This window comes from Candoia aspera, chromosome 4 (genome assembly GCF_035149785.1).
Source record: "Candoia aspera isolate rCanAsp1 chromosome 4, rCanAsp1.hap2, whole genome shotgun sequence".
Lineage (NCBI taxonomy): Eukaryota > Metazoa > Chordata > Lepidosauria > Squamata > Boidae > Candoia > Candoia aspera.
Window position 1 is genome coordinate 104,028,729 of NC_086156.1, and position 72,089 is coordinate 104,100,817.

General features: G+C 40.9%; 3 protein-coding genes across 3 annotated transcripts; all 3 read right to left on the reverse strand.

Moving 5' to 3' along the window:
- Nucleotides 1-2,381: 2,381 nt before the first annotated feature.
- Nucleotides 2,382-18,532, reverse strand: LOC134496814 (vomeronasal type-2 receptor 26-like). The gene is made up of 5 exons (XM_063302527.1): nt 18,408-18,532; nt 16,130-16,421; nt 6,582-6,809; nt 3,756-3,882; nt 2,382-3,304 (listed from the first exon to the last, which is right to left on the reverse strand). Exons 1-5 carry the CDS (start codon nt 18,530-18,532, stop codon nt 2,382-2,384), a joined length of 1,695 nt encoding a protein of 564 aa, XP_063158597.1.
- Nucleotides 18,533-22,608: 4,076 nt separating this feature from the next.
- Nucleotides 22,609-37,428, reverse strand: LOC134496815 (vomeronasal type-2 receptor 26-like). Its single transcript, XM_063302528.1, has 5 exons — nt 37,288-37,428; nt 33,899-34,138; nt 25,608-25,835; nt 23,983-24,109; nt 22,609-23,531 (listed from the first exon to the last, which is right to left on the reverse strand). The coding sequence occupies exons 1-5, from the start codon at nt 37,426-37,428 to the stop codon at nt 22,609-22,611; spliced, it is 1,659 nt and encodes a 552-aa protein (XP_063158598.1).
- A 10,513-nt stretch (nt 37,429-47,941) lies between these two features.
- LOC134496816 (vomeronasal type-2 receptor 26-like) lies at nt 47,942-48,871 on the reverse strand. Its single transcript, XM_063302529.1, has one exon. It carries the CDS (start codon nt 48,869-48,871, stop codon nt 47,942-47,944), a length of 930 nt encoding a protein of 309 aa, XP_063158599.1.
- Between the last annotated feature and the right edge of the window lie 23,218 nt (nt 48,872-72,089).

Sequence of the window (72,089 nt, forward strand, 5' to 3'; positions counted from 1 at the left end):
GGCAGGTTTCCTGAAGCCCAGAAACATTCTCCAGATAAAGGAGAATACCTGGAATCATCCCATCTGTCTTCCGGATGGCTGCTTGCAGCCAGAAGATTGCAAACAGTGTTTCCTATTCAACTGGTAAGAGCCAGCGGGGGGGGGGGGGGGGAGGGATTTCATCACTTTTCATGCTGCACTGCAGCCTTAAAGGGACACTAAGACTGGCCACCCTGTTTCTAAATCACCAATTTGTATTTTTGTAAAATTATATGTACCCCAAGAGATGCTTTCTACAGAGAGGAGAAGCTGGTTCTCTTGGTGCTTAACTTATTTTTGGGATTACTTAAATTGTTTTTTTAAGTTTTGGATTTGTTTTCCTTCCAAATATAAAGGAGGATTGAGAGTAAACCATAGTTTTCCTATTATTAATTTTTGTATTAAATTTGAAGATATTAGCATTTTCTGACACGTTGAATCAGATGATTTGAACCTTCAGCTTCCTGTTTTCCCTTTCCCTTGAGAACTGTCTGCTATCTCACTTTCACTTCATTTAAACACGCTTTGGAACTCTTCCATATCTTCAACTTTTACTGGTTAAGCTCCTAGGGGGCACCATAATCTACTGTGTGAGACATAGACGATTTCAAACAGATTCTTTCTGACTTCCACCAAGATTTTAAACAGATTTCTTCTGACTTCTATCAAGCTTGTATGCAATCCAGGACATTGTGGAAAATATGAGATCTAAAAAGTGCCATCAGGTTGGGGATGCGGTAGATGAAATTCTAGAATTTAAGAGTGATAGAAAGGTCTTTTTTAAGAGTGAGATTGGGATTTATATAGAGGTGCTGGATGAAGATTGGATAGTTGGAGAAATCTAAGGGAGAGAGTGATCTGCAAGCCATAAGTAAAATCCATCTCCTGGTGAAATGCCATGAAAAGAACCTGGAGTCTTTGAGGGGGGCAGTTGGGCTGTTTGATTCTTTCAAGAGGAAAGCTCTGTGCACATTGTGTGGATATATAACTGCTCTGCTTTATTTTTAAGTGGGATAAGGGTGGAAGCATGTTCATCTGGTTTGCTTTAAGGATTTGCTTGATGCTATTTGTCTTTAAAGATTTGGATTTACTGTTTTGAATTGGCGTTGTTTTGGGGGCTTATTAAGATTAAAATGATTAAAACTGTTGTATTAGGGTTAAAGAATGTTTATCTGGTTTGCTTTAAGGATTTGATTGATGTTATTTGCTTTTAATGATATGGAAATACTGTTTTGAATTGTCTTTGATTTTTGGGTTTATTAAGATTGGGATTATTAAAACTGTTGTATTATTAAGTATAATAGCACACAACTTATGTGCTTTTTAATTTGATTCTTATTATAGTAGACAGAAAGGTATAGAATAGTGGTAGGAAGGGAATGATTAAAAAGGTGTTATGTTTTGGAGGGGAGAAAGATGTTCAAGAGGTTTATATGAACTTTCCCTCCTTTATTTTAATATAAGGGGGAGGAGTAACTGTACTTAGTGATTTTTATTATGTGTTAAAGTGGAATGACTTATAGAAAGAGTGAGGTGTTTTGGTTTAATATAGAGTCAGAGATTGATTATGGAAATTTTTGTATATTCTTGCTGTTAGAAGTCGGAAGCCACATCTTTTTGTAAATTTCAAAAAAAATTCTCTTGTGTTTCTGAACCTTTTTAGTTTTTTCTTTCCTTGGATTTTTTTGTTTTTCTGTAGTTTATTCTTCTCTTGAAACTGAATAAAATTTACTATATAAAAAAAGAGAGAACTTCACCCAATGCAAACTCCTCCCCAATTAATACTGTTCAATAGAAGTGCCAGTATTGCAATATACCCATTACTGCCTGAGCTACTATATTTTGGACCAGCTGTAGCTTCTGGATGATCTTCAAGGGCGGCCCCATGTAGAGCACTTTGCAATAGTCCAGTCATGAGTTGACACGGGTGAGATGAGTTGAAAAGAGGACATCAATAAATACATGACTATAAACTCATCATAGGAACATTTTATTGTAATTCAATATCAATAAGAGGAAAATTTATTTAATAAACAAGATTAGCTTTGGTGATTCTACCCACTATATTTCTGAGTGTAGTTTCCAGCTTCTTAGTCAAAGACAAAGAAGTCTTCAAGCTAGGAGAAGTTGTGCACCATTATTTTCCTTGCTATTGTGTGTATGTGAAGTTTCTTACATTTAAAAAAAAACCAGGTGAAAAAGCCAACTATTCTTGAATAACATTCCTTGACTTATTGTCATGTTCTTTACAGCCAAATCATAGGAATGAGGCGACTGTTTATGTTGCCCTTGAAATCACACCAGTCTTCTTCCTGACTAGCTGCTTTTCATTTCTACCCCTGCCCAAGCATTTACAGCATCTGTTATCCAGTTTTTGAAACCATGTTATTCTTCTTCCTGACTAGCTGCTCTCTGGTGTTCAGCTCTGGTCTCAGTATGATAATGTAGCATTTGGGCAAGAAAATGCAACCCAACAAGCCACCACTTGAGGCCAAGATGGAGAAGACCTCCACAGCCACCATGGATGTCCCCTTGGTGCTCAGGTAGGTGGGCACAAAGGAGACCCAAACACTGCAGAAGGCCAGCATGCTGAAGGTGATGAGCTTGGCTTCATTGAAACTGTCGGGCAACTTCCGGGCAAAGAAGGCCACCGTGAAGCTGATGATGGCCAGAAGCCACATGTAGCCCAGCACAACATAGAACATGATTTCTGAGCCTTCATTGCATTGCACTAAGATCTCACCCTTCCGGGAGTGCATGTCCAACTCTGGGAAAGGGGGAGACGTTGTCAGCCACACCGCACAAATGGTCATTTGAATAAAGGAGCAGAGAAGAATGACGGAGATGGCCAGCCTTTTCCCTACCCACTTCCTCATATGATTCCCTGGCTTTGTGGCCATGAAAGCCAGAACCACAGTGATGGTTTTGGCCAACACACAAGACACTGCAACAGAGAAGACAACTCCAAAAACTGCCTGCCGAAGAAGGCAAGTGACTGTCCCTGGGCAGCCAAGGAACAGGAAGGAGCAGAGGAAACACAACAGGAGTGAGAAAAGGAGGGTGCAGGTGATGCCCCAATTGTTGGCTTTGACGATGGGAGTGTTCTGGTAGCAGATGAAAATCCTCATCACCACAACTGTGATTGCAGAGAAAGAAACTGCACAGGTAGCGAGAACTGTTCCCAGGACTTCTCGGTAGGATAAGTAGGAGAAAGCTTTGGGAATACATTGATGCTGTTCCTCATTGGGATATTGTTCTTCTGGGCACTTCTCACATTGGCTGGAATCTAAAAGCCATAAACAAGATCTTGAAACATTCTACACACTGAATTGTACTTCAGGATTTAACAACGATTCCTTGCTGCAGCTACCTGTATGTTTGGACTTTTCTCCCATAAAAGCTTGGATCTATTCTGAGCAGGTTTCCCTGTTAGCTCTTTGAAATGGGAATCTGACAAGTGGAGTTAGCTTAATATAAAGAGAGTAAACCTCTTCTGAAAATTCTGCTGTAGGAAAACATTTTGAAAATTTATTTTTGTGTTCTGCAGACCGCATTTCCTGAAGAACACATTTCGCCCCTGGATAAAGAAAAGTTCCTATTTAAAAAAAGGATTAAGACAACCAAGCAGGTGAGACATCCCAGGAAACCTACTCTATTATTTTCTTTAAAACTATCTCCAAAAAACCAAACTTTAGAGGAGGGCACAATTTTTAAAGAAATATACATCTTTTTCTTACCAGTCTTGATGGAAATCCTTCCCTCTGAACACTGGGCACAGTCATAGCAGCAAACCTGTTTCCCCTCCCTAATTAATTTCCGGTATCCAGGATGGCAGCTTTCCACGCAGGTCGAAGAAGGTGGTGTCTAATGGGAATGGCAAAAGGAAATACTTCAGATGGATGGTAACCTAGCGTTTGCTCAATCAGTCCGCAGTCATTCTCAGTATCAACCCTGAAACAACCAGCTTCTTATAATTTCTAATAATGAATTCCTAGGATTGCTTTCTGGATTGAGGCAAGGGAGAGGGAAACCCCTGAACACTTCTCTCACGTTGAAAACAAGGGCAGAAATCCTTTCATGACCCCTACACAGTGCATCATGGAAACTGAGATGTCCCAAAGAGTCTCCTGAAGGAGTGTCGTTCTCAGAGCCTTAATGAGTTGTTTTCAATTTGAACAGTAAGAAGAAAATCCCAAATAAACTTGTAAGCCATGGGAAAGGGTGTTGAACCTGCTGAAGGCTTTTGGTTTGTAATGCAATCCATATTTATTCTTCTCCCTTTCCTTAAATTGACAGTCAAAAATATTCCTGCCTAACATTGGTTGTCCTGCCTCAGTTATCTGTTTTGCATTGTCCCCGGAGAGTGGTGTCCTGATTCTCCATGTATAGGGTGGGTCAAGCAAAACAATTGGCCAAACTCTCTGGCTTTGCTGGCCTCCCTCTTTCTGAACATCCTCAGTCATCAAGAAACCACCTGCCAATCTGGAGAGGGATGAAGGGTTTGGTGAGGATGTGGCTTGGGGAGATAATCAGCTTCGGTAGGTGTCCGATCCATCTCTCCATCTAGAGGCAGAGTGCCCAGGAGAACTCCAATTCTCAAATGGGGTTTCTTTGTTCAATATTGCCATTTCAGATTTCAGCTCTGTGCTCACTGATTCATTAGAAGGGTGGCTAGTTTGTCCAATGTAGAGCACAATAGTGTACTAGCATGTACCAAAGTGGAAAATGAGCAAGTGACAGTATGGGTAACATGAATAAGTCTAGTAATAGTGTGTTCACTGATCAGAATTGATATCTGGTCTGTTCCAAGATTTGCTTCCTACTGCATGTCTGTATCAAGACAGGAGGAAAGCAGGGGGTGGAGAAGCCTCACCCTACTCAGAAGGATGAACCCTCCAGGAACTTCCAGGGAAGAAATGGTGAACTGAAGGTGGCTCCTCTAAAAGCAGAGCCAATGACCGTGGTGGAATGAAGAGCTGGCAAGTAGACCAGCTCTTCATAATTCCTCTGCAGGCAAGGAGAGGCCTTGAGATTGCCCACCAGTACTCTGGACAATTGCTCCTCACAAGGAGTGTGGGTGGGTTTAGAGCACTGGGAGGAAAGGGAATGGCCATTTTGCTTAAACCACAGTTAGTGCCTTCAGAAGGACACTGGGCTCACATACTTCCCTTTCTAATCCCTTTCAGAAATTGCTTGTTAACTGCTTTTCAGCTGTTAGGAACATCTGGATTGGCAGGTTGGATAGCACCTGTGAGTTTCCTTCAATCCTTAGCAAAAGACGTTTTGAATAGAAGTTTCAGGACTTAAAACAATTATTTTAGAATAAACAGCAAAAGGGTGATTAGAACTTTGATTTTGGAATGTTACAAATGGACTAAGGGTCCAGATGGATTTGAAATAAAATTTTGGAATTAAATATAAGAATCCTTCCCATGGGAACATTCTTTTGTTTTGAACTCTCCTACAAAAACCATGATCAAAGGATGAGACCTTGAATGTTGGATACTAGAGGGAACCAGAAGGAACTAAAGATTACAATTAAAGGAGGAGAACACTTAAATTTGACTTTCTAATAGAGAATGAAGCAAAAATATTTTAACATTGGACATATTGAAGGATGTATGGAGCTAGAAGGGTGCCTGCTTCTATAGAGAGGCTGGGTTTAAAAGATGTTATGAAAGAGGAACAAGTTTTACCTGACAAGACTGAGACTGATCTGAAAGTGGATTTTAAAATGACAGGCTATAAGAATGATATGAAAAAAGATGCTACACTGGGCATACAAAAGAAACCAGCTGATGTCCTAATAATCAAAAGGGATATACAAATAACAAACCAAGAGAGTGACCTGGATAATTTTCCTATATTGGATTTACAAAAGAGGTTTGTTAAAGCTTTGAAGACTTTTGTGAGAAGGGATAAAGAAAAAATGAAAAGAAATGAAGTTCTAGGACATGATTTGAAGGGACTAAAGATCAAGATTGTTAAAAGTAAAAGGAAGGAATATAAAGTTGGCTTATTTGATCAAGATTAACATAGATATGTTGTTATTTCTGTTAACCCTTAATGGACTTTTTCTGATCAGGACTGAAATGATGAGGCTTTAAGGATTTCTTTATAGATAAGGGATGAGATATGGGAAGAATAGGTCATTTGTTGTATCTTAAGAGAAGATGCTACTTTATATTCTTTCTTTTTATTCTTTTATTTGGTATTAGTTTTTATTTCTGTAATTGTCATTTTTAATAAAAAATACTATAAAAAAAAGAAGGATGAACCCCCCCTTCCGTGTCAGCTTTCAAGGGATGAATGTTACATAAGTTCTTAAGAGGCTGCTAGACCCAAAGCTGGTCCAAAGCCACAGTCAGCAGAATTCTCTTTCTCCAGGGCCTGAAATTGTAATGTAGAATTGAGAACCTCATCATTTTTCCAGGCTAAAGAAGATGTTCTAAATTCAGGGAGACGGTATCACGTGACCTTGGAACCACTCTCAGTTTACTTGCTTTGAATTTCAGGAACTGAGGAAAGAACTCCCCTTTTTTTGGTGGGTTTGTTTAACTCACCTGCTTAAATTTGGGATTCCATACAATCGCAGTTGTATTTACGGTGAGCCCTTCCCTTCGAGAACTCTGGGCCTCAATCAGTCCAACTTGGACTTTCTGGAAGGATCGATTGGGGAACGTAACCAAGTTGATGATGTCGTATTTTGCTGCCAGGTTTCCATTCTCATTGAAAGCTATTTCTTCCCCAGCACTATTGTTGAAGTGGAGGTTTTTCAGAAAGAAGCGAAGCTAAAAGAGAAGAGGTAGAAGTGACAAACTGGTGCTAATAGCAGGCAATAGGAATAACAGTTCCGTGCTGTGACTTACCAAATAGTGCGGAGCTTGATTCTTTATGAACATCCGAACATTTGCGTTAATAGTGTTTTCTGTGTTCCAAATTGGAAACTCTACCTTGCAGGACTATGTTCATACTGCTTTTTTTTTCTTCCCCCCCCTTATTATTAGACATTTTGTCATAGATTCCCCAAGCAAAATTGGGACTTCACGAGAGGTAAAACCTTCTCCGGAAGCATTCCAATTGCCAAAAAATGATCTTTCCCACAATTCCAGAGCAAAATGGGCAAGAAATCAATGGAGGTCACAAGAAAGCATCATATATATTGGAATTCTGTCCCAGAAAACATGGCTAAGTTCCATTGCGGCCTCGGCAGATGAAATCGGTTTTTCTTCAAGACTGAGAGGGAAAAAGCTTACACAGACATATCTTAGAGCAGCCTTTCTCAAGCTTTTCACCCTGGAGGAACCCTTGATATATTTTTAGGCCTTGGGGAACCCCTGCACATTCAGGCTGAAATATAGGCCAGAAATTACAAAAGTATATTTGCTTCATGTGTAGGCCTGGATATATACATTAACAGTGTTCTTGTCATGAGTACTGATGGTGAGCAGGAGGGGGTCCCTATCCAGGGAGGAAAACGCATGCGTAGTACTGAGGAATTAAGCAGCCATTCAAAGAGACACAGATCAGAGCCGCCTTAACTTTTGGGGTTTATCTGTCTGGGTTTTCTCACGCTTCTTCAGTTTGTTAGGATTTTCTGTCTAATGTAGCAGTAATAAAACACTAGAGAGCTATTCCTTGTCTCAGCGTGGTTCCTGACTGTTAGGACATCAATCCTAACAAACCCCCTACTCCCACTGAAAGAGGGAGGAACAAAAAAAAAAAAAAAAGGAAGAGCCATTTGGAAAAATGTCTTTGGAAAACCAGGAAATTCGGCAAGCCACCCAACAACTGGCAGCAGCATTGCAACAACATCAACAACAAGTAGATCTCCAGATCAACACATTACAAGCAGCCATGCTACAGCAGTTACAACAACCAGCTCCGATTAACCCACAACCGGTGCCAGCAGCAGCAGCTCTGCCAGTAGTCTTGAGATCCCAGGGCAGTCTACCAGAGAAGTCTGGAGGAGAAGCAGGACAGTTGGGAACCTTTCTCACACAATGTACAATGTTTTTCAACAGCAGACCGGCAGAGTTTCCCACAGACAGAACCAGAGTCACCTTCATTTTAAGTCTGCTAAAGGGCCCAGTGGCCAAATGGGCTATTCCCATGGTGGAGAACAACGACTCAATTCTCAACGACTACCAGAATTTTCTGGCAGGGTTCTGAGCACACTTTGACGACCCGATCAGAGAGGTCACTGCCAGCTGGGAAATTCGGAAGCTCAAGCAAGGCAACAAGAGGGTGGGAATTTACATTGCTGATTTCAAGCTGTTAGCAGGAGATCTGGACTGGAATGAGAGCACCTTGAAAGACCAATTCAAACAGGGGCTGGATGAAGAAATTAAAAATGAATTAGTGCACCAGGGCACACCAGCTACCCTAGAAGGTTTATATCAACTGTCTGTGGTCGTAGATGCCAGGCTAGAAGAGCTCAGACAGATGCAGCCAGGGAGAAACAGGGGCCTCAGAGCACTTCCAGGATTTCCAGCTCTCTCCACAGCATCCCTTTACTCAGGATCAGAGGATCTGATGCAGATCGGGGTGAGCAGGAGGCTTATTTCCAAGGCTGAGAGACAGAGAAGGAGAGAGAGAGCCCTCTGTTTCTACTGCGGAGTCCAGGGGCACATGGTGAGAGCTTGCCCAGCAAGAAGCCAAGCAAATTCCTCAAGAGCCGCAGGGCAAGCAGCAGAACCAAGAGCCACCTCCGCCTCTACTTCCAACCAGGGAAACTCTGTCGGTCTCCCTCCACAGAGCTCAGCAGGGAGACCATCAATCAATTAAGAAGGGCTCATTCCGAGGATTCCAGGCAATCCTTTTACTACTTACCAGTCATAATGCACATAAACCCAGAGCACCAGGTCAAGCTAGAGGCCCTCGTGGATTCTGGAGCTTCCACCAATTTTATTGATGTACAGACTGTACAAGACCTCAACATCCTGACCATAGAATTGCCACGTCCTATAGAAGTGGAGACCATTGACGGCCAGCCCCTCAAGGCAGGGCCGATTAGAAGTTTCACAGAACATTTGCAACTAACAACGGGAGACCACACTGAGTGGATCCAACTTTATGTTACTGCATCACTTTTGGTGCCTATAGTCCTGGGTACACCTTGGCTGAAGATCCACAACCCATTGCTGAACTGGACTACGGGAGCAATCTCCTTCCCAGCTAAGGAATGCCAGCACCACAAGATTCAAGCCGCTCTTCTCTCTCCAGCAACCAACGCAGTCACGGAAGCAGGGGGGGTCCAGTTGCCAGCCAAGTATGCAGATTTCGCAGACGTTTTCAGCGAACAAGAGGCCACAGCACTACCCCCCCATAGGGACTGTGATTGCACCATTGAGTTGATACCAGGAGCCAAGATTCCAGCAAGGAAACAATATCCCATGTCCCCCAAGGAACTAGCCACCTTAAAGGATGACTTGGATTCTAATCTCCAAAAGGGGTTCATCCAACCATCTACTTCCCCAGCATCCGCTCCTACCTTCTTCATACTGAAGAAGCCTAACCCGTTGGCACTGGCAAACCAGGAGGCACCCATGAGAGTGGTGCATGATTTCAGTTCCCTCAATAAAGTCACGGTCAAGGAAAATTACCCACTCCCCCTAATATCTGATCTGCTGGATCACTTACAGAAGGCACGCATTTTTACCAGGTTGGATCTCAGGAGTGTGTACAATCTGATCCGGATGAAAGAGGGACATGAATATCTGACTGCCTTTGATACCAGGTTTGGTAAATTTGAGTACCTTGTTTTGCCCTTTGGCTTGTCTAATGCAGGAGCCATATTTTCCCGATTTATGAATCAAATTTTCTCTGATTTACTAGATAAGTATCTGGTCATTTATCTAGATGACATATTAATATTCTCTGAGGATGCTACAACTCATGTAACCCATGTACATAACGTCTTAGCAAGAATGAGAGAGAACAAGCTGTTCACCAAGCTAGAGAAGTGTGCCTTCGATTTAACTGAATTAGATTTCCTGGGCTATAAAATATCAATGGAAGGCATATCCATGGATCCTTCTAAGGTCCAGGCAACCCCCCTGAAATGTGAAAGCGGTACAAAAATTTCTAGGGTTCTGCAATTTTTACAGGAGATTCATAAATAAATTTAGTGACAGGGCTAAACCCCTCACACAGCTTTTGAAGAAAGGATCAAAATTCATTTGGGGGGAGAGGGAGCAAGCAGCCTTCCAAGAATTTAAGCAGCTCTTTGCATCCCAGCCGCTTTTGAAGCATCCTGATCCCACAAAGCAATTCATAACGCATTCAGATGCTTCAGATTTTGCTATTGCTGCTGTTTTATTCCAATATACAAACAAAACAGAGAATACATTGCTACCTTGTGCATTTTTCTCCCGCACGCTCTCAACAGCAGAGAGAAACTATGATGTTTTTAACAAGGAGTTGCTAGCAATTAAAGCAGCATTTCAAGAGTGGAGGCACTGGCTAGAAGGTGCAACCTTTCCTGTGAAAGTTTGCACCAATCACAAGAATTTACAGCTTCTACAAAACACCAGATCCCTCACCCCACGCCAAATCAGATGGAGCCAGTTTTTCTCCCGTTTCAATTTTGTTATTTCTTATGTTCCCAGGGCACAGAACCGTTTGGAAGATGCCCTGTCTCGATCCATTCAGGCAACCCCTGCTATTCACCAGGAGGTATAGGCTACTATATTACAACCTCACAACTTTCAGCGGTCTATGAGGGGGAACAAGACAAAGATTTTAGCAGCAGGCAGACAAGCAGAGGACCTATTTACAAGAGTCAGAGCTCAGCAGCAACAGGACCTGTATGCCAGGGCCAGGATGGATGACCTCCAGAGGGGCCCGCAAGACACTGCCTCCCCATTTAATGTGGAGGCAGGAATCCTCTGGCATAGGGGGCAATTATACATCCCCCCTCATTGAGGGAAGAAGTACTGAGACTTTGCCATGACCATCAAATGGCAGGCCATGGAGGTGTTTTCAAAACTCTCCATAGAGCTCTGAGAGACTACTGGTGGCCTAAGATGACTGCAGACATAAAGGGTTATGTTGCTTCTTGTCATACCTGTAGATGAGCCAAGCCTCTCCCAGGGAAGCCCACAGGACTCTTGCAACCCCTACCCACCCCCAGTAGGCCTTGGGATACAATCTCCATGGATTTCATCACTGATTTACCCCCGGTCCAGGGACTGACTTCCATACTAGTGGTGCTGGACCTTTTCACTAAAATGGCACATTTTATTCCTTGCAAGGGCCTCCCACCTGCGCAAGCCTCATTGCGGTTGTTTATGGACCATGTTTTTAGGTATAGAGGCATGATAAATCACTTGGTGAGTGACAGAGGCCCTCAGTTCACTTCCAGGTTCTGGAGGGCCCTTTTCCAGTCATTAGGGGTCCAGATCCACCTATCATCATCACATCATCCGGCTAGTAACGGGCAAGCTGAGAAAATTAACCAAGGGTTACAGCAGTATCTCAGGTGTTACACCACTTATCAGCAAGACAATTGGCCAGCCCTGCTCCCCATGGCAGAATTTACTTATAACAACTCTGTGCAATCCTCTACCAAGATGTCTCCCTTCCAAGCACTCTACGGGATTAACCCTCGGGTGTTGCCCACCTCCTCCCAGCAGGGAACTGTTCCAGCCATGGCTGATTTTCTTAAAGAGCAACAAGCCACACAGGAGTTGTTAAAGGAGCAGCTGAACAGGGCAAAGAGTGCTTATGAGAGAGCTGCAGATGCTCAGAGACAAGAGGGGCCAGCGATGGCGGTAGGAGACAAGGTGTGGCTCTCTACCAAATTTTTGACCTCTACCAGGCCCTCCAAGAAGTTGGACTCTAAGTCTGTGGGCCCTTTCACTGTGCTACAGCAGATAATCCAGTGGCTTATCGCTTAAAGCTGCCAGCATCCATGAAAATCCATCCAGTTTTTCACAGAGCCTTGCTAGCCAAAGACCCTCCCCCAAGTACCTTACGATCGCAAATCCCCCCCCCCCACCTCCAGTAATTGTGGAGGGGAGGAGGAATACAAAGTCGAGGAAATTCTGGACCCTAGGAGGAGGGGAAGGAACATGCAATATTTAATACACTGGAAAGGGTACCCTGAGGAAGAGCGCACATGGGAGAATGCCAGAGATGTGCATGCACCAACGCTGGTTCATCGATTCCATCAGCTTTTCCCTCACAAACCCAACCCTCGCACTCTACCAGAGATTCCTCACTTGACTGAGCAAGCAGAGGAATCCCAAGCAGAGGAGGTCGTAAGTTGGCAACCTCCACCCCCGCCAGAGGCTCTGAGGCCAGAGCGAGAGGAGGAGGGAAAGCCGAAGCCCTCCACCTCGGGCTTGCATTTCCCAAGGGGGAGGGGGGAAGAATCTTCTAATTATCTAGCTATTTTCCAGCAGCAGCCACCTGGGCCAGAAGCGTTATCAGACCTGGAGAGCAGCACTGATTCGTCCTGAGGAGTTTTCCTTTGAAGAATTTCCATCGTTGCCCAGTTCCCATGGGAGCTTGGAGGGGGAGATGGACTCTCATGAGACCTCTGGAAAGGGAGGGGGCTGAAATGGAATGTGAATCTGGAGGGGAGGGTGATGTCATGAGTACTGATGGTGAGCAGGAGGGGGCCCCTATCCAGGGGGGAAGATGCATGCGTAGTACTGAGGAGTTAAGAGCCATTCAAAGAGACACAGATCAGAGCCGCCTTAACTTCTGGGGTTTATCTGTCTGGGTTTTCTCACGCTTCTTCAGTTTGTTAGGATTTTCTGTCTAATGTAGCGGTAATAAAACACTAGAGATCTATTCCTTGTCTCAGCATGGTTCCTGACTGTTAGGACAGTTCTTAAATTAAAAGGAAGAATGAAAGTTACCTCTTTAATGTTAAATTGCCCAAATTTGAAGTAATGTTTTAAGTAAATCAGATTCTCCCAGGGAAGGCCTAGTGACCTCTTGTGGAACCCCAGGCTTCCATGGAAGCCTGGTTGAGAAACCCTGTCTTAGAGTAAGTCAAGTGTTGCCCTCCTATCCTACCCCTGCCCCCAACCACATTCCATTTTTTTCCCCACAGGAATTCGTCCTTCTCTATTCTTTAGCAAATTTGTCTTCTAGTACTCAACCCCAAAGTGTTGCAAACAAAGCTGGCCTTTTACTGGATTTGGACGGTTTGTTGGCCTGAAGATTGGAAAGGGAGCAGGAGGCCGCTGGGGGACAAATCGCTCCCATCTCTAGCGCAACCACTCTAAAAGTCAGAACTGCAAAAAGAAATGAGCACTCAGGAGAAGGTACAGAGCTTTCTTCTTGTCAATTTCACATTCTACAACCTGCTTTAAAAAACCCCAATATTTGTCCAAAATCTTCCAGCCTCTATAATTTAATTCTCCTTCTTGATCAGGATTGTGGCAACACAATCTTCCTATCTTCAAATCAATTTTCCTTTGACTATCTAAAGATAAGTCACCAATTCTCATCGTTTTCTTTGTAGAAACCGCTTTAGCCTTCAGGTAGTTTTCAGCCCAATCAATTTATCTCAATTCTTGGGATAATTTGGACTCCACAAATTCTGAGAAATGCTCCGAGACTTGAATAACAGCGTTGTAGCGATCTTTAAGTATCGAATTATTTTCCTCCCTGTTCCTTAACAGTAAGATCGATTATGGCGCCTGCTAGTGCCCCGGGAAGGTAAAGCCATTCATGCTGTAACTGAACAGCCTTTTTATCTACAGTGTGGCCAATCAGGAAAATAAAAAGAAATAACAAACAGCATTCCCACGGGAAAGTGAGAGCAAATAGATCAGAACTCCAATCTGCAGATTCAATGAAGAAGAGAAAGTTTTATATTGCTCAAAAACCACTTTAATAAAAACGGAATAAAAAAAATTCCTTAAATCTCAATTTAACACATTATATATAAAAAGCCAAATTACTGAGTTAATATTTTTCAAAAATAATGAGAATCAGCAAGAGATTCCGCATTTCTTTGGTGTAGAAAGCATCTCTGGTAAAATTTAAACAAAAAACCCTAGTGCTATAGAAATGGGGTGGGCAGCTTTAAAGTCCAGCTTGGCTTCAGAGCGGCTTGGGAAGAAGATGACAGCCCTGCCTCACAGCTGATCGCTTACCAGTTGATCGTGAAAGGCCATTTTGCAGTCTTCTGGCTGTGACCAGCTGTCTGGAGAACACAAGGGGTGATTCCTGGGGTCCTCCTTAATACAGAGAACGCCTCTGGGCTCCAAGGAAGCTTCCCTGAGCCCAAGAAAAAAAGCTGCTCTGACAGGTCAGTCTGCAGACAGCGGAAAAAAACTGCTCAAGCCGCTATTGGTCCCCACCAGAAGTCCAGGAAATCAGCATTTTGCCAAGTTACCATAAAGCGTCCACACAACTAAAAATGACTCACCGTGAAATACATTACAAAGAGCAGCGTTAAAGCATACCTTACAAATATAATTCTTCCACTCCTCTAGATGTAAATCCTTCCATGTCTACTTGAAACTAAATCATGTTTCGTTCAATCAGACCCTTCCAGATAAATGTGGCTGGGAGGGTAGTCAAAACATATATTGTTAAGGATGTTTGTGTAAATTGAAATAAGCATGTTATTATAGCTACATTCCCATTGAAAGGCACCATAACTAACCTGCCAAGGTTGGACTTCCAGCAAATTCAACTTCTCTCCTTTGTCCATTGTCTTCTGCCTGGCTCTGGATGAATACATGGCATGGAGAGCATGTGCCACAGCATAGACAGCATTGTAAATATTGTAGCTCTGGCCAGACATCTCCATTTCAAAGACAGTTCCAGGGAGCCTCCCCAGATCCTCTTTCCCAGTGCAGTTTGCTATGTCTAACCTTTTTAAATTATACATTGGAAGTGAACAGCTAAATGCAGTATACCAGAAGTTGTGTATGAAAGACACCTTAGAGTGATGTGGGTTTAGGTTCTCAAGGAACTCCTGAAAGCCTGGTACCACATTTGTGTGTAGAGTAAAGGACAAGCTGCCATTGAAGGACAATGCTGTGAATTTATGGGGCTCAAAAACAGAAGTGACATCCCACTGAGCAGTTATGATCCAAATCCTCTCTATTGGGAGCTTGTCCTTAATTTCATAACATTCCAGAATTATTCGTAAGCCTTCCATAGACTGCATATCTCCATAAACAAGTATTACATTGATTTTACTGTACCATAGGGAGAGTGCTATGCTATTTAGGTTATTCTTTCGGAAGGTACTGGGCTCATAATCTGTCACTCTTGGGATAAATTGAATTAAAGAAATGCAAATATCACTCTGGATGAATCTGGGTCTCATAAATCTGAAAAACCTCTCTCCAGTGATGTCTTCTGGGATGAGGAGGCCAATCCAATTCCATCCAAAATACTGCAAGAGCTGAATAATCCCAACATACTGGAGGTTTTCATTTGGAGTCATCCAGAAGAAAGAAGGAAACTGAATTTTGTCACTCAATGCAAGGTCAAAAGAGCCGTAACTGAGCTGCAGTTTGGGAATAATAATGATGTATTTTAGGTGAGCTATGGTATGTGTTTCAGCAGACACACCAAAAGCAGGGGGTAAGCAGATTTATTTTGGCCCTTGCTTCCATAAAAAGTCTTGATGGGGAGAGATAAATACTAAATTTGGGGATCAACAAGTCCATCCTCACTACTTTTGCAACCCGACCACCATTAGCATTCCATTTGCCACTTTTTGGACAAAGTCATCTCAGGCTTTGATTGCGCTCACCCGAAATAGAGAGCAGACAGAACTGAGTAACAAGAGAGGGTTCTTATTCATTAAGAATGTGAGAGTATTGGTTACCCATTGTGGCAGTCAAATAACGTTCATCTGGCATTTTATATTATAACAGTAAGATATCGAGTGCTACATTTATTTGATTTAATGATAAAGAGGTTTAAACTGCAGTGGCAACATGGAAACAATGACAGCTACACTGTTTCTTCCATTCTAAATGCAATATTCATTAAGAATTACTGTTGTTGTAATGGTAATTGATTCCTTGCATTTCTCTGGTCCCCCCCCTCCTTTTTTTTTGTCCTCATATAGTTTTTTGTAGCCACCACCTCTTTTCTTTCCTGTGCATTATGTGAGCCCAGATACCTGTGGAATCTTGTAGGCATTCAAGATGTTGGCCATCTGGATGGTGTTCGGAGAGGGGAGGTCACCAATGACAGCCATGAGCTTCTGATCCTTTACAGAGTTATAATTGGGAGGACAGCTTTGTTCCAGGAAGAGGAGGCCCAAAAGATACTCACTGGCTTTCTGTGGATTAAATGCATTTTCATAGACTTTTGAGCCCAAGGTGATGTTGGGTAACAAGTTCTCATTCATGTTGATCTCCTGAATGGCAAAAGTGAAGGCGAGGACATGCTGAAAGTTTTTCGGCAATGGCCTGCAAGAAGAGTTTCATTTAGTTCTACCGTCGTAGAATGAGACAGGCATTTTAATTAAATAGCCTGCTTTCATAATGCTTTTCTCTGTGCCAAAAAAGGATGTGTCTGTCTGCTTTATGAGTATTAGAGAGGTGAAGTATGCCCTTGTTTTCTGAAGCACTTCTTTGGAAAAGAAAAACTCTAATTGTTGAAATGCAGTAGTTAAAATGTCCCAGGGCTGAAGCAGGCATGGAATGAGGAGCTGAAGGGGAGTGTCTGAATGTCGTTTGAAGATTATTTGGGCATCGCATTTTGAGCAGTTTAAAACAGGTCATGCCATAAAAAGGGTAATTTCATCTGTGTTGGGCAGCTATGCAATCTGACACTCAGAAATCGATGGGCTGTGCCAACTGTTGGGGAATTTGTTACTCAAGATGTAACATTTTATCACGTTCATTTATTTAAATATGTCCCACCTTTGCATGCATCAATCAATCAATCAATCAATCAATCAATCAATCAAGGAGGCTTACTACATGAAAAGCAGAAAAGTCAGACAACCTCAATCTATTTAAAATAAAAGCAAGCATTAATTTGAAATACAGAGGGGGGGGGGGAGTGATTGTGCTCCGGTGGGTCCTTGCCAGATAGAAGTTTTTTCCATAAGCAGATTAATTCAAGTATTGCAACACCCAGATGAAAAACCAGGGGACTACAAGGGACTATTCCAATAGCTGAGTTATCCTTAACCAAGAGAGAGATATATACATAATAGTCCCATTTAATTCTCATCTAAAGTGGAACAATTTTTACCAGATTCACTTGAATTCGATCCCAGTAAAGCAGACTGGAAAAGCAGATCACATTTTGTTTTTAAAGGAGTACTTGCCATCCTCTGAAGAATCCTGCTGGGGGTTCCATAAAGTTGAGTAAAGGCAGTAGAGGAAATAGAGTAGAGACAAATTCTGCAATGGTAATGTCACTGGAGGGAGCAGGGGAATTGTACGGAAACCTTAGCTTGCTGCCACACGTGGAGGTACGGATCTTGCTGAACGAAGTCTGAGGCAGGATAAGGAGGGAGAGCAGGAACACCCAGCCTTGGAATGCCAAAGTAAGTTGGCCCCAATCACCGCAGAGCAGCCACATCTTCATCACCCCACTTTCTCTGGAACAATGAGATACAATCTCTGTTGGCCCTCTGTATAGCTACAGTTATATCACTTAGCACTAGAGGGATTCAAAATACAACCTTCAGAGCACTATGTGATTGTTGTTATCACTAACATCTGCTCAGTCTCACTAGCCTCTGGGCTTCCACAGGAAACAAGGTTATTCACTGTGATTTTGATAATTAGGGGGTAGATAATCACCTTCCCCAAAGCTGTCCAATTCCTTTCCCAGTTAGAGGAATTGTATGGTCCTAATACAACCCTTGTCTGTTCTTTATCAGGTAAGGAAAGAAATACATTAATTCCCTTGGGATCATAGTGGATTTTGGGAACTGAGTCTTCATCTCTAAATACAAAGAAAACAATGGTGGTTAGAACAAGAAGTCATAGATAGTAGCCAATATGACCAGATAAGTCCTTCCTTCTCATCTCCCAGGCTATCTTTCCTCCTCGTATTCTAGACTAATTTCTATACAATTGTTAGGAAGGTTTTAAGTGTTTGTGGTTAATTTGTCTTCTCAACAAATGAGCAACAGACTATAATAATCCTCTTCCATGTCAAGGATGCTCTGTTACCAGGCAAAAGAATCCGTAGGAGAAAAGACTAGATCAAGAGCAGTTTGAAGCTCAATATAAAAATTCCATGTTTCTTATGTTGTGTGGCGATAGCAAGATTTTAAAAGGTCTTTCCCTCTCCCGAAAATAGATCTGGATGAGTTCCAGATTTTCTCTACCTAAAGCCTGTTTTCACTACATGCTTCCAAAAAGATCAATGTTACCTTGTTGTAGTGGAAACACTCTCCAGCCTTTTAGGGTAAAATCTTGCAGGAACTTTACCTTCCACGGTTGAAGTTCTGGAAGATTCCCTTTATCTTCCCTCCCCATGGCTCTCTGTCTGGCGGTGGATTAATGTCTGGGATGGAGAGGATGTGCTGCAGTATGGACAGCATTGCAAAGGCCATGTGTACAGTGTTTCAATCTGAAGTGGGACCTCCCTATCCCCTCCCTCCTTAGGTTTTCTGAACCTACTTGGCTACTGTGTGAGAGCAGGAAAAGGCATGGCTTCTTAGGAGGAGGCTGATAAGCACACTGAAGGCAAAGCAGCTTTGCCCACTTCAGATTGGAATCCTGCACACATATTGAAAGCCATTAACTACAGCCAGACACCCCCATTCCAGAAACAGTTGAAGCCGCCTCCCTGATAGCTAGATCGTTTAGCCATTGGACAGCAGTCCCCTCGAGATGATGTACTTCTTGCAGGGAGCCAGGAAACCTTCTGAGGGGACATTCCATCGTGATGTGATGTAAAGTTTGCGGGACGCTCCCACAGTCACAGTTAGGATTATCAACGAGCCCCCCATTTATGTTTCCAATATCGGCACCTGCCATGATTAATTCAAATCTGATTAAGCGCAGTCCAGTTTTTCCTTGGGAGATCAGAGCCATAAGGGCTGGATCAGACACTAAATTAAACCAATCTGGGTTAGAAATTGCCCACTCCTGGCATGCCATGCTGTCTCAATGTCAAAGTCTTCTCTGACTAATTGCTGTCCAAGTTTCCATGGCGGGTTCCAAGATTTGAGTCTAAACATTTGATTGTGGTAATCCTCGTGTATAGGTAATAATAAATTTGTCTCGCATTTCTGCCACTCCTTTTTTAAGGGTTTATTGAAGGAATGGAACAAATTTCCCTTCTAAAGAAATACAAGGCTTTCTCTTAAAGATTTCTACCATTACTGGCAGAATAGCTTTGTTCCCACTATTTCCTAGAGGGAACGTGATGTCTTCCATAGTTCAGCCATAGGCATAGGCATAGGCATAGTGATTGTTGTTGTTGTTGTCATCATCATCATCGGCTGCAATCACTTTTTCCAAAACTTTCCAGTTCTTACCCAATTATAGAAAATACCGATGATCCCAGTCTTGCCTTTGACCACTCTTTACCAGGGCGGTGGCAGATATTAATGGGTACCTTTTGGGCTTCTACTGGGGCCCAAGAAAAGCTTTGGGGAGGCAACATACAGAACAATGGGAGAGAAAAGTGAAGGATGATGAACTTAAATGTCAGGAATGCAATGACGATCTGGCTTTACAACTGAAGATCTACTGAGGGTGATCTAAAGGTCTTGCTCTGACAATTGCTTTTGGTGGGACAACACAGGTTGCACAGGCAGCAAAAGGAGAACATTCCCCTCCACCCCATGCCTGCCCTGAAGCCCTCAGGGGCTTTGAGGTTGTTTCTGAATCCCAGTCTTTACTCACTGCTGCAGCACTTGGGCAGCATTTTGTCACGACAATGCAATTCAGGGATTGCTGTACAAAGGGCTAATCCTTCCAGTGGACTGGAAAAGCTCCCTCAGCCAAGTGTTCTCTTCTTCATCTTTTGATTCAGAGGAGATGCATGCCACTTTGTTTAGGCTGAGCACCTATTGGGTCTGAACCAGTTGGCTGGGATCTGTGCTCAACAGTGTAGTAAGTGTGGCCAGGACAAAACAAAATTTCATTTCATTTGATTTATTTTAAAATGCCATTAATGATTGCTTTCCAGTCCTATATTTAATGACTTCTCCTTCAGTCATGATTCAGTAAATTGTCTGAAGGTTCCTGAGGGGCCTCATTCAAGGTTTGAGGGGCTACAGGTCACTCAGCTTGTGTCTCTCTGCCACAGAGAATGCTGGCCAGAAAAAGGACGTTATAAAGAGGAAGGATGGTACAATAATGAAGGCACACTTGGTGTTGAGCCAGCCCCTTCCTTCAGGCCCTCCAGTTCTGAGACAGCCCCCACTTGGGCATACACGGTGAGTGGAAAAGGAGGCCCCTCCGTTACCACCCCACTTCATTATGACCAGTTTCTTACTTCCCCACCAGACAGGGAACCAGGGGAGGACTGAAGGGGAAATCCTCACCCTGCCCTGAGTCTGGCTAAACTATGGGAAGAGACAACAAACAAAACTTTGGGGAGTCGATCGTTCAGTCAAGCTGAGGTGGGTGTTAGAAGGCAACCAGTCAAATCCAGGATTCCCTCCCCCCAAAAGTCAACTTTATTGAAGGTGACAAAGGAAGATGAAGTTCTACACACTCAACACACAGTGAAAGAGAGAGAAAATACAAAACAACAACAACATAAACCCTAACGCAATTCTAGCTACAAGCAAACAACTCTCCAATTTCCAATCTCGCCTGAGGTAACCCTCCGCCCCCAATCCAGGACTCCAGCCAACTCTCCAAAACATCTTTTCAAACTAAGGTTGTTAATTGCTTACTGTTTCTCTCTTGGCTTATTAAACTACTGCACAGATCCATTCAGATTCAATGTTTAGAACAGTTTAGAACAATGAAACATATGATAGCCAAAGGTCCATGGGTAAAGAAAACGGAAGATATAAACATGACATACATTATGTTAAATATACATATAAATAAGACTAAGTATAATAAATGAATAAGTCAAGCAATTCCTGAAATCATAGAAATCACAGCTCCACAACTCATGGACAAGATGATATATAACCACAAAAAACTCTCAGCTTCAAGGGTTATTTTATAAATTTAGGGACTGGTTATGGATTATATTTCCATTTTTAAATTTCTGGAACCCACAAATCTTTCTAATAACCTCTAGTTAAAACTGTTCCTCACAGCATTAGTTCAGTTCATCTCTCGAGTAAAGGGAAGTTGTCAGCAGGGAATGTGTGAGGTAACCTGAGAAGTGATGCTCCAAAGACAAAAAATGTACTTTGGGAAGTGGTACAAACACATCATATCTAACATGGACTCCCTGCTCTTATTTAAAGGGGTGTTTTCATTGGCCATGTGTGTTATTTCAGTCATGCAGAACCCAACCCACAGGTTCCTTCCTCTTGGCACTGCAGCCACTTCTACATTCTGGATATGTTTTCCTTCCAGAGAATGATGAATATAGCAGGCAGGTTCAATTTCACGTTTTACATTAATAATGGCACCAATCTAAATTCAGGAATTGCATGGAAGTTGCGTCTGTTACGCTAATGCTTCAACACATTTACCAGGGGAATATGTCCGTCTTTGTGTGAAACTGATCAATCGAAATCATGAAGTGAGCTTCCCTAAAGATGTCTTGGCTTGGCTGACCGCCTTCACCACCACACAACGGATCGATTTCTGAACTCAGATTGTGTCTGTTGTGCGGCCATCGAAGGCCACGTGCGAGACTCCTGACTGTGGATAACTGGACCTCAGGCCAAAGGTGGAGCCCTGGAAACACCACTGGTTTCAGGACTTTGCGAAGCCCACCTGATGGGGAGGAGAGAGTTCCACAGCACACCAACTGCTTTCAGGCTGGGGAAGCAATCCCTCTTGCTGGTGTGTTTGGTGCTCTGAACAAAGGGACACGCCTGCACTCAGCGTAATGTGAATTTATTTACTTATTTCATGTCCAGATCAAACTTTGCTCTGCCAGAATGCAGCCACCGCCACAGCCTTGTCATTAGCTTGCTGTAGGTCATTGGCAGTACAAGGCTCCGGCCATAATGTGAAAAGGATGTGGAGATGTTGAAGCTTGGCCAGTCAACCAGGCTGGGAAAAATTCAAAATTCAGTTGGGTTTGAACAGTTGTGATCAGCATTAATTAGGGCAGACAAGCAGATGCTGAGGCCTTGGCAGTTCCCAGAAGCCTTGAACAAGGCACCTGATTACTTTCAAAAGGTGTAGTACTTCTACTGTAAATAGCAATACAAGTTTGGAAAGGGGAAATATGTTTTAGATAACTGGAAACTATCATATAAACTCATTACTCATTAAATGTCAATCAAAACATACCAAATTTAGTTTTGTCCTAACCACACAACTGTATTCTTGAGTGAGATTTCCAGCTAAATTATGAAAGGCCAACTAGGTCCTCAGCCTAGGAAAAGTTACACACCACCCTTTCACTACCAAATAAGTGTATCTGCAAATTTGCACATCAAATTATGGAAAAAATGATAACGATTCTTGAATAAAATCCATTGATCCATTCATTTTCATTTCTACCCCCTCCCCCAAGCATTTAGGGCATCTGTTATCCAGTTTTTGAAACCATGTTATTCTTCTTCCTGACTAGCTGCTCTCTGGTGTTCAGCTCTGGTCTCAGTATGATAATGTAGCATTTGGGCAGGAAAATGCAACCCAACAAGCCACCACTTGAGGCCAAGATGGAGAAGACCTCCACAGCCACCACGGATGTCCCCTTGGTGCTCAAGTAGGTGGGCACAAAGGAGACCCAAACACTGCAGAAGGCCAGCATGCTGAAGGTGATGAGCTTGGCTTCATTGAAACTGTCGGGCAACTTCCGGGCAAAGAAGGCCACCGTGAAGCTGATGATGGCCAGAAGCCACATGTAGCCCAGCACAACATAGAACATGATTTCTGAGCCTTCATTGCATTGCACTAAGATCTCACCCTTCCGGGAGTGCATGTCCAACTCTGGGAAAGGGGGAGACGTTGTCAGCCACACCGCACAAATGGTCATTTGAATAAAGGAGCAGAGAAGAATGACGGAGATGGCCAGCCTTTTCCCTACCCACTTCCTCATATGATTCCCTGGCTTTGTGGCCATGAAAGCCAGAACCACGGTGATGGTTTTGGCCAACACACAAGACACTGCAACAGAGAAGACAACTCCAAAAACTGCCTGCCGAAGAAGGCAAGTGACTGTCCCTGGGCAGCCAAGGAACAGGAAGGAGCAGAGGAAACACAACAGGAGTGAGAAAAGGAGGGTGCAGGTGATGCCCCAGTTGTTGGCTTTGACGATGGGAGTGTTCTGGTAGCAGATGAAAATCCTCATCACCACAAATGTGATTGCAGAGAAAGAAACTGCACAGGTAGCGAGAACTGTTCCCAGGACTTCTCGGTAGGATAAGTAGGAGAAAGCTTTGGGAATACATTGATGCTGTTCCTCATTGGGATATTGTTCTTCTGGGCACTTCTCACATTGGTTGGAATCTAAAAGCCATAAACAAGATCTTGAAACATTCTACACAGTGAATTGTACTTCAGGATTTAACAACGATTCCTTGCTGCAGCTACCTGTATGTTTGGACTTTTCTCACATAAGAGTGTGGATGTATTTGGAGCAGGTTTCCCTGTTAGCTCTTTGAAATGGGAATCTGACAAGTGGAATTGGCTTAATATGAAGAGAGTAAACCTCTTCTGAAAATTCTGCTGTAGGAAAACATTTTGAAAATTTATTTTTGTGTTCTGCAGACCGCATTTCCTGAAGAACACATTTCGCCCCTGGATAAAGAAAAGTTCCTATTTAAAAAAAGGACTAAGACAACCAAGCAGGTGAGACATCCCAGTAAACCTACTCTATTATTTTCTTTAAAACTATCTCCAAAAAACCAAACTTTAGAGTAGGGCGCAATTTTTAAAGAAATATACATTTTTTTCTTACCAGTCTTGATGGAAATCCTTCCCTCTGAACACTGGGCACAGTCATAGCAGCAAACCTGTTTCCCCTCCCTAATTAATTTCCGGTATCCAGGATGGCAGCTTTCCACGCAGGTCGAAGAAGGTGGTGTCTAATGGGAATGGCAAAAGGAAATACTTCAGATGGATGGTAACCTAGCGTTTGCTCAATCAGTCCGCAGTCATTCTCAGTATCAACCCTGAAACAACCAGCTTCTTATAATTTCTTTTATTACTCAACTTTGAATTCCTAGGACTGCTTTCTGGATTGAGGCAAAGGAGAGGGAAACCGGTGGATTTGAAGTAAGATTTTGGAATTAATTATGAGAATCCTTTCCATGGGAAAATAATTATGTTTGGAATACTCTTAAAAAAACCATGATCAAAGCAGGAGACTTTGAATGTTGGATACTAGAGGGAACCAGAAGGAACTAAAGATTACAATTAAAGGAGAAGAACACTTAAATTTCACTCCCTAATACAGAATGGAGCAAAAATATTTTAACATTGGACAAAAAAGGATATATAGAGCTAGACATTAATTTTAAGGGTGCCCGCTTCTGTAGATAGGCTGGGTTTAAAAGATGTTATGAAAGAGGAACAAGTTTTACCTGACAAGACTGAGACTATTTGAAAGTGGATTTAAAAATGACAGGCAATCATTACACTATAAGAGTGATATGAAAAAAGATGCTACACTGCACATACAAAAGAAACCAGCTGATGTCCTAATAATCAAAAGGGATATACAAATAACAAACCAAGAGAGTGACCTGGACAATTTTCCTATATTGGATTTACAAAAGAGGTTTGTTAAAGCTTTGAAGACCTTTGTGAGGAGGGATAAAGAAAAAATGAAAAGAAATGAAGTTCTAGGACATGATTTGAAGGGACTAAAGATCAAGATTGTTAAAAGTAAAAGGAAGGAATATAAAGTTGGTTTATCTGATCAAGATTTATATAGATATGTTGTTATTTCTGGTAACCCTTAATAGACTTTTGCTGATTAGGGCTGAAATGATGAGGCTTTAAGGATTTCTTTATAGAGAAGAGATGAGACGTGGGAAGAATAGATCATTTGCTGTGTTTTAAGAGATGGCACTAAGCTACTAAAATTGTGTATACTTGTTGTGATGAAGGGGGAAGTCATTTCTTTATATATTTCTTTTTCTTTACTATATTCTTATTTTTTCTTTTTTTCCCTATTTCTATTTCTTTCTTTTCTGCACTTTCTATTTTTTCTTTTTATTCTTTTCTTTTGTATTAGTTTTTATTTCTGTAATTGTCATTTTTAATAACATTTCTATTAAAAAAAGAAGGATGAACCCACCCTTCCATGTCAGCTTTCAAGGCATGAACGTTACATAAGTTCTTAAGAGGCCTCTAGACCCAAAGCTGATCCAAAGCCGCAGTCAGCAGAGTTCTCTTTCTCCAGGGCCTGAAATTGTAATGTAGAATTGAGAACCTCATCATTTTTCCAGGCTAAAGAAGATGTTCTAAATTCAGGGAGACGGTATCACGTGACCTTGGAACCACTCTCAGTTTACTTGCTTTGAATTTCAGGAACTGAGGAAAGAACTCCCCTTTTTTTGGTGGGTTTGTTTAACTCACCTGCTTAAATTTGGGATTCCATGCAATCGCAGTTGCATTTATGGTGAGCCCTTCCCTTCGAGAACTCTGGGGCTCAATCAGTCCAACTTGGACTTTCTGGAAGGATCGATTGGGAAACGTAACCAAGTTGATGATGTCGTATTTTGCTGCCAGGTTTCCATTCTCATTGAAAGCTATTTCTTCCCCAGCACTATTGTTGAAGTGGAGGTTTTCCAGAAAGAAGCGAAGCTAAAAGAGAAGAGGTAGAAGTGACAAACTGGTGCTAATAGCAGGCAGTAGGAATAACAGTTCTGTGCTGTGACTTACCAAATAGTGTGGAGCTTGATTCTTTATGAACATCCGAACATTTGCGTTAATAGTGTTTTCTGTGTCCCAAATTGGAAAGTCTACCTTGCAGGACTATGTTCGTATTTTTTTTCCTTTTCCTTTATTATTATTGGACATGTTGTCAGATAGATTCCCCAAGCAAAATTGGGACTTCATGAGGGGTAAATATCTCCTGAAGCATTCCGATTGCCAAAAAATGATCTTTCCCACAATTCCAGAGCAAAATGGCCATGAAATCAATGGAGGTCACAAGAAAGCATCATATTTGTTGGAATTCTGTGCCAGATAAAATGGCTAAGAAGTTCCATTGCAGCCTTGGCAGATTAAATCAGTTTTTCTTCAAGCGTGAGAGAGAAAAAGCTTTCACAGACAGATCTTAGAGCAGCCTTTCTCAAGCTTTTCACCCTGGAGGAACCCTTGATATATTTTTAGGCCTTGGGGAACCCCAGCACATTCAGGCTGAAATATAGGCCAGAAGTTACAAAAGTATTATATTTGTTTCATGTGAAGGCCTCTATATATGCATTAACAGTGTTCTTGAACTAAAAATAAAGAATGAAAGTTATCTCTTTAATGTTAAGTTTCCCAAATTTGAAATAATGTTTTAAATAGATCGGATTCTCCCAGGGAAGGCCTAGTGACCTCTAGCGGAACCCCAGGCTTCCACGGAGCCCTGGTTGAGAAACCCTGTCTTAGAGTAAGACAAGTATTGCCATCCTATCCTACCCCTGCCCCCAACTACAGTCCATTTTTCCCCCACAGGAATTCTTCCTTCTCTGTTCCTTAGAGAATTTTTATTCTGCTACTCAACCCCAAAGTGCTGCAAAAAAGGCTGGTCTTTTACTGGATTTTGAGGGTTCGTTGGCCTGAAGATTGGAAAGGGAGCCTTGAGGCCGCTGGGGGACAAATTGCTCCCATTCCTAATGTAACCACTCCGAAAAGTCAGAATTGCAAAAGGAAATAAGCACTTTCCTTTTTTTTTAAAGAACTGTATTAAAACATTTTCAAAGTATAAATACAAATGAAAAAGATTGAAACAAAGAAGCCTACAAAGAAAAGAAACAGAATGAAAAAGGTGTGAAAAAACACAAAACAAACTGCTACAAAGTGGCTCCCAACTTTCTATAACTAAGATATACATAAATATCAATCTCTGACTCCAATAGTAAACACATTTCTAGAAAGCATTTAGATTCCCATTATGACATTCCCTTCTAAAACAAGATTACCCTCCCAAGTAAAGAAAAATGTATAAAACCCCTTCAAACATAATTTGGCACCTCATAGAGTAACAAACACTACCCTTCTTCACTACAATTTGCTCCCATCTGCCAACTAAACGAACAAAAACTAACCTAACGACTTCTCCAAACAGCATGGACATTTATCTAAACCCTTAAAAACCATCCTGATAACTGCTGGCAGATTGCTGGGAAAGCCTTTAGCCCAGGAGAGATCAGAAAAGTCACACACCAGGCATTTCTATAAACATTTTTATTTACAGAAAGCAAAACATATTGAAAAGCTTCTGCATTCTTGCAGGCTCTCAGAGCAGCTACATGCCTATACAGAAGGGAAAAAGAAACTAAAACAAGTCCAAGCAAGTTCTTTCCCCCCAGGTGCAAAAATTAACATTTGAAAAGGGGACAGTTGAATTCAACCTCTGCACCCGGCCAAAATGATTAGTTGCCATAGTAACCTTAATCTGTAGTAGAAAACATTAACAATAACCACATCTAAACAATAACCTAAGCATTTGCCAAAAATGTAAGCATTTTCAAAAGAGCAAAACTATTTACCCAAACCTTTGAGAAACCGTCCTGGTAAACACATTTAGACAATGATCCCACTTCCAAGTAAACCAAGGCATTGACATATCTCAGGAGAATGTACAGAGCTTCCTTCTTGTCAATTTCACATTCTACAATCTGCTTTAAAAAACCCCAATATTTGTCCAAAATCTTCCAGCTTCTAGAATTTAATTCTCTTTCTTGATCAGGATTGTGGCAACACGATCTTCCTATCTTCAAATCAATTTTCCCTTGACTATCTAAACATAAGTCACCAATTCTCATCTTTTTCTTTGGAGAAACCACTTTAGCCTTCAGGTAGTTTTCAGCCCAATCAATTTATCTCAATTCTTGGGATAATTTGGACTCCACAAATTCTGAGAAATGCTCCGAGACTTGAATAACAGCGTTGTAGCGATCTTTAAGTATCAAACTATTTTCCTCCCTATTCCTTAACAGTAAGATCGATTATGGCGCCTGCTAGTGCCCCGGGAAGGTAAAGCCATTCATGCTGTAACTGAACAGCCTTTTTATCTCCAGTGTGGCCAATCAGGAAAATAAAAAGAAATAACAAACAGCATTCCCATGGGAAAGTGAGAGCAAATAGATCAGAACTCCAATCTGCAGATTCAATGAAGAAGAGAGTTTTATATTGCTCAAAAACCACTTTAATAAAAATGGAATAAAAAAACCCTAAAACTCTTTAAATCTCAATTTAACAAATTATATTGAAAAAGCCAAATTACCAAGTTAATAATTTTATAAAATAATGAGAATCAGCAAGAGATTCCGCATTTCTTTGGTGTAGAAAGCCTCTCTTTGGTAAAATTCAAACAAAAAAACCTTAGTGCTATAGAAATGGGGTGGGCAGCTTTAAAGTCCAGAGCAGCTTGGGAAGAAGATGACAGCCCTGCCTCCCAGCTGATTGCTTGCCAGTTGATCATGAAAGGCCATTTTGCGGTCTTCTGGCTGTGACCAGCTGTCTGGAGAACACAAGGGGTGATTCCTGGGGTCCTCCTTGAATCCAGAGAATGCCTCTGGGCTCCAAGGAAGCTTCCCTGAGCCCTAGAAAAAAAGCCGCTCTGACAGGTCAGTCTGCAGATAGCAGAAAAAACAGCTCAAGCCACTATTGGTCCCCACCAGAAGTCCAGGAAATCAGCATTTTGCCAAGTTACCATAAAGCGTCCACACAAGTAAAAATCACTCACCATGAAATAGAACTTTAAAGCATACATTACAAATATAATTTTAGCTACTCTAGAGGAGCAGCTGAATGAAGAGCCTGGTGATGTAACTCCTTCCATGCCTACTTGAAACTAAATCATGTTTCATTCAATCAGACCCTTCCAGGTAAATGTGGCTGGGATTGGACTCAAAGCATATATTGTTAAGGATGTTTGTGTACATTGAAATAAGCATGTTATTATAGCTACATTCCCATTGAAAGGCACCATAACTAACCTGCCAAGGTTGGACTTCCAGCAAATTCAACTTCTCTCCTTTGTCCATTGTCTTCTGCCTGGCTCTGGATGAATACATGGCATGGATAGCATGTGCCACAGCATAGACAGCATTGTAAATATTGTAGCTCTGGCCAGACATCTCCATTTCAAAGACAGTTCCAGGGAGCCTCCCCAGATCCTCTTTCCCAGTGCAGTTTGCTTTGTCTGGCACATTTATATTATACATTGGAAGTGAACAGAGAAATGCAGTACACCAGAAGTTGTGTATGAAAGACACCTTAGCGTGATGTGGGTTTAGGTTCTCAAGGAACTCCTGAAAGCCTGGTACCACATTTGTGTGTAGAGCAAAGGACAAGCTGCCATTGAAGGACAATGCTGTGAATTTCTGGGGCTCAAAAACAGAAGTGACATCCCACTGAGCGGTTATGATCCAAATCCTCTCTATTGGGAGCATGTTATTAATTTCATAACATTCCAGAATTATTCGTAAGCCTTCCATAGATTGCATATCTCCATAAACAAGTATTACATTGAGCTTACTGTGCCATAGGGAGAGTGCTATGCTACTTAGGTTATTCTTTCGGAAGGTACTGGGCTCATAATCTGTCACTCTTGGGATAAATTGAATTAAAGAAATGCAAATATCACTCTGGATGAATCTGGGTCTCATAAATCTGAAAAACCTCTCTCCAGTGATGTCTTCTGGGATGAGGAGGCCAATCCAATTCCATCCAAAATACTGCAAGAGCTGAATAATCCCAACATACTGGAGGTTTTCATTTGGAGTCATCCAGAAGAAAGAAGGAAACTGAATTTTGTCACTCAACGCAAGGTCAAAAGAGCCATAACTGAGCTGCAGTTGGGGAATAATAATGATGTATTTTAGGTGAGCTATGGTATGTGTTTCAGCAGACACACCAAAAGCAGGGGGTAAGCAGATTTATTTTGGCCCTTGCTTCCATAAAAAGTCTTGATGGGGAGAGATAAATACTAAATTTGGGGATCAACAAGTCCATCCTCACTACTTTTGCAACCCGACCACCATTAGCATTCCATACGCCACTTTTTCTTCAGCAAAGGATCGTTACCTTGTCGTGGTGCTGGAGCTTGAGCACCTCAATGATGCCATGAGCTAAACCGTGAAGGGCCACCCAAGACGGGAAGGTCATGACAGAGAGGTCAGACTAAATGCGATCCCTGGGGAAGGTAATGGCAACCCACCTCAGTATTCTTGCCGTGAAAACTAAATGGATCAGTACAACCAGAGATATGTCGGTATACCATCGGAAGATGAGACCCCCAGGTCGGAAGATGGTCAAAATGCTACTGGGGTGGAACAGAGGATGAGCTCAACTAGCCCCAGACGTGATGACGCAGCTAGCTCAAAGCCGAAAGGACGGCTAGCGGCCGACGGTGCTGGTGGTGAACGGCGAATCCGATGTTCTAAGGATCAACACACCATTGGAACCTGGAATGTAAGATCTATGAGCCAGGGCAAATTGGATGTGGTTATTGGTGAGATGTCAAGATTAAAGATAGACATTCTGGGCGTCAGTGAACTGAAATGGACTGGAATGGGCCACTTCACATCAAATGACCACCAGATCTACTACTGCGGACAAGAGGACCACAGAAGAAATGGAGTAGCCTTCATAATTAATAGTAAAGTGGCTAAAGCAGTGCTTGGATACAACCCAAAAAACGACAGAATGATCTCAATTCGAATTCAGGGCAAGCCATCTAAAATCACAGTGATCCAAATATACGCCCCAAACACAAATGCTGAAGAAGCTGAAGTAGAGCAGTTCTATGAGGATCTGCAGCACCTACTGGACAACACGCCTAAAAGAGATGTTATTTTCATCACAGGAGACTGGAATGCTAAGGTGGGCAGTCAAATGACACCTCGAATTACAGGTAAGTATGGCCTGGGAGAACAAAACGAAGCAGGACACAGGCTGATAGAATTTTGCCAAGACAATTCACTCTGCATAACAAACACTCTCTTTCAACAACCTAAGAGACGGCTTTATACATGGACTTCACCAGATGGACAACACCGAAATCAGATTGATTACATCCTTTGCAGCCAAAGGTGGCGGACATCTGTACAGTCGGTAAAAACAAGGCCTGGAGCTGACTGTAGTTCAGATCACGAACTTCTTCTTGCACAATTTAGGATCAGACTAAAGAGATTAGGGAAGACCCACAGATCAGCTAGATATGAGCTCACTAATATTCCTAAGGAATATGCAGTGGAGGTGAAGAATAGATTTAAGGGACTGGACTTAGTAGATAGGGTCCCGGAAGAACTCTGGACAGAAGTTGGCAGCATTGTTCAGGAGGCGGCAACAAAATACATCCCAAAGAAAGAGAAAACCAAGAAGGCAAAATGGCTGTCTGCTGAGACACTAGAAGTAGCCCAAGAAAGAAGGAAAGCAAAAGGCAACAGTGATAGGGGGAGATATGCCCAATTAAATGCAAAATTCCAGAGGTTAGCCAGAAGAGATAAGGAATTATTTTTAAACAAGCAATGCGCGGAAGTGGAAGAAGACAATAGAATAGGAAGGACAAGAGACCTCTTCCAGAAAATTAGAAACATTGGAGGTAAATTCCAGGCAAAAATGGGTATGATCAAAAACAAAGATGGCAAGGACCTAACAGAAGAAGGAGAGATCAAGAAAAGGTGGCAAGAATATACAGAAAACCTGTATAGGAAGGATAACAATATTGGGGATAGCTTTGACGGTGTGGTCGGTGAGCTAGAGCCAGACATCCTGAAGAGTGAGGTTGAGTGGGCCTTAAGAAGCATTGCTAATAACAAGGCAACAGGAGACGACGGCATCCCAGCTGAACTGTTCAAAATCTTGCAAGATGATGCTGTCAAGGTAATGCATGCTATATGCCAGCAAATTTGGAAAACACAAGAATGGCCATCAGACTGGAAAAAAACAAATTATATCCCCATACCAAAAAAGGGAAACACTAAAGAATGTTCAAACTATCGAACAGTGGCACTCATTTCACATGCCAGTAAGGTAATGCTCAAGATCCTGCAAGGTAGACTTCAGCAGTTCATGGAGCGAGAATTGCCAGATGTACAAGCTGGGTTTAGAAAAGGCAGAGGAACTAGAGACCAAATTGCCAATATCCACTGGATAATGGAAAAAGCCAGGGAGTTTCAGAAAAACATCTATTTCTGTTTTATTGACTATTCTAAAGCCTTTGACTGTGTGGACCATAACAAATTGTGGCAAGTTCTTAGTGGTATGGGGATACCAAGTCATCTTGTATGCCTCCTGAAGAATCTGTATAACAACCAAGTAGCAACAGTAAGAACAGACCATGGAACAACAGACTGGTTTAAGATTGGGAAAGGAGTATGGCAGGGCTGTATACTCTCACCCTACCTATTCAACTTGTATGCAGAACACATCATGCGACAAGCTGGCCTTGAAGAATCCAAGGCTGGAGTTAAAATCTCTGGAAGAAACATTAACAATCTCAGATATGCAGATGATACCACTTTGATGGCTGAAAGTGAAGAGGAACTGAGGAGCCTTATGATGAAGGTGAAAGAAGAAAGTGCAAAAGCTGGCTTGCAGCTAAACCTCAAAAAAACCAAGATTATGGCAACCAGCTTGATTGATAACTGGCAAATAGAGGGAGAAAATGTAGAAGCAGTGAAAGACTTTGTATTCCTAGGTGCAAAGATTACTGCAGATGCTGACTGCAGCCAGGAAATCAGAAGACGCTTAATCCTTGGAAGAAGAGCAATGACAAATCTCGATAAAATAGTTAAGAGCAGAGACATCACACTGACAACAAAGGCCCGCATAGTTAAAGCAATGGTGTTCCCTGTAGTAACATATGGCTGCGAGAGCTGGACCATAAGGAAGGCTGAGCGAAGGAAGATCGATGCTTTTGAACTGTGGTGTTGGAGGAAAATTCCGAGAGTGCCTTGGACTGCAAGAAGATCCAACCAGTCCATCCTCCAGGAAATAAAGCCAGACTGCTCACTTGAGGGAACGATATTAAAGGCAAAACTGAAATACTTTGGCCACATAATGAGAAGACAGGACACCCTGGAGAAGATGCTGATGCTAGGGAGAGTGGAAGGCAAAAGGAAGAGGGGCCGACCAAGGGCAAGATGGATGGATGCTATTCTAGAGGTGACGGACTCGTCCCTGGGGGAGCTGGGGGTGTTGACGACCGACAGGAAGCTCTGGCGTGGGCTGGTCCATGAAGTCACGAAGAGTCGGAAGCGACTAAACAAATAAACAACAAAACGCCACTTTTTGGACAAAGTCATCTCAGGCTTTGATTGTGCTCACCCGAAATAGAGAGCAGACAGTACTGAGTAACTAGAGAGGGTTCTTATTCATTAAGAATGTGACAGTATTGGTTACCCATTGTGGCAGTCACATAACGTTCATCTGGCATTTTATATTATAACAGTAAGATATCTAGTGCTACATTTATTTGATTTAATGATAAAGAGGTTTAAACTGCGGTGGCAACATGGAAACAATGACAGCTACACTGTTTCTTCCATTCTAAACTCAATATTCATTAAGAATTACTGTTGTTGTAATGGTAATTGATTCTTTGCATTTCTCTGGTTCCCCCCCCCCTTTTTTTTTTTGTCCTCATATAGTTTTTTGTAGCCACCACCTCTTTTCTTTCCTGTGCATTATGTGAGCCCAGATACCTGTGGAATCTTGTAGGCATTCAAGATGTTGGCCATCTGGATGGTGTTCGGAGAGGGGAGGTCACCAATGACAGCCATGAGCTTCTGATCCTTTACAGAGTTATAATTGGGAGGACAGCTTTGTTCCATGAACAGGAGGTCCAAAAGATACCCACTGGCTTTCAGTGAATTAAATGCATTTTCATAGACTTTTGTGCCCAAGGTGATGTTGGGTAACAAGATCTCATTCATGTTGATCTCCTGAATGGCAAAAGTGAAGGCGAGGACATGCTGAAAGTTTTTAGGCAATAGCCTGCAAGAAGAGTTTCATTTAGTTCTACCGTCGTAGAATGAGACAGGCATTTTAATTAAATAGCCTGCTTTCATAATGCTTTTCTCTGTGCCAAAAAAGGATGTGTCTGTCTGCTTTATGAGTATTAGAGAGGTGAAGTATGCCCTTGTTTTCTGAAGCACTCCTTTGGAAAAGAAAAACTCTAATTGTTGAAATGCAGTAGTTAAAATGTCCCAGGGCTGAAGCAGGCATGGAATGAGGAGCTGAAGGGGAGTGTCTGAATGTCGTTTGAAGATTATTTGGGCATCGCATTTTGAGCAGTTTAAAACAGGTCATGCCATAAAAAGGGTAATTTCATATGTGTTGGGCAGCTATGCAATCTGACACTCAGAAATCGATGGGCTGTGCCAACTGTTGGGGAATTTGTTACTCAAGATGTAACATTTTATCACGTTCATTTATTTAAATATGTCCCACCTTTGCATGCATCAATCTATCAATCAATCAATCAATCAAGGAGGCTTACTACATGAAAAGTAGAGAAGTCAGACAACCTCAATCTATTTAAAATAAAAGCAAGCATTAATTTGAAATACAGAAGGGGGGGGAGTGATTGTGCTCCGGTGGGTCCTTGCCAGATAGAAGTTTTTTCCATAAGCAGATTAATTCAAGTATAGCAACACCCAGATGAAAAACCAGGGGACTACAAGGGACTATTCCAATAGCTGAGTTATTCTTAACCAAGAGAGAGATATAAATAAGAGTCCCGTCTAAACCAGTTTTAATTGTCATCTAAAGTGGAACAATTTTTACCAGATTCACCTGAATTCGATCCCAGTAAAGCTGACTGGAAAAGCAGATCACATTTTGTTTTTAAAGGAGTACTTGCCATGCTCTGAAGGATCCTGCTGGGCGTTCCATAAAGTTGAGTACAGACAGTTGAGGAAATACAGTAGAGACAAATTCTGCAATGGTAATGTCACTGGAGGGAGCAGGGGAATTGTACGGAAACCTTGGCTTGCTGCCACACGTGGAGGTAAGGATCTTGCTGAACGAAGTCTGAGGCAGGATAAGGAGGGAGAGCAGGAACACCCAGCCTTTGAATGGCAAAGTAAGTTGGCCCCAATCACCGCAGAGCAGCCACATCTTCATCACCCCACTTTCTCTGGAACAATGAGATACAATCTCTGTTGGCCCTCTGTATAGCTACAGTTATATCACTTAGCACTAGAGGGATTCAAAATACAACCTTCAGAGCACTATGTTGTTATCACTAACATCTGCTAAGTCTCACTAGCCTCTGGGCTTCCACAAAAAACAAGTTCAATCATTGTGATTTGGATAACTAAGAAGTTGATAATCCCCTTTCCCAAAGCTGTTTTCCCAATTAGGAGAATTATCGGGTCCAAACATGTCCTTTGTCTGATCTTCATCAGATAAAGTGAGAAATGTATTGATTCCCTTGGGATTGTAGCAGATGTTGGGAACCGAGTCTTCATTTCCAAATACAAAGAAAGACATGTTTGTTAAACAACATTTGCGTCTGTGTGTGTGTGATGGTGTGCGCAATTGTGTGAATACTACATCTTATCATGCTTAAATTACATCTTGAAATATTCCATCTTTCTTCCTCTTTGCTGTGGCAGGAAATACCCATAATTCTGCCTATCCTTCTTGTAGCTGTGGTCTCTATGTTTGTCTTTCCACCTTCCCCTTCTATAGCTGAACCTTTAGAGGACGAATCAGTTGTGGAACCACCATCACTCATTTCTTCTGACCCTCACTGAACTTTGGGCCTTTCCCTCAATGAATTGAATAATGCGCTAAAATCTTATAGCTTATAACTGCTGCTTCTTTGATTTCCTAGTATGACTGTCTCAAAGGGTTTTTGTGCTTAATTCCACATAAATTATTAATTTCTTATTGTTTGTTTATTCATTTGTTCAACTGCTATACCTCCAGATCCATTCAGATTCATTGCACTTTACAACAACAAAATGTATTGACAACAAAAGGTCCATGGTAAATCAGTCACAATATAAATAATGTTAAGTATAATACATGCATAAATTAAGCAATTCCTAAAATCATGTAAATCACAGTTTCACAACTCATGGACATGATGACACACAACAACCAAGGCCTTTAACCTCAAGCATTATTTAATAATTGTTATAGACTATTAATGATATTTCCATTGTGGGCCTTCTAGAAATTATCAGCCTTTTTAAAAAATATAATTTTTATGAAAGATTTTTAAGAAGGGAGATAAAAACTAATACAAACTAATATAAAGTAAGAAAAAAAAAGAAAAAGAAAGAAATCAAAGAGAAAGCTGAAAATTGAAGAAAGGAAATAATGTAAAAGAAAAAGAAAAAAGAAAGAAAAAAGATACAAAGTAGCTTCCTATCCTCTTTACAATAGTTATAGATATAATATAAAGTTACCTCTTAGTCTATGATTACAATTTAGCTCTCTTCTTTCTATAATCTATCCTGTCTACTCATCAGACCCACAAATCATAAGTTCATTTTTTTCTGTTTTATGCAAAAAGTCCATAATGGGTTTCCAGTCAGCAATAAATGTTTGGCTTGTTTGTCAGTCTGACCTGGGAGTTTGGGTTGGTGTCAGTCTGACCTGTCTTGGCCCATGGAAATCACTGAGACACAGGTAAGTTTTATATATTTACTAAAAAGGTTTTCAACCAGAACTCTAGTGGCAAAAAGATTTGAACAAAGAATTGTAGTGCCCCATGCCCAAAATATGCAGCCCACAAAAGCTCAACCAGCTTAAATTAGAGGCAAGAAAGAGTAACAAAGTAAAATTGTAACAAGGTACTAGAGGGTCAAACACATGTAATATGAGGGTGCAGGGTCACTACTTGAGAAGGCAAGCTAAGGAGCTGAAGAACACAGTGGTGAGGTACATGGAGAGTTGCCACCAACAGAGCTGTGAGGTGTGCCGCTCTCCTTTTATAGGGGTGGTGTGACCTGGATTTGTTCCTCTGGTGGGGTGGGGTTGTTTCTGGCCAATCATCTTGCTGAGCACCTTTTGTCAGCCCTTCTTTCTTTGTGACAGGCCCTTGCATTGGGGGGAGGTATTAGCTCCTCCTCTTCACCTTCTGAGGCAAGCAAAACTGCTTCTCCTGGTTGCTGGGCAACGCTGCTTTCCCTCCCTGTGACTCTTTCAGCTGAATCCCCTCAGGCCGATGACTCTCCTGGAACTCCTCTTCATCTCCCGAGGAGCCTGGGCGGGGCATGACAGGGATGAGTGACTCAAAGGATTTTATTCAAGGATAGTTTTTCCTTTATTCCATATTTTAGTGCAGTACCTGCTTTCAGGCATACATACTAGTTACTACAACAGATATACCAAACATTTATTCCTGGAATGTTATCCCAGGAATAAAATCTATTAAAATGAAAATTCAGAATGGAATAATGATCAACCATCATGGCTTGGGTGAACTGCTACCTCTAAGATGGTGTCACTCCCTAAATTATTATTTCTGTTTTGCATTTTATTGATTCATTTACCTTTGTCAACTCTTCAAAGATGGCAGATTCCTTACCTTTATATTCCCTGGGAAAGGTCAAGACTTTTGTAATACAGTGTTACATTTAAAAACATCTCAGGATGGCTTTGGAATTCCAAATATAAATTTTTATTAAGAAGCGATCCATTTACAAAAGATTGCATGGATATTAGTAGAAGTGGGAACCAAACAATGGGTTGAAATGGAGGCCCTATATGAAAACTTACTGTTTTTACCCAACCTTGTTAAAAGGTGTAAAGTTGATCCTCTCTGGAGTGCTAATTTTAAAATTGGTGGAAAACACCTATTTTTTTTAAGTTCCCCCTTGCTCTCTTCTTATTTCTATTTTTAGGCTTCCCAAAGTCCTTATACCTGTCCCTTTCTCAGCCAGGGGCTAATAAGCAATCATATAGACTGAAGGACTTACATTATTCCTGGAAAACCTATTAATTTAGAAGTGATAGCTGATGAGCTAACTCCTCTCAAACAGTCCTGGTTTAGTTACACCATTTCCAATTTAGATCTTTCCTCTTTAATTTTAAGTTCAGAAAAAAGGCCCAAGCCAAGAGATGCTTGACAAATTCTGAAATGGTGATATTGAACCTCCCAGGTTCTTCTAATGGCCTTAATTCTAAATTATATTAGGGAACAACGTTATTAGGGAACAAACCTATCAGCCTCTAATTGTTCTGAAAATGGCCTGGGAAAAGGATTTCTAACAAGAGATGAAGAAGAACTGCTGTTTATTCGCTCAATGAGCAGCAAAATTTGGAAAAAATACACCACCAAAGTAAAATGAAGTAGATGTGATAAAATACTAGCATCACAAAGATAATAGAACCGATAAAATGTGACAGACACTACTATAATGATGTGTTGATTGCCTGTGCAAGTGTAAATTTAAAATATTATAATCTATGAAGTAAAAATATATATCACCTAAAGCGAGATTGCTAACTAGCATGTATTAAACCTGAAATGATAAATAAAACGGAAGTGGTTTTTTCTGTAACCAGTTATGCCTTATTTTCATTGTGGCAATACAGAATCTGGCTATTTCACAAGTGATAAAGGCTTTTGAATCTTCTAGAAGGGGGTTCACATAGAAATTGTCTGGACTTCCTGGAAATTTACATATCAGGAGCAGAATATAAGCAGACCTGATCTCCTTGTAGAATGTACAATGTAGTAATACGTGCAAAATGGTTTCCATCTCCTTGTCACCACATGGACAGGAATGCTTGGTTAACGGGATTTTGGAGTCTCTGCCTTGCAGCAGTGCGGATGGTAAGACGTTATGTTCGGATGTGAAAACTGCCATCCCCATCTTGGGGAAAGTCAGATTTTGTAGCTAGCTTGCTGGCTCCCAAGTGCCCCTATTAATCCAATTTCTGCCATGTTGGGGCAGCTTATTAACTTCAGTCTGAAACTCCATATCCCTTATGGATATATATTATATTCCTTTGCCATACTTTATTCCACTCTTGGTCAACAAAAAATGAAAGATCAAGAGTGGAATAAAGTATGGAAATGGAAACCAACAGCTTCATCTTCAGCAGAAATTAAAGAAAATTTTCTTAAATGGTTTCATGGATAGTACACAACTCCTTATAAATTAGAATGTATGAATACATGTTGGAATGCTTACGAGGAATAAGTGCATCCGTGATGGTCTTGTCCCCATGCTTTTTCACTGTGGTGTAAGGCAGTGTTTTTCAAAGTTGGCAACTTGAAGAAGCATGGACTTCAACTCCCAGAATTCCCCAGCCAGCATGCTGGTCTAAGGTGTTCTCAAAGATTGGTACTTATAAATAAAAGAAGTCATGTCTGCACACAGCTTGCTTCCTTGAACATCTTTCTCTGCAGATATTAACGCTAAAGAACTAGTGGTAATTTCTTGTGGACTGCTGCCCAAATGTCTCTAGCTAAACACTGGAAAGATCCAACTATGATGTTGTTGCCCCCTGAGGAGGTAACATCAGCATTATTCCAAGATTGCTTTCTTTACCAAAACTGCTTCTGTGCCCTATAATTACTACAATTACTGTGCTTAAAGGTAAAGGTAAAGGTTTCCCTTGACGTAAAGTCCAGTCGTGTCCGACTCTAGGGGGCAGTGCTCATCTCCGTTTCTAAGCCTTGGAGCCGGCGTTGTCCTAGACACTTCCGGGTCATGTGGCCAGCATGACGACTCGGAATGCCGTTACCTTCCCGCCGAAGCGGTACCAATTAATCTACTCACATTTGCATGTTTTCGAACTGCTTGGTGTGCAGGAGCTGGGACGAGCAACGGGAGCTCACCCCGCCGCGCGGTTTCGAACCGCCGACCTTCCGATCGGCAGCTCAGCGGTTTAACCCGCAATTTCAGAACTAGCTGAGAGCTAGAAAATCGTGGTCTCCAGAGCTCACTTCAAGTCTGCTGAATTGTGCTCAGTCTATAAAAACCTTGTTCAAAGGTCTTTTCCCACCCACCCATGAGCTGCATTTGATGGCACCACAGTTCTGTCCTTCTTTTTCCCAAATCTTCTGCCGAGACAGATGTTGCAGGTGGGGGCTGCCAATCAGCATGGCACGGTTGGGTTGGGGCTTAGCACTTCATGTAATTGTGGTCATAGGAGGGCTGAGTGATCCTTCCAGCAGATGTCTGAACCCGAACAATCCTTGGAGGAGGCAAAGTTCTTCCAATCCATCCGATCCTTCAGATGAAATTATAATTGGTGAATTTGTATCCCTGGCTCTTGGCAATTTTGGGCTGCAGAGCTTTGAGGAAAGTCCAGATTCGTCTGCTAGATCTGCTTAGTAAGTAATTCTTCTTTGATTTATTTATTTTGGAATCCTGGACTTGACCTGATGATCATCTTCCATTAAAACACTGATGCAGTAGTTCTTTGTTCCTTGGAAATAATGTATTAGATGTACCCCTTGATTTTTAATTTCACGAAATAAATCACCGTATTTAAACGCAGGCATCTCTCTTTCACACTTGTCCAGTTTTTGCGTATTTATACCTCAGCTATTTCCTCACCACTCCAGCAGCACCAATTCAGCCAAGAGGAAACTTGTTCCACATCTGACTCTGACGGAATCTCTTGAGGTCTCTGCTTGTGATTTGTTTTGGTGAAACGTTTGGATGTGAAGGTGGATTTGCTAAGGAACCTGAGTGTCTGTCTTGTAGGGTTTAGACACACAACCACTGTGACAGGAATGATAATGAACATGTTCTCTTAAGGCATTATATTCACTGAAGATTATTTATCCTTTTCTCACTAAAAGGTACAATTTTGCTTGAAATTCTATTGGTCCATGGGATAGGTTGGCCTCAACCGGCATCCCTGGTGCCACCCGAGAGCACCAGGTGTAAGAACATTATGAGCTAATTGTCAAAGGGACGTCACATTTTTCAGGTCCCCTTTCAAAGTGTGTAGACAGAATGATAGGCTGGTATTAAGGACATTTCCAAAAGATCAGCTATTAGTTTTTATATAAAGGAAAGGAAGTTTATAGGTGAAGAGAGAAGCTGTCCTGTGTTCTCATTTTTACAGAGGCAGGTAAGAGAGGTGGCGTGTTTGAATACCATGTGTTTTTCCAATGTCCGCTCCTTCAAGGAGAGCGTTCCTTCTCTAGTGGGAGAAGCTGACTGCTACCTCTGAGGACCACAGGAGCTCCAAATGTTAAAGAATTGGACAAACAATAAAATACAGACAAAATCACAATGAATTTTAAAATGTAATCTGTATAGCACACAAATGAACACACTGAGAGAATGAGGAGAAATTAGTTGAAAAAGATTTCCTGATCATACAGACAGCAACATGCATTTTATGTGTAAAGACAGAGGATCTCAGCTGTAAGCCACCTGATCCTCAGGTAAGATTTAAGCTTACAAAATTATTTTTATTTCTGCAGCCTGGATAGCAATCTTGGTCATGGTGTTTTGTTCTTTGATTCAGATTTGCATCTGTGCTGTTTGGTTGGTGAATAAGCCCCCCTTTCCAGAATTAGAGAAGCATTCCCAAGTGGGCGAGATCCTAGTGCAGTGCCATGAAGGCTCAGATGTCATGTTCTACGTTGTGCTGGGCTACATGGGTCTTCTGGCCATTGTCAGCTTCACGGTGGCTTTCTTTGCCAGGAAACTGCCTGACAGTTTCAATGAAGCCAAGTTCATCACTTTCAGCATGTTGGTGTTTTGCAGCGTTTGGTTGTCCTTCATCCCCACCTACCTGAGCACAAAGGGAAAATCCATGGTAGCCGTGGAGATCTTCTCCATCTTAGCCTCTGCTTTTGGTTTATTGAGTTGTATTTTCCTTCCCAAGTGCTACATTATTCTAATGTGGCCTGAATTAAATAAGAAGGAGCAATTGGTAAGGAAAAGGAATGATTGATACTGCATTAGAAGGAGCTAGGAGTAGCATGTGGTAGCTCTAAAACAGAAAAATACCATTGCTCCTGTGGCTGAAAGGACCATCCCTGAAAGATTCAGAGTTAAGATTGGCCCATTTGTTAGGGGCAAAATTTGGTATGATGGAATGCTAATTATGTGCCTTTTTGCTAACAAAAAATGTTAATGGTTCATCTATCTGTGTGGCTGTCTACCTTTCTAACGAACTATAAGGTTACTTTGTATAGTTTCTATGGGAATCTTAGCCACTTAGATGATTCAATTGAGTCTTAATTGATGGTGTTATTGAGCACCAATCTTGGAATGGATGGAGATACTAATTAGACTACATGCAGGATTGACCATTGCCACTGGACTGAGGATATTTCTGATTGGTGCAGGTGGTGAAGTCAGGTGTAGGGTAGATTTTATGACGTCGTGAATTGGAGGTACAAAAACAAAGGCTATTGAGAGGACAAAGACATTATTTCATGAATACAGATAGTTTCTTTGGAGTTCTTTCTGGTGGATTTTTCTTACTGTGGCCTTGCTTCCCATTATTATTAAAGCACCATATACACTATCCTGTCCTTGTGATGCAAGACACTAACTGAAAGTTATTAGACTCTCCATCTGTGTAATGAATTATCTCACACACATTCTTAATAAAGAAGAGTCTTCCCTTGCTATCCTTTGCCTGCCTTGTCTTCTCTTGCCTGCTCTTTAATTCTGATTAGCCCACTTAGGGCTTGAGAGACCTTGTCCCCATGACACAGGAAGCAAATCTTACAGAACTCTTAAATGTCACTTCTGACCTCTGACAATGTTATTCCAGAACTTAATCAGGTCATCTGAAACACCAGGAGCAAAACCTTGCTTATCCACAAATGTCATATATGCTTCCATGGGCCATAATGCCCCCATACTCTAAATGTACTTGTGAACTAATGCAGAGGTTCAACCAATAGTGCTGCTTAAACCACTTTGCAGAGAGGAAGTAAGGACACCACCATTTGGTGGGAAGCCAAATCAAGGAATAGATGCAGGGAGGGAAGCAAATTCTCAGCCGGTAGAATTCATTGTCAATTGAAGATGAGTAGCACTCCATACTGGTAATGGGGAAAGGCCCGAACACTGGTTTCCTTTGAAAGTAGAAGTCACAAGGATTTTTTACCCCCTTTCTCATGGGTTAAATGTTTTTTTAATTACAGTAAATCAGTGCAGAAATGGTTCCACACAGAGAACATATTCTTTGACAGTCCTACTTGGGACATTTAAATTTCAGGGCTTATCTCATCTGACCACTAATAAGTCTTGGGAACTATTTATTAGACTAGAATGGAAAACGTATTATACAGTAAATTTATAGTCAGAAGGATAATAATGAGAATGATTGTTGACACATTTTGGAAAAGCAACATTGTTATCCATCAACTTGATTTTTGTCATTCCTGTTAGTTAACATCTTCTTCAACATGTGTAGAGAGTTACCATCCTGGGTACTGAAAATTAACTAAGCAGGGGGAACTTATCTGCTGCTATGACTGTGTTGAGTGTTCAGAGAGAAGGATATCAATCAAGACTGGTAAGAGGAAAAAAGTCTACTTAAATAAATTCTGCCCTATTCTAAAATGTAACTGGTTTCTTCCTAATATATATGAAATGAACACATATTTCAGGAGGTTTCTCTCTGTCCTCCAGTTATCTTAAAGGAATCAGAGGTCCTTAATAATTTTTTTTGAGTAGGAAGTTTTGCTTTTCCAGGCAATGAAGTGTCTTGCAGGAAAGCTTGGTTATGAAGTTTAGATGCCAACCAATGTGAGAAGTGCCCAGAAGAACAGTATCCAAATGAGAAACAGGATCAATGTATTCTCAAAAGTGTCACCTGCTTATCTACAGAGAAGTCCTGGAAGCAATTCTGGCTACCTGTGCAGTTTCTTTCTCAGGAATTACAGTTGTGGTGATGGGGACTTTCATCTGCTACCAAAACCAAGACATCGTCAAAGCCAACAACTGGGGTATTACCTGCACCCTGCTCTTCTCACTCCTGCTGTGTTTTCTCTGCTTTTTCCTTTTCCTTGGCTGCCCAGGGATAATCACTTGTCTCCTCCAGAAAATGGTTTTTGGAGTTGTCTTCTCCATCACAGTGTCTTGTGTATGGGCCAAAACGATCACTGTGGTTCTGGCCTTCATGGTCACAAAGCCAGGGAATAGGATCAGAAAATGGGTAGGGAAAAGATCGGCCGTCTTAGTCATTCTTCTCTGCTCCTTTATTCAAACAAGCATCTGTGCTGTGTGGCTGGCAACTTCTCCCCTTTTCCCAGAGCTGGACATGCACTCCCAGATGGGCGAGATCTTAGTGCAATGCAACAAAGGCTCAGAGATCATGTACTATGTTGTGCTGGGCTACATGTGGCTTCTGGCCATCATCAGCTTCATGGTGGCCTTCTTTGCTTGGAAGTTGCCTGACAGTTTCAGTGAAGCCAAGCTCATCACCTTCAGCATGCTGGCCTTCTGCAGTGTTTGGGTCTCCTTTGTGCCCACCTACCTGAGCACCAAGGGGACATCCATGGTGGCTGTGGAGACCTTCTCCATCGTGGCCTCAAGTGGTGGCTTGTTAGGTTGCATTTTCCTGCCCAAGTGCTACATTATCATGCTGAGACTGGAGCTGAACACCAGAGAGCAGCTAGTCAGAAAAAGAATGGTTTGGTTACAAGGACAGGATTAAGAAAAGACCTCTTTATCTGAAAAATCAGAAGAACTCTTGCAGCACTCCTTCAGACTAAGAAATTTTATTAAATGTCCAAGATTTTGTGAACTACAGCTTTATCAGAGTAAGAGAGGAAGTGCATTTCATTGTCTAGTGGGTAGAGCCAGGGCAAATGTAATTTTGTTTTATTTATTTATTTATTTGTGTGTGCGTCTGTGTGTGTGTATACAGGGAGAGAATGGTGAGAGAAAGCAAGCAGAATATTGAATTAATTGTGGTGTCATGGATTTTGTGGATTTTGTGCTCCATGACTTAACTTCGAACACATGGTTGTACAAAGCAGCTCTCCAAATAAGAGCAGGAAATCCATGTTCATTATGATCCAGCTGCCCACTGCTGGAAGCCCTGTTTGAACTTGGCCAACATTTCCTCAGTCATCTCATATAGCATCTGTTCATCACCTCCCTCTGCTGCAGATCTGTAACAAAAATGGAGGAACGGGGGCGTATATATTTAGCATCTAATTCTGTTCAAATAACTAAAAGGAATATAGTTGTCTGTCTGTTAGCTACATTTATATAAACATGTTTTGTCAAAGCACTCTAAAAGCATTCTTTCATAGGGTGTGTCTGGTCTGAGAATGGTTGCTTCCTGCCTCTCCATCTTCAGCAGTTACATCATCTTGCCTCCACTTTCCTTTCGAAGGTTTATCAGGTTGCATTTTCCCAACAAGTACTAACAAAGTCTGAGCTGCTTCACTTTTCCAGGTTTGAGAAGGTTGACAAGGAATTGCCACCTAGTTGGCATTTTTCTGTTCCAGCACTGCTGGCTGCCCACCAGGATAGCAAGCTAGATGGCTGGCACAGTCCAGTGATATGCAAGTTCAGGCAGAACTTTTAGAAGAAAAGAGTCTTTTTTACCAGTCTCTTAGGATGACAACTATAAATGTAATTGCCAGGTTGGCACAAGTTGAACCCAGGAATACAATAAACAAGTGACAAATCCAAGGAACAAGACAAGAGGCATGGTGAGGTGAAATCCAGAGTTCAAAACCTGACATGGCAAGGGAAACATGACAGAGCTGAGCTTGAAATGTTCTCAGCATCTGCTAAATCAGCCACACTGAGCCTCTACCTAATATACAGCTATGGCAGTTTTCTCCTCAGCATTGGCTCTTCTGCTGGCTTGTTTCCTGGAAAATCTCTCCAATCCATGGAATTCTGGTCTTTGTTGTTGAATCTTTATCCCATGCCCCTGCTTAGGACCGGGTGACAGAACTTCAGAGTCTGAGGAGCAAGGCTTCCTGGGGCTTCCTGGATCTGTCTCAAATAGAGTGGAGTCATTGGCTCCACCACTACTGGAATCACCCTTTCCAAGACTGTTGTCTCTAGATGCCCCTGATTCCACTACCTCCCAATGCTCATCATCAGAGGACATGTCCACCAGGGCATAACTTGAAGCTAGGTTGTAAGATCAGAGAAGTAGCAATGAGGACAAATAATTAAAAGATGGTTGTTCTTAGGGATATAATCTGTATAAAGACTGAAAGAAGGCTGAGTAGAGCATTTATTTCTAAACAGGAGTAATTGCAACAGATCACCATGGACACATTAAACTAACTTTTCCCAAGTCCAATTATTGTTCTCCATCCATGGCAATATTTTCTACCTTGGAATTGGAACAGCCAAAGAATGAATCAGAGATCTTCACTAGAGAAACCATGTAGTCTGTGGCTCATGCTGATACGTAGGAGGCAATAATAAAAACCATATGGCATTCAACCATTATGGCCGTTGGAGAAAAAATCTTCCATGTCAGGAGAAATAGCTTGAGTCCAGTAACTATGGAACTATTTCACATTATGCAGGATTTAGGAGCACCTACCTCAATGTTTAATGCACACAGGGCAAATAAATTCACAAAGGAGACATTTATTATCAGCTCTTTCTATGTGTAAGAAAAATACTTTTTCAGATGAATGCTCTCATTTAAACCAAATTGAAACATAAAGGAATGTGGCAACAACCTTGGAAGTCAACTCACACCAGCCTCTGCAGCTTCTGCTAACTTTTATCAGGACATTCCCTTAGCAACCCATGAATCCCTGTGTTCAAGAAGTTTGCTCCCTCCTTTCTTCCCACTAAGACAATGGCTTTCTTCAGAGTAGATAAGTAGGACAGAAAGTAACCTGAGATGTATTGCTTATGAATATGTATGTATGTCTGCATCATCATATGAATATGTATGCTTACATCATCTCCTTCTCTGTAATGTATAAATATAAGTGCATTCCTTTAGCCTGCAGGGGAGGACCCCTCTGGTGCACATTGTATCAATAAAGACTGCAGTCAGCCTTGATTATTTTTGCTTTGAGTCCTGTGTTGATTCCACATATATCATTGCAGTACCTTAAAATATTTTTTTCACATATATTGATTTGTTCAGTTAGTGATTATTTATCTTAAACCCTGTCTTTCATTCAGCTAGATCTCTTTGTGTTTCATAGCTACTGGAATGAAATACAAGAGTTCCCAAGTACATTTAGGGGAAGAACTAAAACATCAACAAAAATGAAGAAAAATGTTACAGAGGTCAGAGGAGAGTTCTTCTTGGGGATACAATTTCATAATTGGGGATGCATCGTTGCCATAACTCTTCCTTCCTTGATTGCCACCTTGTTTTAGCAATTTGGCAGACTCTGCTTGGCTGAAAAGCAAGATAGCCTGAGGAAAACCCAGGAATTCTTTTCAGCCAAACTCTGTTGGTAAAGCAAAACAAAGAGTTATGGATAGCAGGGGATGGGAGGGGAGGATAACTATGAAGTGTTATCACTAAGAGTTATATATCAATCAAACCATGGAGATGTAGACATAAAAGATTATAGACTTCAGCATTAGTAAAAAAAGAAATTGAATTGAGTGCTTTCAATGAAGTGAAAGTACATGGGTGTGTGCGTGAGTGTCTGCTTTCAAAAATGTCAAGCAAGGGGTTGTAATCAAAGCCCTGCTCCTTTATTCCATGCATCATACATGCACAGAATATAATAAAGGACTTCAGTAGCTTGGTTGTGTCTGCCATCTTGAATTTTTGGGGTCTCCCCTAAGGATGCTTCTGGTCACCAGGAAAGTCCTGAAAATATACATATATGACCATTAAACTATCCTCCTGGTCAGATGTTCTTTTGTGTTGAGATATGGGTACAATAGTATGATGTAGCACTTGGGGAGAAAGATGCAGCCCAGGAGACCTGCAGTAGAGGCCAAGATGGAGAAGATCTCCACAGCCACCATGTGTTTCCCCTTGGTGCTCAGATAGGCTGGGATGAAGGACAGCCAAACACTGCAAAACAAAAGCATGCTGAAGGTGATCAGCTTGGCTTCATTGAAAGTATCTGGTAATTTTCTTGCAAAGAAAGCCACAGTGAAACTGATGGTGGCCAGCAGCCCCAAATAGCCCAGGACAACATAGAACATGGAATCTGAGCTTTCGTTACATTGCACAATGATCTCATCAGTCAGGGAATGCATGTCCAACTCTGGGAAGGGAGGAGAGGTGATCAACCATGCTGCACAGATAACAGCTTGGATAAAGGAGCAGAGGACAATGACAGATGCTGCCAGTCTTTTCCCTAGCCACTTCCTCATCTGGTTTCCTGGCTTGGTGGCCAAGAAGGCCAGAACTACTGTGATAGTTTTGGCCAAGACACAGGAAACTGAGATGGAGAAAATGGTGCCAAACATAGTTTGCCTGAGAAAGCAGGTCACTTCCCCAGGGCACCCAATAAACATACAGGAGCACAGAAAGCAAAGGAGAAGAGAGGAGAGAAGGATGCATGTGATGTTCCTGTTGTTGGCTTTGACAATGGGGGTGTCCCAGTGCAGAATGAAAGTCACTGCCACTAAAATGAGGGTTGCAGAAAAGAAAAGAACCAAGGAAATCAGAGTGACCCCCAAGGGTTCACCATAGGATAAATAGCTGAAATGTTTGGGAAGGCACAGGTCCTTTCTTTCATTGGAATAGTGATCTTCTGGGCATCTCCCACAGTGGTCTGCATCTGAAACACATGAAGAATGCTTTGCCATTTCCAAGTGTACAGAACATTTTACCCAACTAACTTAGAGAACTCACTCCTGGTAATGCTGTTCACTTACCCATTTCCACTTAAACAATAATAGTTTTATTGTTTTAATTGATTTTATTTTTGTATTTTGGTTTTTCTAGTTGTCTTTGTATTGCTTTTTTGGTTTTTAACTCTAAGCAACAGAGTCACAGCAGTAAGGTGGGTGGCTATAAAAATTAAATAAATGGATAGATATCTAGATAGCTAGATAGATGGTAGATAGCTAGATACCAAATTAACTATATTACTGTTTAAAGGAGGTGGAGGAGCTAAATTATAGCATCAAAGAGGTCCCAGTACTGACTGTGGAACAGATCGCAAACTGCTCCTATGTAGTTTCCAAGTGAAGCTAAAGAAGAAGATAGCCCATCAATTTCCATGACACGATCTTGAATATATACCCACCATTTTGAAAGAGAACATCAGGAATTGCTCTGAAGTCCTAAATTTTATAGATAGAAAACCAGACAAATGGATCATTGAACAACTCAACCCAGAATTCTCACTTGAGGCACAAAAACTAGGCTCAAATTATCCTATTTTAGACACATTCTGCAAAGACCTAGCTTTCTGGAAAAGGTGCTAATGCTGGGAAAGATGGAAGGAAAGAGAAGAAGAGGACAACTAGCAGCAAGGTGGATGGAGTCAGTTTCAATGATGATGAATGAACTGTTGGAAGACCTGAAAGGTTAGGGATAGATAGTCATGAAGAAGATCTATTTTGTCTTTAGGCATTGAAAACAACTTGATGGCACATAATGAAAGAAAGAAAGAAAGAAAGAAAGAAAGAAAGAAAGAAAGAAAGAAAGAAAGAATCAAACAATCAAACAATTTTCCACTTTCATTTTCCTGGAAAGAACATCATCTCTCAACATAATGAACAAGATTATAATAGAAAGAATGTATTCAACTATTCAAATAAACCTCATGTAATTAAAAAAACTCAAAGCTACTACACTTTACAGCCCCATTCCAGAGTGGAATGGAGTAAATCTTTTCCCCAAGGGACTATACCAAAGTTGAAATGAACAAAAAGGAATGAGCCTGAAAGCTCTGTATAATTCTATTTATTTATTTTTTTCACTTACCAATTTGGACTGAAATTCTTCCTTCGGGACATTTGGTGCAAATGTAGCAACAGGCATGTTTCCCCTCCTGAACAGCCTTGCTGTATCCATGGCGGCAGCTCTCAACACATCTGGCATGGGGAGGCACCTAAAATAACCATTGGGAACCTTTATGAGTGGGATTCACCAACAACCTCTGGAAATCCTTCACCTTCTTTGGAGAGAACACAATTAGAAAGCATACTGGTTTACTAAATTTGAAGAATGTTCCAAGTTTACAGCAACCATTTCATAGTCTGGGTTGTATGCTGAGTTTTGCTGAAGCCATGTCCAAACTTATTTATTGTTGTGAAGCCACAAAAGGAGATACTATGGTAGTGTCTATTGAGAAGTACCAATCATCCAATCTGCAGAAAAACTGGTAAAATGATTTTTAAAACATAAAACAGCATACAGTTTCCATTCTACCTGAAAACAATAAAATCTGTAGTCACCTGTAGCCTGCTGTCTGTGGGAGAAATGAAGGCAAGAGGTTGCAATTTCTATGCTTGGAAAATAAACATTGCTTCTTTGCATCTACCCAGTCCTCTAAAAATGTTCTGAAGGGAGCATACCAGCAGAAGGAAACCTTGTTTCTTTTTTTTTTTAAAAAAACATATATTTATTTTACTTTGTGTGCAAATTTATTTTGCATCCACAATACCTAAGATCAAGTTTAACTTGGGGACATTGCAAAAGGAAATAGTACTGTAGATTTTTAAAATAATAGAGAGAAAATTCTGCAAGAAGTTTTTTACCTTGTGGAAAATAGGGAAACCTTCAGTAGGAAAATTGTCCTATTGTTTAGCTCAGTGTCAGCACATTCACTGGGGTCCTCCACATGGTAATTTACTTTTTGAATATGAATAGAGAGAGCCCATCCTGACCATATTTGTTCACTACATAATATGGTAGACATTTACCATGAACATTCATCACATTTTTTCAACCAATTTGCTCCTTACATTTATTCTGTCTATTTTTTTAAAAACAGATCTCCTAGGGACTTCTTAAACTTAGTAGTATGTTGAGCAACTTAAAAAACACGAGGAGAGATACACACATATGAATTCTTATGTCATATAAATTTCACAATGCACCAGAGATATTAAACAAAATCCTACATATAGATTTTTTAAAATAAAGGCTAATAGAATAAACAGCAAAACCACAAGGCCCCAGGACAACTTCACTATACTGAACTTTTGGATTTTCAAGTAATCAGAAAGAATATCTTCCTGCTAAAATATTAGCTTCACTAATTACAGTAGTTCTGAATGTCCCACCTGCTGAAACTTGTGGTTCCACACAATGGCACTTCCATTGATGGTGAACTTTTTGCCATCCGGGGCTTTGGAGTCCATCCTTCCAATCCATACTCTCTGGAAGGACAGATTTTGGAACGTGACCAAATTGAAGATGTCATAACCAGACTCAAAGTTGCCCTTTTCATCAAAAAAGATTTCATCTCCTGCACTATTATTAAAATGGAGATGTCTCAGAAAGTAGTGAAGCTGGATTCAAAAGAGTAGAAAAGTAAGATCAGATCAGAAAGCAAGAGATGGGAAAATATTCTCTCAGGGAAAACTGGAGATAATTTTTGGACCAGATAATTCTGTTCAAATCGAGTGTAGTAGGTATACTATATTTATTTTTGTGATGAATTGATATTTATATTTCAAAAAAGAATTCTCAAAAAATTCTCTCTCAAGCTTCTCTCGAAGATCTTTGTTAAAAGAATAAAATAGGTGACATGGCTACAGCTAAGAAATTTGAGAAGTGCCACAAGAATTCTAGTATTTATTAAGAGGATCTATCACACCCATTTTCACTTAAATCTTAAATCACATCCATTTTCACTTTATTTTTTCATTAAAATAGCCTACATCCTATACATCTTTCTAGGCAAGAAAGATGCAAAATTATTGGAAAATTAGTGCAGAGGTTAAAAACATTATGACAGAAACTAAAGAAGTTGACACCATCTGGATCCATTGGCAGCAAAGGTCAAGAATGTGGAATAACATGAAAATCCTTCATTTTCCAGTTCTTCTCTTGTTTTCATTGTAAATTTGGTCCCTTCAAATTTTATTACATATATTCAATTAAAAGAACAATTTAAAATATATGCCAAAAGTTACAAATTTACAAAAAAACTATCTTGGTGGGATGAACAAATCTATGCTAATAATGACCACATGATCTCTGTGTCATGTTCCCGTTCCGATGTTTATGGTTCCTCGTAACGTTTCACATGTCATATCTGCAGTTGCGTGCCTGCCTGGCCACGCCGGTAAATTTCCTTTGTGCTGACTTGTGATCTTCTGGAATGTATGTTTGGGTTATCTCTGCTGTTCAAGGTTACTTTCTCAGGCCGATTCTAACGGTTGCTAGCATCTGGGGTGGGTGGTTGCTATGCTAGCCTGAGGGGAGGGTTCGCAATGGGAGCAAGGCTTTTTAAGTTTGTAATTGGCGCGCTTTTGCTCATTCTCAGCTTTCTTCGTACTTTGCATACTATTCATTCAATAAATTAGTTTTCTCTAGTAATTACTGATGAGACTCCTTTTATTGGAATAGGCAATCATTACACTCTGAAATATATAAAATGTTATTACAAATGAGAATACTAAATGTACAAATTAAGCAATGTATGAATAAATGGGAGAAAAAATTTGGATACAATACTGAATACGATGTTTGGGAAAGAATGTGGACTAAGGGATTAAAATTTACATTAAATTATAATTTAAAAGAAAATTTTTATAAAAAGATGTACATGTGGTATATTACTCCTGAAAAATTATCGAAAATGTTTCAAAATACGTCAAATGTTTGTTGGAAATGTAAAAAAGAAATTGGAACTTTATACCATATGTGGTGGACCTGTAAAAAAGCAAAAAAAAATGTGGTCATCTATACATAATATAATTTGTAAAATGTTGGCAGTTAATATTGATAAATTACCGGAATTCTATTTATGGGGCTTTATGAACAAAGATTTGAAAAAAAAACTATGGGAAACTTCTACAGTATTTGATTACTTCGGCCCGAATGATCTATGCTGCAAAGTGGAAAGAAGAATTAATCCCATCTATGGAAGAATGGATACTTAAATCCCTAAACTTGGCACAAATGGCAAAACTAACGGACCAACTAAACGATAAAAATATGGAAGATTTTCAAAAGGACTGGACACCCTTTTTTAAATATGTGGAATGGACTCAAAAAGTTAATATGAATATATAGTATGTAAATAGCAAATTACTTTAATTGTTTAATCTCTTATTAGAATTAATGAAGGCAATTTAGAGAATTAAGGAAAAAAAATAACATGCTAGGATACTAAGCTGTACCATCTAGAAAGTTGGAAACCCTAATCTTTCTATCTGTCTATCTATCTATCTATTTATTATATATATATATATATATATATATATATATATATATATATATATATAATTTTTTTCTTTTTTTTCCCCTCTTTCCTCTTCTCTTTTTTTCTTTTTTTTCTCTCTTCTTCTCTTTTTTGTATTGCAAGATATTATTGTTTGTATGCAATTTTATGTTTATTTAAATACATTAATAAAGATTCTGGAAAAAAAAAGGAATGTGCAATAAGATGGGGAAATGATGGATGAGTAGAAGCCAATTGTGGCAGAGATAAAAGGATTTGACCTTAACAGGAGTCTGTTTTAAGAAAGCTCCTGATGCTACAGTTCCCTTCATTCTACATATTCCAAAGTTTTTTTTTAAAAATATACTCATTACTGGAGAAAAGGTAGCAAGGAACTGGTGAACCACATGCCATGAAGTTGGTGTCGACTCTTAGATGGATTTTCTCCAAGATAATCTCTCCCTAACCACACATTTCCCAATTCTATCGCTTGCACTGTAACACTGTAACACTCTTAGACTTGGAGCACCTCAAATTCTGGGAGTGATTCATGGCAGGATGTGTGTGCATGTTTCATGCACACAAACAGATTAGGTTTATGAAGCTTCACAGCAGAACACAGCACTAAATGACAGATCTCCAGATAAGAGCCCCTTCTGGAGGAGCTCGATTGATCTGGGAGCAGAATCTCTGACAGGACTCATTAATTGCAGACAGTTCATTGCCAACAGTTCATTGTTTGCTGCAGAGCAACATATCCAAAGCCTTCATACTGCTGCTCCCCACCTCATCCCCTTCAGCCCAGTGTATACCTGAGAAGAGCAATGACATACCTGCCATGGCTGAAGATCCTCAAGATTTGCCCCATCCCGATTCTTCAGAGAAGCTGGATTTGCCCTTGTTGATTGCATTGTATGCAAAGCATGTGCTGCAGAATAAACTCCATTGTAGACATTGTAGCTCTCTCCAGACATGGTCATTTCAAACAGAGAGCCAGGGAGACTCCCCAGTTTTTCCTTTCCTGTGCAGGATTTTTTTGCTTTGGGGTCTGAAAGGAATGAACAGTCAAATGCACACATCCAGAACCAAGAGAATAAAGGAAAGTATTTTAAAAAAGGGTTAAGGGTCTCAAGGAACTCCTGAAATCTTGGCACCATGTTTGTGTGGAGTGAGAAGAATAAGGAACCATTATACGATTGTGCTGGGAAACTAATATCTGACAATACAACAGCAGTGAAATCCCAGTGAGAGGTCGTGATCCACACTCTGTGGTCCATTGGGGGCCTCATGTGAAATTCACACATTGATAAAATCCATTGCAAACCCTCCATAGAGTGGGCATCACCAGAGACCAGGAACACATTGGTATTGTTCAGGAAGATAGCATCTCTTATGTTTTTTATCCTCACAGGAAAGGACTCTTCATCCATTTTCATTATTGGGATCAACTTCTTCCAAGCAATGCAAATATCATTCTGGAAGAGTATTGGTTGGAGATTTCGAAGAAAGGTTTCCCCACTCTCATCCTCTGAGACCAAAAGGCCAATCCAGTTCCATCCAAAATGCATCAGCAAATGAACAATCCCCTCATGTTGTAAGTGTTCATTGGGAACCATGCTGGAGAAGAAAGGGAAGCTCCTTTTTTCATTAAGGACTGGGTCAGAGGAGCCATAACCGAGCTGTTTGGAAGGAAGATGCATAGAAAATTAAACTGAGAAGCACATCCTTTTGTCCTGAAAAGCATAAAGCCTTTCAATTCCCTTTTTAAATATTGCATGCCACATTAACATTATGATTGAATTACACACAAAGGGTTCCATCAAGATTTACTTGATGTAGTGGAGACTATAGTTTCTATCATTTCTCATCATTGGATATGCTGGCTAAAACTGATGGGAACTGAAATTTAGCAACATTACCCTCTTTGACCACGGTTGCTAATGAATATTTTGCCCTATCATAAATGAGTTCTGAGGATTTTTCACTCCACCCTTCCGTTGTACACCAATGAATTGAAAAGATGAAATCTCTCTTTGTGATGATCCTGTTTTTCATGTGTATGTTTTCTTCTGCACCAAATAAATTACTTTTAACTTTCCCCCCACATATATCTTTATCCAATATGCTTTTCCTGAATATTTTTTAAAGACCCTGTCCATTTTTGTGCTCACAATTATTTTACCATTTCATCAACATTATATTTGGTTGTTCTGTCTTCTTCATAATATTTTGAAGCAATGTCCTCAGGATATTTTGGGCTGACACAGTGTTTTACCAATGTCAATTCTAGTGAGGATTACTGGGATGCAAAGCCAACATATCTGAGGTGTTTTTAGCCTTCAGTATTTTTCATTCTGAAGTTTTTTTGATTTTTTAAAATAATTAAAATGTAAAAATAAAATAAGAATAATAGGAAAAGACATACTGTTTAGTTTATTGAGTAATCCTTTTTACTTTCCAAATTCTGTGGGGATGGAGGATATGGGAAGTGACCGATCATTTACTGCAGCTACAAGTGAATCTGTGAAAAAGCCTCCTACCTGTGGAATCTTGTAGGTGTTCAAAATGTGGGCCATGTGAATCGAGTTTGGGGAGGTGAGGCCACCAATGGTAGCCAAGAGCTTCCTCTTGCCTCTTCTGACACAGTTGTAGTTGATGGGACTCCCTTGATTCAGAAACAGAAGATCTAGAATATTCTTACTGGCAAGGTTTACACTGAAATTGTTTTCATAAACCTCCAATCCTAGTGTGGTGTTGGGTAACAACCTGAGGTCCTGGTTGATCTCATGAACGGCAAAATACATGGAAAGAATGTGCTGGTAGTTCTTTGTCCTCACCCTGAAATAAAAGTACACAAGCAGACATTATTATATCAGAAAAAGAAGCAAACAAGCCATAAATAATGTAGGTAATTTCACCAATTTCTGTACAGTGGATTAATTTTGGATTTTACTGGAAGAGACTGTGTGCTTTGCGCATTAGGTTGACAAGCTCAGAAGCTGCTGATATTTTAGTAACAGAATAGGAGCCAAAGATTTCAATGCTTTGTGAGCTAGGAAGGTTTCTTTCTGGCCAAATGGGCAGTCATTTAATCCTGTGCCTTTCCCATTACAAGAGTGTAGTTGAACTTTACCAGTTGCAAAACTCTACCTATTATTGCATCACTTGAAGGATAGGAGGAAGACCCACCACCACGACAATGTTCAGATTAGCTGGCCTTGAGCCTGGGCAAGACACTGACTTGAGAAAATGTCTCAGAAAAGCCCCTGCCTAGTTCACATGAAGATAAAGTGAGAGATGGGGAAGCACATTCAGACTTGCAAGTTTCTGTTACTATAGCTGTTCCTTTAAAAGCAAGTTATGACCGATATAGCATGGGTTTCTTAGTCTGGTCTGCCTTGGAGGGCTGACACCCATTAAAGCAACCAGTTTGGATCAGATTTACTTTTTGTTGGAACAATCCTACTGAAATAAATGGAATTTCTTGTAATCATGTAAGTATTAAGCCTAGTAATAACGTTTCAGCTATTGAAGTCATTTCATTTTTTATATATAAATTTTTATTGAAGGTTTTAGTTACAGTAATAAAAACGAATACCAACTAAACTGAGAGAGAGGAAAGAAAGTAAATAGAGCAGAAAGAGTTGAAAGAAAGAAAAAGTGAAAAAAGAAAAAAGGAAAGGAAAGGAAAGGAAAGAGTGAAATAGAAAAAGAAACGAAATGTGTAAAGAATGACTTCCAATCATCACTACAAGTATAAAGAAGTTTGGTAGCTCTTCATCCCCCATAAAGTTACAAACAGATATCTCTTCTTCCCATAACCCATCCCTTATCTATAAACAAATCCACAAGACATCAACTTTTCAATCCTGGTGTCAGCAAAAAGTCCACAAAGGGTTGCCAAAAACACGTATTATTTTAACCTTGATCAAATAAACCGACTTTATGTTCCACCTTTTCCTCAAAGTCATCTCCTGGCAGTTGATGGATCTATGTTTGAAAGTCCACATCCACCATCATATAATTTTTTTCAGTCAACATTGTGTGGATATATGTAAATCTTGGCAGTAAATTACTTGAGTTGATATATTAATGAAAGAATTGTTTCACAGGATATGCTGAGATTGTGTAGGTTTCTTCTTTGACTCTTATGGGAAAGCCACCCCAACAAAAGAGCTGAAAGGTATCATTTTTTGGCTTCTTCTACTACTGATATAAAAGTTCACATGCAAGTATAAACTTAAATCCATGAGGAAAACAAGTTTTCAGATGAATGGTCCCATTTAAACCAAACTGAAACATAAAGGAATGTGGAAACAACCTTGGAAGCCACCTTCCAGCTTCTGCTAACTTTTATCAGGACATTCCCATAGCAACCCATGATTCTCTGTATTCAAGAAGCTTGGTTCCCCCCTCTTCCCACTAAGACAATGGCTTTCTTCAGAGTAGATAAGTAAGGAAGAAAGTAACCTGAGATCTATTGCTTATGAATCTGTATGTATGCTTGCATCAACATATGAATATATATATGCTTACATCATTCCCTTTTCCTGTAATGTATAAATATAAGTGCATTCCTTTAGCCTGCAGTGGAGGCACCCACCATCTTGGTGAGAACCCCTCCAGTACGCACTGTTTAATAAATACTGCAGTTCAGCCTTGATTATTTGCTTTGGGTCCTGTGTTTGATTCCACAAATCAATATATGTTAACACTCAATATGGGGATATGTTCTCACAACATACTTTCAAATCCTTTTTCCTGTTACTTCATCCTCTGGCATCAGGTGATGCACAATTTGGTGAAGATCACCTGAGCTGAAATTTCTCAGAAGAGGATTTCTTGGAATTTTCTTTCCTTTAGATGTCTGCCCCTACTGGGTTACTGGAAAGAATGATAGTTGCCTGCATTTAAATTTCCGAATTCTGCTTCCCACTCAGATAAAAGTTAATAAAGCCCCAATATTTCCTCCATCAAAAAATGGTGGACAGTTCAATGGCCTGTTTTACCTGAGCTCTATGGCACTTTCATTCTTGGACTGGGTGTCCTTTTGAAATTCAGTTTTCTGAGAATTTGTGCTAAAAATGCACCTTCAGTTGATAGAACTTAAAGGTGGTCATTAAATTATGAGCAGATCCACTTCTATAATTTCCAGATGATTATCTAAAATTATCTGGAAGCCATGTTAAAAATGCATAGTATCACAAAAAGTGACAGCAAAGGGCTAAGTGCAACATCTGAACCATCATTATCTGCCTCTTGCCCAGATTCTCTCAGCTTCCTTGAAGTTGTAAATGCACATCATTCAAAGAAGAAAAATATACTTACACTCCCATTCTGGACATATCTGGCTGTTTTGTGAAAGTCTCAGAGGCTATAATTTTATAAACAAAGGAAGAAAACCCCCCAAATATCACATCAGCTCTGGATGTAGAAAATTCCCCTGGATCATTGGATGGCTGGATGCAGATGGATTTCAAACTCTCACTGACATTCTCAGGTAGAAAGAAAAAGAGCAAAAGGGTTTTGAAAGCCAGCAGTCTCGATTCACAATCCCATCTTTTCACGTACATGGTCGAGAAAGCAACATCTGTGATCACAGCAAGTAACCTTTGTCTTGACCAGACCTAAGGAGAAATATCCATGCAAAGGGATGAAGGTGGTTTTTAAAAAAAAGAAAAAAAAAGGAAGAATTATTAGAACTCCCAATGACAATTCTTTGCTTGTTGTAACTAAACTCTGAGATTTCAGTGGCACAAAGTGAAATGTGAGAGGTCTTTACAAAGGGTAGCACAGGTACTGTTGAATATGGCTTTACTGGCCTTTTCCTCCCCAGAAATCTTGTTGCAGCTTTGATACTGTCAAAGCAAGAGAACTGGAACATAGTGATTTTGCTAATTACAGAGCAAATAATCACCTTCCGAAAAGGCCTATAGTCCCTGAAGATTTAGTGATAAAGACATTTGTGTGATCTGTCAGGGTTATAGTAAGTCCAATGATATGCACTGGATGTTATGTAATTGGCCCAACTTTCTCAGCTGATGCTATTTCCAACTTTCAACCTCCTCCAGTTCTGAAAGAGTAAGTCAGTGATTCTTAAACTATTTGGCCCAATTATCCCTTTTCCTGGTCTCAGATAATGTCATTCCCATTTATGTAACACAATTTTTTTTTATCATATGGCATAGCAGTTCGGTGTTCATGCTGCTTTTTCTTCCTGCAAAATCCTTGCGAGTTCCAGCAGCCAGATGTGTAGACTATTTAGCCATAACAAGTCACATTGCCAGGGTGCACCATGGGGAGGCTAGTCTACATTGCACTGAGTTGGGCTGAGAGAGAGGGACTGGTCCAAGGTCACTCAGGCGGGACTAGAACTCTCATACCACACCTGATTGGCTCTTGGGCTGAGAGAGAGGGACTGGCCCAAGGTCACCCAGCCAGCTTTCATGCCTAAGGTGGGACTAGAACTCTCATACCATGCCTGACTGGCTCTTGGGCTGAGAGAGAGGGACTGGTCCAAGGTCACTCAGGTGGGACTAGAACTCTCATACCACACCTGATTGGCTCTTGGGCTGAGAGAGAGGGACTGGCCCAAGGTCCCCCAGCTGGCTTTCATGCCTAAGGTGGGACTAGAACTCTCATACCATGCCTGACTGGCTCTTGGGCTGAGAGAGAGGGACTGGTCCAAGGTCACTCAGGCGGGACTAGAACTCTCATACCACACCTGATTGGCTCTTGGGCTGAGAGAGAGGGACTGGCCCAAGGTCACCCAGCCAGCTTTCATGCCTAAGGTGGGACTAGAACTCACAGACTCCTGGTTTCTAGCCCAGCACCTTAAACACCAGACCAAACAAGAAACTACACTGGAGATGATTTGGGAGTCTCCTGGAAGTGTTCTCTAAGCATATCTGCCAAATCTTTTAGCTAGAACCAGCAATGGCCAATGCAAATGAAAAAGTTGTGGAAGATGGCTGCACAATCTTAATTTTGGAAAGATCGTCTTTGCTCTTTTTATTTATTTATCAAATTTATTTATTTATCAAATTTCTTTGCCGCCCAACTCATACACAATGATTCTGAGTGACACTACGACTTTTTAATGTCATTTGCATGGTATGCATTCTCTAAGGCAGAGAGACCAGTAAGGCCAGTAGTGTAATTATTGCCTATTCTAAAACACTATCAGACTCATGAGCAGGAATTCAAAGATATCTGATTTATTAAAGAATAGTATGCAGGATCACAGAGAAAGCTGAGATTGATAAAAGCACGCCAAATGCAAACTAAAAACCCTTGGTGTAAATGAGATCCCTCCCCCCGTAGAATCTTCCCAAGTTCACAATCCCAGGTGCTCCTAATGGTTTCTGATGGTCTGTGGGAAAAGTCCTTGAACAGAGAACATAACCCAAACACATTCCATTGTAATGAACACAGATACAGAGCTTGGTACAAGGTTTCACAGCAGCTCCCTCCCAAACAGAAACGTGCGTCAGCGCCATGGCATGTGAAATGTTACGATGTATACTGTACATTGAAACAGTGAACATTACAAGTAGAGACTTCCAGAGAAGAAATGTCCAGATTTTATTTTTGTATGTTGGGAAAAGCTGCCCTTTTTTCACAACTGTTTTTCTATATCCAGATGTGGCCTGTGATCTGCCAGAAAAGAAGGCAATGATGATATGGCCACACTGCTGTGATTGGGACAAATTATTTTGGCTTTGAAAGGCTGGGTGTTTCAGCTCTCCCTCCTTATCCTGCCTCAGACTTCTTTCAGCAAGTTCCTAAAATGTGTAGTAGCAAGCCATAGTTTCTGTATCATTCCCCTGCCCCTCCAGAGATATTATCATTGGAGAATTAATTAATGTCTACTGTAGTTCTTCAACTCTTGTTACAGAAGTTTATGGAACGCCCATCAGGATCCTCCAGAGCATAGCAAGTGGTCCTTGAAAGAAACAATGGTTTACATCACAAGGTTGTTTCACTGTGATTGAATTCAGATGAATCTTGTTTAAAATGGTCCACTTTGGATGAGAATTGAAACTGGTGTAGACATGGCCCCTACTTGAATCTCTCCCTAAGTTAATGATGACTCAGCTATTCAACAGGCCATTGAATTCTTGAGGTTTTTGAAGTGAGTGTTATTACAAATGAATCCCACTGGTTATAGAAAAACTCCCAAGTTTTATCTTTGTACTATTGTTTCTCTTTTATTTTGTTTACAAAAAGAAAAATAGAAATTTAGGATCCCCAACAGAATATTATAATACATATGTATTGGTCACAACTTGCTGTGTTGTTGTTTATTCATTTAGTCGCTTCTGACTCTTCGTGACTTCATGGACCAGCCCACGCCAGAGCTTCCTGTTGGTCGTCAACACCCCCAGCTCCCCCAGGGACGAGTCCGTCACCTCTAGAATATCATCCATCCACCTTGCCCTTGGTCGGCCCCTCTTCCTTTTGCCCTCCACTCTCCCTAGCATCAGCATCTTCTCCAGGGTGTCCTGTCTTCTCATTATGTGGCCAAAGTATTTCAGTGTTGCCTTTAATATCATTCCCTCAAGTGAGCAGTCTGGCTTTATTTCCTGGAGGATGGACTGGTTTGATCTTCTTGCAGTCCAAGGCACTCTCAGAATTTTCCTCCAACACCACAGTTCAAAAGCATCTTGATATCTACAACTTGTTGTAGATATCTAATTATGTCCTGTTTAAACTTTGGGCATGCACCTCTCCTCTCTAATATTTATTAAAGCAGCCAAGACATCATTTTTCAGACTTACAGAAAAAAAATTATGAAAGAAAACCAAATAATTAAAATATTTGCTGTATTCTAAGATTGTACAATTAAATGATACTCTTCTTGCAAGGGTCTGCCTAAAAACTTCCAGTATGTCCTAGCCTTTACTTTTGCCATTCAGGAGATCAACATGAATGACAAGGCTCCTTTTAGAACAACTATGAACTGTTAAAGGTAAAAGTAAAGGTTTCCCTTGACATTAAATCCAGTCGTGTCTGACTCTAGGGGGCGGTGCTCATCTCTGTTTCAAAGCCGAAGAGCCAGTGTTTGTCCGTAGACACTTCCATGGTCATGTAGCCGGCATAACTGAACGGAACGCCGTTACCTGCCCACCAAAGCGGTACCTATTAATCTACTCACATTTGCATGTTTTCGAACTGCTAGGTTGGCAGGAGCTGGGACTAGCAACGGGAGCTCACCACGTCAGCGGATTCGAACCGCCGACCTTCCGATTGGCAAGCTCAGCAGCTCGGCGGTTTAACCTGCAGCGCCACCATGTCCTATGAACTGTTAAAACAGGGTTATTAATCAAACCTTGGAGACATGGATGTAATGGAATGTATATTTAAAGAATAATAAGAGAAGCAATTGAAAAAAATCCGTTCAATGAAGTTTAATCACGAGTAGAGGCATGGGGGGGAGGGGCTTTAAAAAAAAGGATAGTTGTGACTGAGTGATCACAGCCTTGACATTTAATTACATGAATCACATACACAAACTACATAAAAAGAGGGAATGCTTCAATTGCATGGTCATGGCTGCCATATTGAATTTTTGAGCTCTCCCCAACAAATGCTCTTGGTCACCAGAAAGATGATGAACAATAGGATACTGATTTTGACTGTTAAACTATTTTCCTGGTCAGTGTGTGGATGTTTGTGTGCAGTTCTTTTGTGTGCAGTTGTGGTTTGAACAGTAGATATAGCACTTGGAGAGAAAGATGCAGCCCAGGAGACCTGCAGTAGAGGCCATGATGGAGAAGATCTCCACAGCCACCATGTATTTTCCTTTGGTGCTCAGATAGGCTGGGATGAAGGACACCCAAATGCTGCAAAACACAAGCATGCTGAAGGTGATCAGCTTGGCTTCATTAAACATATCAGGCAATTTTCTTGCAAAGAAAGCCACAGTGAAACTGATGGTGGCCAGCAGCCCCAAGTAGCCTAGGACAACATAGAACATGGAATCTGAACCTTTGTTATATCACACAATGGTCTTATCAATCTGAGAGTGGATGTCCAACTCTGGGAAGGGAGGAGACGCGATCAGCCATGCTGCACAGATAACAGCTTGAATAAAGGAACAGAGGACAATGACCGATCCTGCCAGTCTTTTCCCTAGCCACTTCCTCATCCTGTTTCCTGGCTTGGTGGCCAAGAAGGCCAGAACTACTGTGATAGTTTTGGCCAAGACACAGGAAACAGAGATGGAGAAAATTGTGCCAAGCAGAGTTTGCCTGAGGATGCAAGTCACTTCCGCACACCAACCAATAAACAACAGGGAGCATAGAAAGCAGAGGAGGAGAGAGGAGAGAAGGATTCATGTGATGTTCCTGTTGTTGGCTTTGACAATGGGCGTGTTCCAGTGTAGGAGGAAAGTCACTGCCACTAAAATGAGGATTGCCAAAAAGAAAAGAATCAAAAAAGTCAGAGTGACTCCTAAGGGTTCACCAAAGGATAGATAGCTGAAACATTTGGGAAGACACTGGTCTTTTTCCACATTGGAATAGTGATCTTCTGGGCATCTCTCACATTGGTCTGTATCTGAAATAAAGGAATAAGGCCTTGCCATTTCCAAGTAGAAATAACATTTTACCCTGCTAAGTTAGAAAACTCAGTCCTAGTAATGCCATTCACATACCCCATCCCACTTACACCATAATGCTTTGTTAATGTTTAGGGGGAAAACTGTGTTATTATGAATGGAGAAGTATTCTGTTGTCCTGAAAAGAAGTGAATCTCTCAACATTTGAAAGAGAAGTTTGTGTAAAAGGAAATCATGTTATAGATGTATGTAAATTATTAAATAACCTACTTTAAAAAATCTACTGCAGTTTACCCCCAGTCCCATTATGGAGCAGGCTGGTAAAAATCCTTTCCCTTACTATAGCTAAGTTGAACTAAATGAAAAAGGATCAAGCCTGAAAACTCTATGTTTGTTTCTTTGTTTGTTTCTACTTGCCAGTTTGGACTGAAATTCCTCCTTCAGGGCATTTGGTGAATTTGTAGCAACAAGCTTGTTTCCCCTTCTGAACAATCTTGCTGTACCCCTGGTGGCAGCTCTCCACACATCTGGCATGGGGAGGTACCTGGAAATAAGCATCAGGAAGGTTTATGAGTAGCATTCACCAACCACTTCTGGAAATTCTTCATTTCAATTGGAGATGGAAAAATTAGAAAGAGGACTGGCTGAATCAATTCAAGGCTGTGCAAAATCTGTCGAACTCAAGATATCCCAGGATCAAAATGATTGCTGAGAGTGCTACAAGTCTGCAGGAAGCCATCATATCTCCTGGGATGAGTTCTGAGTTTTCCTCAAACCATGTCCATGCTCATTTGTTGTTGTAAAGTCACAAAAAAAGATTGTCAGTAGCATGGTCCTCCCTGCTTGGTGATATCTGTTCATTTTGCTCTGTTTATTGCTGCATTCACAATTTCACATCTACAACAATACTGAAGAACAACTTTAAATGGTGGATACTTAAAAGGAAACAGTTTTGTAGATTTTAGAAAATGAGATAATATTCTTGAAGAAGTTTTCACCTTCTAGAAAACAGGGGAATGTTGACTTGAAAAAATTGTCATATATTTTTCCTCCAGTCTAAGCATATTCGCTCAGTTTCTCCACATTCTTGCTTTTTTCCCCCCTATCAGAACAGGGAAAAAACATCCTTCTTATATTTATTCTCTACATTACAGATAGTCCTTGAGTTATGACAGCAATTGGGACTGGAATTTCCATTGCTTAGCAATGCAATCACAAAGTGCAATGTCATGTGACTGCATCACTTAGAGATGGCAATCCCTGCAATCCCCATTGCTGTTGTTAAGCAAGAATTGTGGGTTGTTAAGTGAGCAACTCCTCACAACTTCCTGCCAACTTCCAACAACTAAACTCAGTGGGGAAGCTGGCAGGATATTGCAAGTCCCTGGTGGCTTGCAAACAGGCTGGCAGGCAGGGAAGTGGCTGCTGCTGGATGGGGGAGGGAGCAAGGGCAGGGGAGTGGCAGGGGAGGTATGGTGTGAGTGCAGCGGGGCTTGGGATGGGTGCTGCTGGGTGGTGGAGGGTGTGTGGTAGCGTGAGTGGCCAGGGAGGAAGTGGGAATGGCCAGGAAGGGTGTGCAACAGGCTGGGGAGGGTGTGCAAGTGGCTGGAGAAGTGCAGCATGAGTGAAGCGAGGCTCGAGGAGAGTGTGCGAGGGTGTGCGGGTGGCCGGCAAGGCACAGCACAAGTGCAGAGGGGCTGGTGGAGGGAGTGTGGGTGGGGAGACTTACCTGAGCAACTTGTGAACTTCCTTGCCAGCTTCCCCATTGACTTTGCTTGTGGGAAGCTAGCAGGGAATGTCACAAATCGTGATCATGTGACCACAGGATGCAGCAACCGTTGTAAGTATGAGCAGGGTGCCAAGTACTCAGACTGCAGTCATGCGACTGCAGGGTGCTTGGATAGCTGGAACTTCAAGAACTGGTTGTAACCATCATTTATTCAGCGCTGTCATAACTTTGGCTGCTGAACAAGTGGTCGTTATCTGAGGACTATCTGTATACAGATTTCCTGTGAAAATTCATCACATTTTCTAAATCCATTTGGTCTTTATGTTTATTCTGTTCATTTTTTTAAAAAAAATATCCTATAGTGACTTAATTGCAATTTTGAAAAACTGATACACACACACACACAAACACACTATCACACAAACACACACATTCTTATCTCATATGAATTCCAAAATGCAACTCAGAATAGTAATCAAAATCCTCCCTGTAAATATTTTCATAAAGACCAACACAAACATCTGGCAAAACCATAAGGCTTGAGGACATCATCACTATTCTGCGCTTGTTGATTTTCCTTCCTCATCATTCCCACAGCACATCATTTTCAAATCCACTTTCAAATCAGACTCAGCCCTATGCAGTAAAGCTTGCTCCTCTTCCATATCATCTGCTAAACATAGTCTGTCTATAATGGCAGACATTTTTAAAATTAACTTCTAAATCCCTTGTTCACAAATATCCTTCAATATGTCCAACGTTAAAGTATTTTGCTCTATTCTGTATTAGTAAGTCAAATTCAGGTGCTCTTCTCCTTTAATTGTAATCTTTAATTCCTTCTGGTTCCCTCTAGTGTCCAACCATTAAATCCCATCTTATCATATATTTTTATTAAGTATTCAAAACAACAGCATTTTCTCATGGGAAGGATTATTATAATTAGCTTTAAAATTTTATTTCAAATCCATCTGGACCCTGTGTTTATAATTTTTCAAAATCAACGTTCAAATCACACTTGCTGTTTATTCCCCCCCCCCCAAATTTTAACTCCTTAAACTTGTATAAAACTTCTTTCACTAAGGACTGAAGGAAACTCATCCAAAGTAGTAAAACTTGCCACTATGAAGGTTCCTAATATCCAAAAAGCAGTGAACAAGCAATTTCCAAAAGTGATTAATAAAGGAAGTATGTGAATCCTGTGTCCTTTTGAAGGTGCCAAACCGCAGTTTGGGGTACAATGGCGTTCCCTCATCTCCCAGAGCTCTAAACCTGCTGGAGACCACTGTCTTCCAGTCTTCTGGCAAGGAGTAACTGTATGGAGCACTTGTGGATGATCTCAAGTCCTCTCCTTGTCTGGAGAGGAATTGCGAAGGGTCAGTCCATTCACCAGCTCCGCGCTCTTGCGGAGCTGTCTTCAGTTCATCATTTGTTCGCTAGAAATCCAGTTTCCATCATTCCTGATCATGGATGTACAAAGGAATGCTGATGGGAACTCAAAGTTAGCAAAAAGTGAAGGTCTTCTTTGACCACTGTTGCTTATGAACATTTTGCTCTGTAATAAATGAGTTCTGAGTAGTTTTCACCCCACCCTTGCTTGCACATTTAAGATATACATTCACAATAGAGAAACATGAAAACTCATTTATTTCTTGTAAGAAAACCCACAGATTTGGTTCTATAAAGGCTGCACATTAATATCTGAGGCCAGGATATACTTTAGGCCTCCTTACCACTCATTCTGGAAATAGCCAGTGGTAGGATTACATCAAAGATAAATGTAAACTCCCATATGAGTCTAAGAGGACTATCATATAACTCTAGACATGGCACCGTGTATATAGAATGTGTGCTGCAGAGAAGAACCTGGATGTAAAACTTGGCATTTATTTTTTCTCTGAGAAATAAAATACTTTTAACTTGCCCTTCTCAAATTCATCTTTGTCCAAGATACATTTTCCTGAATATTTTTCACAGACCATCTCCATTTTTTTCTGATCACAATTATTTTCCACAACATAATATTTTTTCTTTCAGTGTTTTTCTTCTACACCATGAGATTATATTTTCTTTCATTATATTTCTCTTTCATTATAATTTATATAAATATATTTTATATGTATTCTAAATATATATAAATATATATTACATTTTATATTAATGTATTTCATTATATTTTCTCTTTCAGTGTTTTTCTTCTGCACAGTGAGGAGCCCTTGAGGTATTTTCAGCTGCTACACAGTTTCTTGCCTATGACAATCCTAATTAGGATTCCTGGATTGGATATCGAAAATATCAGAAGGCCATGTGATGACATATACTCTGCTTTATGTAAATGTCAGTGCTTATTAGGAAGTACATTTAATTTTGTTTGAAGAAATTATTAATAACACACTCAGTTAATGGTCGATGGTATCAAAAGCTGCTGAGAGGTCAAGGAGAGCAAGGAAGGATGCACTGCCCCCATCCCTCTCCTGCCAGAGAGAACCCGTATCATTATGAAGTACATTTGATTTTGTTTGAAGAAATAATTAATGAAACACTCAATTAATATATTCACAATAAAAAGAAATGGAGTTCAAAACATTGCAAGTTCAGAGGGGACTGGTAATTTCTAAAACTGCACGAAAATCCATGAAAAATGTATTCTCATACCTGTGGAATCTTGTAGGTCTTCAAAATGTGGGCCATGTGGATGGAGTTTTGGGAAGTGAGGTCACCAATGATAGCCAAGAACTTCCTTTTCCTCATTCTGACACAGTTGTAGTTTAAGGGATTCCCTTGCTTTGAAAAGAGAAGATCTAGAAGGTGCTTGCTGGCCAGCCTGACACTGAAACTGAAACCTCCAGTTCTAGTGTAATGTTGGGGAACAGCTTGATGTCCTTGTTGATCTCATGAACGGCAAAATACATGGAAGGAATGTGCTGGCAGTTTTTTGGTATAGTGCTGAAAGAAGCGTGCACAAGCGCATATCAGTATACCAGAAAAAGAAGCAAACCAGTGGTAAACAATGTACAGTAGGTAATTTCTGCAGTTGGAGCAGAGGAGAGAAATTTTGGATTTCACTCAAAGAGACTTTCTGCTTAGCACGTTTTGCTGACCAGCTGAGAAGCTGTGGCGATTTTAACAGTAGGATAGGTGCCGTGCATTTCAATTCTTTGTGAGCTAGCAAGGATTCTTTCTGCTGAAATAGGCAGTCATTTCATCATGTGCCTTTTCCATTGCAAGTGTGTAGTAGAACTCTACCAGTTGTAAAGTTCTACCTATTGGACTCTTGACAGATGTGAAAAGCAATGGCTTTGTTGCTCTGCAAAACCAAGTTGGGACAGCCTTCCTCTGTGTTAGAACAGATGTAGGGAAATGAATGGAATTTCTCTTAACCATTTAAGTAGAATTAATCGAAGTAATGATGTTACAAGTATTAAAATTATTTTGGAGGAGAATTTCAGCAAGGCTTAGAAATATAGGCAAGAACTATGGAGAAGGTTGTTAGAAGTCCTTTTCCTGACAAATGCTATAGTGCTCCATCTTCTTTAAAAGTTAGTTTTATTTCTCCTGACAGATGGTGGATCTGTGTTTGAAACTCCCTGTTCACCAGCATATAAGCTTTTACTTTAGCCTTTTGTTGACTTTTATCAGCTGTCTTGATTCTTGTGGAACATCCTTCCCTAGAACACAGTATGAAATGGGTCACTGATTTAGTTCCTTCTGGTACAGCTGTAAAAGTTTATGTCCAACTATACACTTAAATCAACATTTGTTAACACTCAATATGGAGATATAGTAAATCTTCACCCTGTACTTTCAAATCTTTTAATATTTTCCAAATAATGTCTTTATTCATTGGCATCTGCTAATAAACAATTTGGTGAGGATGATCGGAACTGAAATGTCTCAGAATGGAACCACTGGGAATGATATTCCCTTTAAACTTCTGCTTTTAATGGCTTACTGGAAAGAATTATACTAGCTTTTATATAAAATTTAGAATTTGGATCCCGATCAGATAAATGCTATGAAAGTCCCCAGTATTTGCTATTTGGAAAACAATGGAGAGTTAAATGATGCTGTTTTAAAAATGGTCTATGGCAAAATCCTTCTGGGGTTGGATGGAAGAACAGGCTTTCAGTGTGTTCTGGAAATTCAGTTTTATGATGGTTTGTGGTAAATGCAATCTTCAGGATTGATAGATCTCAAAAATGGTCCCTTAAATTATGAGCAAACATAATCAAGTTCTGTTTTTGGATGATTACTTAAAGGGACCTCTCTGGGAGCCATGTTCAAAATGTCTAGTTTCACTGAATGTGGCAGCCAAGGGATAGGTGCAGGATCTGAACCTGCATTATCTACCCCTTGTCTTGATTCTATCAGCTTTCTCTGAAGATGCAATGCAGATAATTCAATGAAGAAAGATGCACTTACTTTCCAAATAAGTAAAACTCTGGCTCTTTGGTGAAACTCTGTAAGGTTCCGTCAATATTTAGAAGGGAAACAAATCCCCCAAGTATCATTTCCCCTCTGGAGGTGGCAAGTTTTGCTGGAGCTTCTGAGGGCTGGATGCAGATGGATTCTAAACTCTCACTGACCCTCTCTGGAAGGAAGAAGAAGAGCAGAAGCATTTTGAAGGCCAGCAGTCTTGAGCCACCATCCCATCTGCTCATGTACAGGGTTGACAGAAAGAGCTATGATCACGGCAAGGACCTTTTCTTCTTGAACAGACCTTAGAGGGAATGTGCCCTGAAAAGGAGGAAGTTGGTTAAAACACAGGTCAAAATACAAGGATAAACTGTCAAGACATTCCAATGACAACCCTTTTCGCTGTTACCGCTAATCTCAGAGATTTCAGTGGCACAAGGGGAATTGTGAAGGCTCCTTTCAAAGTGTAGCAATTCTGACCTTTTTCCCCCGGCAGCCCTTGTGCAGCTCTGATCCTGCCAAAGAAACACAAATGGAATATCGTCATTCTGTTAATTATAAGGCAAATAACAACCTCCCCCAAATTCCTCTAGTCCCTGATGATCTAGAGAAACAATGTTTGTATGACATATGAATGTGGCTAGTGCAAGGGTTATAGTAAGTGTACTATACTACTTGCCTTGCAATCCTACATTTTCTTGCCTCATCCTTATATTCGCAAAAGACTCAGGAAGTTTAGCTCTTGAGAATTAGGTTAGCACCACTGATCGACTCCAACCCCTCACTGCGATGCCGACTGGTCAGCCATTTGTTGGTGTCAGCCCAGCTTTCTGCTCTGTCAAGGGCACTCTGTATGTTATTCCTCTCTTCTGAGTCATTTCCCATTACTCCTCATATTTTTTTTATCTTAATATTCCCATCAGGAATCCGGTTTCTTCTCCATCTTCACTGATGTCAGAGGCTGGAGAGTATCAGTCCCAGGACAGGGGGACTCAACGCCCTTCCCCAAAAACTCTCTTCACTCGGATATGAGAGCGGGGACAGTAAACTTTCAGACATCATATTTCATATCCAAGAAAAAATCTTACCCTTTGCATGCCAACATTCTTATAAAAAAAAGGAGAGGGAAGGTTAGGCAACTCTTTTTCTATACAAAAGCGCCTGGCACTCAAAATAAATGATAAACCAGAGGTGAGATGTTACTGAGAATCTTGTGTTCATTTCCCTCCCTAATAATATGTCAATCCTTGTTATTCAGTGGAATTATAAACAGGAACTAACTGGTTGGAGATTTAAGATAAGACATTAAGAGCCAGCTAACAGCCTTCTCTCCCCCTCCCCCCCCCCCCCCCCCCCGTAGGTTGATTTGTTATGTGGAACTTAGTAAGCAAAAGGAAGCCCAGTAAGCCAGCAGCAGAGGCCAAACAGAAAATAACTCCATGACTGTCAAATGTTTCCCCTTGGTGGTTAGTTAATTTGGGATAAAGGATGCTGGAATCTTGCAAAAGAACAACATGTTCAGGGAGATCATCTTGGCTTCATTCAGTTGGACACTTGCTGGTAAAAACAGCCACACAGAAGTTCATGGTCACCATGTAGGCCAGGACAATGTAAAGCAGGACATTTGATCCTTTACTGCACTCTTATATGGCCCTTAGTGCAATACATGTCAATCTCTGTTGAAAGGTAGGAGGTGGCCAGCCAGACTTCATTGAAGCCAGTTTGAATGCACAAACAGAGAATGATGATGGATAGTACTTGTATCTTCTGCACACATTCCCCCATCCTTTCTCTGCGGTTTTGGCTGTAGGTTTGGGGATGGGCCAGGATATCACTGTAGCAATGGGTAGGGGAGATGTAATGGGAGACAGGGGTGGGCTCCTCTTGTTCTTATATGAGGACTTAATCTGGATCCTCCAGTTACACCAAAACTAAAACCAATAAAGCATTGATTATGCCGAGAAGGCCAGCAGGAGC

Coding starts and splice junctions, on each gene's coding strand:
- LOC134496814 (XM_063302527.1), bottom strand. CDS start 18,532: ATGGCCTTTGCAATGCTGTCCATACTGCAGCACATCCTCTCCATCCCA. Junction 16,422..18,407: donor CAGAACTTCAACCGTGGAAG/GTAAAGTTCCTG, acceptor CTCTTCTTGCAG/GCCATTGCCGAAAAACTTTC. Junction 3,883..6,581: donor GGAATCCCAAATTTAAGCAG/GTGAGTTAAACA, acceptor CATTCCCATTAG/ACACCACCTTCTTCGACCTG.
- LOC134496815 (XM_063302528.1), bottom strand. CDS start 37,428: ATGCCCCGCCCAGGCTCCTCGGGAGATGAAGAGGAGTTCCAGGAGAGT. Junction 34,139..37,287: donor AGTTTTGCTTGCCTCAGAAG/GTGAAGAGGAGG, acceptor TTTGCCATTCAG/GAGATCAACATGAATGAGAT. Junction 25,836..33,898: donor ATGCCTACAAGATTCCACAG/GTATCTGGGCTC, acceptor CTTCTCTTTTAG/CTTCGCTTCTTTCTGGAAAA.
- LOC134496816 (XM_063302529.1), bottom strand. CDS start 48,871: ATGGCAAAGCATTCTTCATGTGTTTCAGATGCAGACCACTGTGGGAGA.